Source organism: Lates calcarifer, linkage group LG16_LG22 (genome assembly GCF_001640805.2).
Source record: "Lates calcarifer isolate ASB-BC8 linkage group LG16_LG22, TLL_Latcal_v3, whole genome shotgun sequence".
NCBI classification, from domain to species: domain Eukaryota; kingdom Metazoa; phylum Chordata; class Actinopteri; family Centropomidae; genus Lates; species Lates calcarifer.
Window position 1 is genome coordinate 6889336 of NC_066848.1, and position 72089 is coordinate 6961424.

Sequence of the window (72089 nt, forward strand, 5' to 3'; positions counted from 1 at the left end):
TTGAATACAGTTCAGTTTTAGGGTTTTACTGTAAACAAAAAAATCTGGTATTCCATACATGACTCAGACTCACCGAGGATGACTGCAGCTTCCAGACATGTCAGTGGCATGATAGCTGTTGTAAAGCTGTGAGCTGACACCTGAAGCTCTCCTGCAGCTGATCTGTGCCTCTCTGTGGTGTCAGTGCCCATAAGCTGGGATACACCACCCACAGTCAACAGGATGTAACACATTTACTGGAGGCTGTATCCTGCACAGTGTAATAATGAAATGATGCACACAATTCACAAACAAAACTGACCAAAAAGAAGAACAAAAACAAACATTTTGTACTGACATAGAGTGTGCGTGACTTTTTGAATGTATGAATGAATGTACGTAAGGGTCTTATGCCTAAAAGGTATCACAGTATTTCTTTAAAGGTAGGAATTAAGTAACAGATTTGCTGCTAATGACTTAAGAAGTTGAGGTTAAGATGTTTTAGCAGCTACAGTATAAAACAACATGACATATGTATACAATTAATATGCAATGCAAATGTGAACAGCCTCTACTATTTTTGTGATTCTACTTTAAAGAAGCTATAATCAAAGTTTCTGTATCAACACTGGATCAAATGGGTACTTGTATCAGGGGTCAGTGGAAATCAAAAACATCCACAGGGGAGTCTGATTATCTGACTTAAATTTGCCTGGTTGCCAGAAACATGACTCCAAATGAATGATAATGTTGCTCCATTATTTTCAATCTCTGGTGAATTAAAATGCTACTGGCCAGTTATCCTGCATATGTGAGCCCATGTTATGGTTTGATGGTGTATTTATGCATAAAGTTTGTTTTGACTGTTCTGTAAGTGTGTTTTTGTCAGAGACTGGAACCAAAAATAAGAGACAGCAGACAATAAACAATATAGACAGATATTTATTTATAAAAGATATAGGAATACAGACACCATGAGGAATAAACTGACAGCTAATTAATATGCTTTTAAAGCTCACCAGAACAGAAACATCAAGTCAAAGAGTTAATGAAGCAATCTGAAAAGCTGAGGACGCATGATGGGATAACTGGGTGAAGTTCAGATTGTGATGATGGATTCACATCAAGAAATGAGTTTCCAGATAAATGAATAAATATACTGAACATGGCAAAAAATATGATTATCTACATCCTGACTTTATGTCTTAATTTCAGTTTACATGCTGATTTATAGACTGATTATGTTCTATACCCATCAGTCGTATGAAACTTTAAATCCAATTACATGATGAAAATGAGTCTTCTTTCTGTTCAGCTTCTGATGGAAATCTATCCTAATTTTGAATAAAAGAGAGCCAGAAATATGTTTGTTTCACAGCATGGTATGATTTTTAATCACCTACTTAGTTACTAACTGCATTTGACTCTCAAAAGCCTGTAAAACCCAAAGCCATGTCATGTCATGGTGTCATTCATTAGAAGCCTTAAGTACACAGTCACTACAGAGTGACTATTCCTAGATACAAAATTAAAAAATAACAAAGTAAACATTTGCTTAAACAGTGGGTTTCAATAACAGAAATACAAACTTTTCACAAAGCATTGACAAAGTGGTGAAATTTTACTTAAATCCTCATCAAATGCAAAATCAAACACTGCAGCTCTGTTACTGGAGCTACACTTCTTGCGGGTTTTCAATGTAGACAAACCACATGTGTACAGAATAGATGAAACAAATGCATCACAACACAGAACAAAAAAGTAGTTATATTACCACAGCCATCATTGTTTGTGTTTGTATTAGTCTGATATTTCAGATCACAAATAATTTTACTCATCATGTATAGTATGGCTAAATTCTCTGTTTAAAAGTGGGATTAACTTAATTATCTGATAGAGTGTGATAACAAAAAAAAAAATTACAACGTAAATACCACTAATTAAGTTTGAACTACAAAGTATAATTGAAATGAAAATTACATTTGTGTAAGATCAACAGCAATTTGATGAATTATATCAAAACACACTCACTTGACCCTGGCAAACAACAACTAATTGAGTCTCATAGGAATAATGCCCAAGTCAAGTTAATTTATTTATCAATTACATTCAAAACCAACAAATACTGATCATGGTGCAAGCTGAAGTCAAATACATACTCAAATGAATAAAGTGGAAAAAGGCATAAAGTGCATGTCAAAATGTAAAGTTACAATACACATTAAACATTTTGATACATAATACATTTTACAAAATATATGCAAAAACAACACAGATTTTAATGCAATAACTTCATGTAAACGTTAAAGTTGGAGAAAAAGTGTGTTGGAGGGGATTTAGATATTGTCTGACGATGTTGATTTGGGATTTAATTTTAACCAATTACAATCTAACTTATTAGCAACCACAACTCGTAATCGAGTATCAACTGTAACTTTAAAGGTTTCGTTTTGTCCACAAACTACTGAACAGAAGTCAAGCTGGACTGTTGAGCATCATATCCTGACTTTGTTTTCTGTCACTGCAACATTACAGTGTTTTTCCTGTTTGCACAGTTCTTTGATGTTACTCTTGCTTGATTGCATTTTCAATTGAATTGATTTATTTGATTAGCTTGATTTGATGAGAGATTTACACATAATTTTTGTTCATTCATTTCGTGTCACTTGCATGTGAGCAAGAATACTTTAACTGAGGCATTATCTATACTGCTGATTAACAGTGATGATTAATACTTGTTTTTGTGTTTGTTTATGTGTATAATGGTTATCTGAATAACTTTTGCATAACAGTTGGATTCTTTTAGTTTGGATTGGGATTCCATAACTACAAGTTTCAATTATCTTGAATGAAATTTCCAGTGTAAACAGGTCCATTAGAATTGAGTGATTGCACTCCATCCATTTGCTTTATTGTCTGAGCAATTTACTCTGATGAAAAGGTCTCCTGTTTTTGCTATTAAAATCTGCATGGGACGGTGTGTAGAGGCTGCTTTAATATTCTTTTGCTCATCACTCTTGGGTCTAATTTCTGCCAGCACAAACACCATGAAGCCATCAGTCAAGACTACTGATGAATCTGAGTCTGAGGTTCAGGATACAAACAAAATGAAATTTTCCTTGGGTACCTTTGTTTCACATATATTTTTGAAACTTGAAGCTTTTTGCCAACCTTGAGTTTGCTCAAAACTGTGCTCATATGCAGGTTTGTTAGCCATAGTTAAATTGTATAATTACTGATTATAAATATTCATTAGAATAATACATAACAGTATCTGTCTTCACAGGAGTTTTGTGCTCTTAGTCTCTCTCAGGGAGTTATTCAGTTTGCCTCAAACAGCTGCAAACAGGAGAAATAGAGGTGGAGTTCCTCTGTCCTTCCTAAAATAATAACTATTCTAAAAATAAAAAAAAAAAATAAAAAAAAAACAGACTTGAGACTGGAAGATTGTCTTTTCAGCCCTTGGACCAGCAGAAAGAATTTTTGATGGGGAAAATGAAAGAACTTGTAATTGCTTCATTATCACCACTGAGATGGCCTTCAACGAAGCCTTTATACAGGGTAGCTTCCAGGTGTGAATGCAATATTACTTGAGGAGACAGCACAGCCATATTTGAATGCCAAATCAAAGATGTCTGATTACAGCAGCTCTAGGGCGGTAAAACACATCTCACCTGACCACAACTTGCTGTAAATGTAAATGTAAATGCTGTAAATGAGTTGCTGCTCGCACTCAAGCATTTACTCTCAGGTAAATATACATATTTATTGGCCTTTCAAAATAAATGAATGAAGTTGTGACCTTGCTTTACAGTGAAAGCCATGCTTTAGCCAGGCCTCCATGATGAATATTCAATTTCAAATTCAAGATATTGTATGTCATAAAACATACAGACAACATTTATACAAGATGAATGTAATTCTGATGGCAGTCAAATCAGCATAATTTCATTATTTATGCAAACAAATTTCTATATCGTCATATTCAGCTATTTCATTGGTCTGGGGTTGATTTGTTATTAAGACAATAAGAAACAGTTGATAAAGCCTTGTTTACTGGCAACACTGTTGTCAATGTACATGCTGAGGATTAATGTTGTACAAACAGATCTAAACAGATATCTGAAGCACATTTCAGGGTTTCTTCTAGGTCAGCATCAGTCTGAAGGTATTTGGTTTTCTCAGTGCATTTCAAACTTGAACTTTGAAACTGTGACACCTCTTATTGACTGGATATCTCTTCTACCATAGTGCTTAAAAATTCAACTGTTCTAGAGAATAGAGGAGATTCTTGATTTTATGATTTATGATGTTTAAAACTTAATTTTGCTTTTGGTGCCAGAAAAAAGCAAAGCTGCAGTAAAGAAATATTTTAAAATTCACTTGAATATTCAGTAATTTGATGGATGTTTATGACCTGGCATCATTTATATATTTACATAATGCACATAGTCATACATTCATGGGCATTTACACTTAAGGCTCAAGATAGACATCTGTTAATTAAGGAGACAAATTACAAATCTGAACATCTTGTAAAAACCCGTAAACTGATAATCTGTAATACTGATTCTGGCCACTGAACCAAAAATAAACTTCTAAATACAAAATGGTACGTTTACAATGCAATGAAACTATCCATATACAACTGAAATATCATAATATCATAAAAAATATATATGGTAGGAGTTTTTAAATACTAAACCATCAAATGGTGTTCTTTGATAATAAATAGACAGTTTCTGTTAATTACAAGTGATTGCCATGTCCTGTGTTCCTGACCATGTAAAAGAAGTGAGAAGGTCTTCAGAAAACAGAGGTCAAGTGTCCTTGTAAAACTAAACGAACATAAAACAACACATTCTTTTCCATCCAGAGGTTTGTTCAAAACAAAGGACATTTTAATGTCTACCTGTGAGAGTGATAAGTGTGTCCTTAAAAGCTTGGAGTGATCTTGAGAACTCCCTACCTGGATTACAAGACTACACTATCTGGTCTGATATGCGTGACACATTGTCCATGTTGTTTACTTGGGTTGACAGAGATTTTCGGCTGTCTGTGCTCGTTCTGGTTCTTATCCTCTTGGTTTGATTTTCGCCTTGGCCGTAACAATGGCAAGAAAAGGCTGCTTTGAATTCCCCACGGAACTTCCCTGGGGAAAATAGGACAAATATCAAATCCACTTTCAGTTTGAACCTTTGATATGCCTTGCATCAAAAACAGCATTTTTCAGTTTCATAGACAATATGACCTACAGCTTTATCAGTAACTAACATTTAGAAGACTTGATTGACTTAGGATTCATTGTAACTACATCATATTTAATCATCTTACACCATATTATCAGATGAGGATTTTTGAGGCAGTGAGTTGTATTGTTGTTGCTAAATTGTCCACTAGAGGACAGTAATTGACTCATACAACTGGTCTGAGTGATAAGGCAGGTTACAAACTTACCACTGAGGAAATTGTAGATGATGGGATTTGCTGCACTGTTGGCATATATGAGCCAATGGGAGAAAGTGAACCACGCATACACTGTTTCTCTGTCATTTGTGTTCTTGAAAGTCCCAAAGACCCTACAGGTAAAGCAGGACATGGTACCAGATAAAGATTCATTCATTTTTGCTTCAAATATTATACTATTCATCACATTATTTTAAACCAGGATTGCAGAAAATAATCCACTTTAAAACTAAAAATGAAACTACCAAGGTGAGCTCCAGATGAAAAGAGAAATGCATAATGTGAGACATGGTTTACCATAGCCTCTATTGTTGATCTCTCCCTGCTTGAATGGCTTTTGATCCTTGAAGCAGCCAAGCTCACGAGATTATTACCTTTTCATCACATTGAGCACGCTGATTGGTAGGTAGCAGAGCGCAAACACAAAGAGCACCACCATCAGCATGCGAGCTGTCTTGCGTCGGGCTCGGACCTGTTTGATCTCAGCACAAACTGTGCTGGTCCTGACCCTCACAGACTCTCCTGGGCCAGGGGTCGGAGCTGAGCACTGGATGGATCTCCACTTCCTCTGCAACACTGATGTGCTTCCAGGAATCTGTTGATAAAATATGTGCATACCATCAGCACTGTGAACTTGCCAAAGGAAGATCAGTTCACCGTGAGATTAATGTTTGAATGTGGCTTGATGTATCACTTTAAAAAAAAAAAAAACATAAAGCACTGGAATGCAGACCTGTTGACACCACAGCTTGTGACATATCTGGATATATGCCAGGACCATGAGACATAATGGTGCAAAGTAGGTGACGATGAAGAAACAGGTGTGATACACCTTGGGGTAGATCTCAGCTGTTGAAGAAGAAAAAAAAAAAACATAATTATAATTTGAATGAAAATTATCGCCCCCTCAGTTACTGTTGCTATGCCTGTCAGTCTTTCCGCTCTTGCACAACATTTTCACATTCAGTGGCATTGTCACTCAAAATGCACAACATTTTTTGAAACAAAGGCTCCTCAACTTCACATAGATCTAAACAACACGGGCTCCTCATTTCCAGCCAACAACTGATTCTGCTGGCTGAAATGATGACTGTCACTGGCAGATTTTATCAGCTGTTTGAAAAATCTGTCTCCAGCTGACATTTTAGTGTTTTTAAGATTAATTGTTTTAAAACATGAATCATGTAAAGGGTTATGTCTGGCAATCTACACAAAGGTAATGTTACATATCCAAAGCAGAAAGTCAGCATCCAGAGGGAGATTAATTGTTTAATGAGGGTTAGAGGAAGTTAGTCCTGGCATTATGGTGCAGTATTAGATATAAAAAATTAACTGAAATGTTATTTCTTATAGCATAACTGTAATAACTTTGATTGTTTTACAAAGTTTATCAGGGAAAAAAAATGCTTGGTCAAGCAACACAGTGGTGTTCGTATTTGTATTACAGTAGCCTATGTTTTGCTGTTAGAAGAGAAAATGATGGATGAGGAATAACCAGTGAGTCAGGCCGTAAATGTAACGCTGTCTATCAAAAATTTGGCTGGAGTTGCTGGAATGTAAACATCTATCTATATATATCTATATATAGAGAAAAATTTTAAATTCATGGTCTATAAATAATATAGAGTATATACGTTTTTTAAAAATTCATGAGAAAGGTGTTAAAAATTATAATTCTGTGTTTAGAAACAGTAATTGAAAAGGGTTTAAAAGTTGTTATTATTTGTTTATTATTTGATTAATATAGGTTGTCATAATATTATCGGCCATCTGCAAAGTTGTCTTAATCTGCTAGCCCGAGATCGATTGCTCCTGTCTCCGCCCACATACCGTGGGGAAATCGCGATATTGACTCATTGACGAAACATCACTCATCACCCTACTGACGAGTTCTCTCCGTTTCGCAGGTATGTTTTCGGCAATTGACAGTTCTACTGTGGTCATAATAACTTGTTAGCCTGTTCATCGTTGAAAGAGTATTTATTTAGCGGTTTGAGTTAACTAAAGTTGAGTTTCGTTGCGTGTAATAGTATGTGCGTACAACCCGCGCCTGGGACAGGTGCGCCCGCCATTTTGTGTCCTCTGTGCCTTCACCTGTACGGGTGTGCAGATACATTTGGCCAATTATTTGTTTAGAGGATATGTAGCATTTGTTGTGAGGTTTGTGATTGTTTTCTGAGCCATAGCTACATGGTTCTTTCAAGCATAGTTGAAAAACATTATGTCAAAGATTTTTTAAATTTTTTTTTTTTTTTTAGATGTTTATTTGTTGTAGATGTTTATTTGTAGATTTTTACATGTTTGCTAAAATAATTTAGGTAAAGATCTTGTTGAAGAAATATTACCCATCACTCTCACGATTATTTCTTCCCATTTCTCAGAAAGAAACAGGATTTTATATGTTTAATAGAATTTTAAAACTTTTAAAAACATTAAAATGTCAGGTGGAGACATAGTTTTCAACTGCTAGCCACAGCTGGTAAAATCTGCAAGTTACCGTTTTGTTTATTTGATTGAAGTCCAAGACCAATATATATTTATTTAACAGTACCAATGTAAAGTTGTTGTTTTTTTTCATTGACCTTCAACTGTATGTGTCAGTAAAGGTGTGTGTATGCAGTCTGTGTTTCAAAGGTATCAATAGCCTGCCTCAATCAATGTCACCTAATGAAGGTGAGGGTTCAAAAAGCTTTTTCTCTTTGAGGACTTTGATCAGCGACGGACCCTGACTGGCTCATCAAGACTCCAGTGAAAGTCACCCATTCTGCTTGATTAGTCCTTATCAACCCTTTGAATAGTGCTCTGCCCTCATCATTTTAATATCAAATGCCAGCTCAATGGCATCAGACATTTGTACACAGATTTCAATTTTTTTTTTTTTTTTTTTTTTTTTTTTGCACTGATTGACTAATGCTGACGGTTGTATCTCTTTGACAGAAAGCACAGCATATGTAACACAAAGTCAATTTAACCTGTGCATCTGTCAGTGAGTAAGAGATCTGGCACCATGTTTTTATGTAATCAAGGGGGATTTGTGAAAACTAACCTCCCCAATGTTCATCACACACTGTGAACAGGCTGGTCTTGTTTGTGAGCTCAGGCAGCAGGCTGCTGCACTCCATCACAATAGCTTGGGGGATCATGATGATGCATGACACAACCCAGATGACGACAATACTCTTGCGAGCCCTCTTGGCTGTGCTCTTGAACATCAGAGGGTGGCAGATAGCATACCAACGGTCTTGGGCAATACAACTCAGTGTTAGGACTGATACAGAAACAGAGATGGTCTAGAAAAAAAAGAAAAGAAATACCAGTTAGATAGAGACCAGACTATTCTGGGAAAGTTGTTTTCAGTGCTTAAAAGTCAGAACCCAGAAAATAGATCACCCAGCTTCTTGTTTTATTCATGGTTGCAGCTGTGGTTTGTGAGATATTCACCTGAATTTGATACATTAATGAGGAAAAAATTGTAGTTGTTGGGAATTAGCTTTAAATCTCTGAGACAGTACATGTCTCTAATGCAAGTCTACGCTCTTCCTATTTAACTGTCAGCCCTTTTTCTGAGGGAGTTGCAGATTTTTAGACAGGAAATACCAGGGGATAAAAAGAGACATACCAAAGAGTTAAAGACGTGAATTCTTTCTCTGTCATGCATTTTGTTTGCAAGACAAAGACAAGTATGGTTAGAATTAGTAAGCCTGAATAGCAAAACATCTTTGATTTTGCATGCTGATATGTTGAATCTGATCTTCACTTGTGGCATCAGGGTAGACATTGTGTTGGGCAATGTAGCACAGTGACAGATTTTTCCTGTGTTTTATTTTTATTCCAGAATGGCAATGACTCCTATTAATCAAAATACATTGGCTGTGCTGGCTTTCATTGTACAGGATTGAACATCTCTGGAGGTCAAGAGCAGACTGGGTTACTCCATTGTATCGGAGCAGCAATGGCTTAATGGTAATCACACCATGATCCACCACCTGCACTGCACCTAGATTTGTGTGAGTGCAGATTACCAGGGTTCAGTTAGACTGACAGGGCAAGGGGGTAAACTGCAATCTTCTGTGCCTCCTCCTTGTTACATTGATGGAGGGTAATCCAGTCCCACCATTTGAATTGCCTTGCTTTATAGGGCAGGGCCCTGGCTGTATCAGATGAAGCAAGATTTCAATTATGGATCTGTGAAGGTGGATCAGCTTCAGATGTGACATGTTGATGCATGAGAAACTTCTAGCATTGGAAATGCTCTTATCTGGTTTCAGTGTATTGAATGTAGTTGACTTTGGGAATTTCAGTGTGATTGTGAGTGTGATTGGTTCACAGGAGTGCTATCAATTTCATGTAGGAAATAAACATGTGGGCTCTGGTGGGGTCACTTCCACATGGGAAATAAATTCTCAGCTCCATCACTTTGAAATGTTTAGCTTAAGGATGCATGCAGTGTACTAAATCACCTTTTCAGACTAATTTCCTTCATTTAAAAGGTTTGAAAAGATCACCCTCTAGGTAGAAAGGGACAAATCCTCACATAATTGTCATTTGCCTGACAGATAATCAATAGTATATTAACAGAAATTTTGAGCTTGGTATGGTGGCCTTGACAAAGATCCCGGAGTGCACTGTATATGATGCAAACATGGAAGCTGCAGAGTGGACCAGCCTTTGAGTTAAGCCCACATATGTCATCCTACAGCACCTGGCATATAACATAAATTAAACCATGTAATTGTGTTTTTAAAGATTTATGTCTTCAGTATGTAGAAAACAATTGGTGTGGGCTTATTGCCACAGAAAGGGCAGGGAAGCCATAAAAAGCACTGTTGGTTTGGGCCTTGAAATGGAATCTGTTGACAATTAGAGAAATACAGATAACCCCTGAAATATCTTTCAATTTCTTGATGCAGATGGGAACTTTGCATGTGGTCCAGAGTGATCAAAGGCTTAAGTGAATGCCAGTGTTTGCTATTTTGTGCAGTTTTTGACTTCATCATGCAAAGAGCTGCGAGAGGAGCAGTAGTAGTAGCTCATTGGTACTTCTAGTAAGGCCCAGCTCAAGGACCTGTTTACAGCCTAAGTATCAATCAACAAAAAAAGTGTACATTCTTAACTATAACCTCCTTGAACTGCTTGATTTGATTCTGAAAATAATAATTGACACATAGATACTAATTTTTAGTTTAAAAAAAATGCTGAACTGCAAGTGTTGATTTTGATATTTTGACAGCTGTTACACTACCCACTGAGAAGTTGTGTTACCTTATCATTTAGCCAGCTGTAGTAAACAGTGCAATTTTTGTTTAGTTGTCCTGCACTCTTTTGTTCATCGGTCCAGGAGGCAGTTTGTTTTGCTTCAGTTTTCATTGATTTCAAATTAGTGGAGCCTGCTGCTATTTTCACTACCATTTAATCCTGTCATCCTATTAAAACCACCATGTTTTGTATTTCAACAGCTACATTAATCTGAAACTGTAACTGTAGTCTCGAAACAAGTAGGTGGTGGAATCCTTGTTTCTAAGATAATTGGCATTCTCAGTTAATGTGAACTTAATATGAATTTCAATGTGCAGTAAGAATTAATGTTTTGCTACCTTGAGCCATTCCTTCACTTACTCACCCACTTTGGACTAAATTTGTGTTTCTGCTTTTTCAGTAGCTCCAAGTTCATTCATGACACAGTTTCCTCAACCATTTTATCATTTTTTTCAGGAAAAAAGTTATGTCATTGCGTTTAAAACATTCTGCATTGCAGATGGAGATAGCAGTAAAGTTTTACTTCCAGTTTTGCGTCAGTTCTTCCTTGAGGCAATGCAGCACTGCAGCATGGAAAACCTTGCAAAGTGTCATGAAATGCAGGGAGAACTGAAACAATTCCCTGGTGGAAATTAATTTGGGGGAAAAATCCTTCTGGGTTGATAAAAGCAGTAGGTGGAAGTGCTTTCAAATATTGTAGTAGCAGCAGCAGCAGCAGTCATGTTTCAGCAGCAAGGCAGAGAATAGTGAACAGGGTGAATGTGACCATGAAGACCCTCAAATAGACTGTTAATCCAGTGCCTTGAGGTGTGATATGTGTGGTAAGCCAGCAGCCAGCAGCCAGCACAACAGAGGAAACTCATACATGCAGCTCCATACATTCAGAATATCTTGTTGAGAATCACACTTTGTGAAATGGAGGTCAGATTCACTCTCATACAGATGTGTGTGTGTGTATAGAATCTGCAATGCATTTGTTTCGTGTATAGGATGCAGGATTTGTGCAGGATAGTGCAGGATTTCAATTCACACACTCCGTGTAGGTGTATCAACCAGTGTGGTCTATATTGTGGTATAAATTGGATGTCTTTCTTTTGGCAGATATGTTGGCTGCAAAAGAAAAAAAGGAGAGAGCAAAAGACTTGCCCAAGGTGTTAAATCACCATGGGATAACATCAAAGCCTTCACCCAGTGCACATCTCATGGGATATGAATAAAGTATTTTTTACTTTCATGAATGCAGAGAAAGAAAAATGTAAGAATAATAGAAACAAGGGTCTTGGCTTGTATTTATATACCATTCACAAGTGGAGTAGTTTAGATCCGACAAAGACTGCTAATATCCTGGTTGGGAAAGATGATGTGAGTCTTGATCACTTACCTGCAGATAAGGCACAACTTTGCAAAGAGTGTTTCCAAAGAACCAGGTCTCAGTGATGTCTACGACTAGACTGGCAGGCAGGCAGATGATGGTGACCAAGACATCAGCAAAGGAGAGATTCACGATGAAATAGTTTGTCACAGTGCGCATGTGACGGTTTTTCCATACTGCAAAACAAACTGAAAAAAACAACAACGCCCGATTAAAGAGAGCCCAAAGACTCAATAGAGGAAAACATTTATCACATTAGTCCAAGGGTTTTATCGTTAATCACCACTGTTTTGAAGGCATCCTGTCAGGCAGAGTGCGAGTGAGTGTGACATACAGTCTAATTTAATTTAAGTTTATGTCTTTGATCCCGTCCTCAAAATATTCATTATTCAGAAATTGCATCCACACAATTAAGGTTTAATGTGTTAATGTGACAGTGTTTCATACTGTGAAACATTGTCAGTCGACCCATAAGTATGTCCTCCTGTCAGAACAAAACTGAATGGTGACATAAAATACAAAAGCAAAAAATAAAGGATAGAGGTAATGGTGAATCTTTATCTATTGCCAAATACTGATGAATACTGTGGAAAGGAGCCAGACCTCATATTGTGTATATGTATCAAAATATGTTTATCAAAATGTAGCAGCATCACAGATCTCATGGCAACTACATGTAATCCAGCGACCAGAATTGGTATATTTACATAAAACTGACAATGTTTAATTATATCTCTATTATCTGACCAACAGAGGATGTAAAAATATATCAAATGTGTCTTGATACACCATATAAGTAAAACAAATATAAAGGAATAAAAATAAAATACAGTGTTTTGCTTTAAAGAATAAATCACATCATAGCCTCTGTAACACAGGCTCAATCAGACAGAATATGTTGACTTTTAACTCATGTCAGCATGAGTTAAAAGTCATACGTTTGGGGGGGGGGGTAATTTGTTTATAATGTTCAGTATAAGCAGTTAGGCATGTACTGTTATTTGAATATATAACTTGTCAATGTCATATTTCTGTCTGATCTGCTTTGCTGAAATGAGGCTGGTGAGTCAACTGAGTATCAGCGAATGATAGTAATTTAAGCTCAGTGATGGCAAGGACATAGATAAAAAATGTTAACTGCCAGAATTGAGTTTATAGAAAGTTTTCATAGATACTGGCGTGTTGTGTCATTTCTTAGTACAGTAAAGCCCAAACAATATTGTGGAGAGGAGTACATTATTTACAGTCATAGTATACAAGTTTTCAACTTTTTTAGTTCTTGTTTGATGAACACTGTTGAAAATGTCTACAGAATGTGTAGGAAAAACGTATTTCTCATGCATACGACCACCTGGGTCCTGATTTATTCTGTAACAGGGTGCCTGAATGAGCCAAAGTGTCTGCAGGTGGCCGCAGGATGGAGGACCACAGCTGGGCAGCGAGGAAAATTACCGCACTGCCTGAGGATAGTAACAAGGCACAGGACAGAGAGCAGTATGTGTCCCAGGTGTTCCAGTGTACAAGAGACAAAGAAACGAAGCCTCCTATGCCTACTTCAGTTAAGTGTCTCTCTACCATTCCTACACATGCAAAGACAACACAGTATCTGTTTTATTTGGATTCAGCTACTACAGTCTATGTGTTTCTTAGTTTGTACTATTGACAATAGTGTTGGTAGGTGTAGTATTTTGTTTACTTGCTGCAGAAGCCATCGATTTATGTGACATGCAACTTTGTGCGTGAAGTTTTGCAGTGCACCATAAAGCAGTCAGATCTCTGCTCTGGTTAAAGTCTGTTGGAGTCATAGTGGGAATGTTGGTGCAGCAAGGGTAGATCGAGCCCCCAAAACTGTACTCCCATGAGGCAAAAAGCAGGTAGAGAACTTAGCATTGAATGTGTTGTAAAACGCAGGAGCCAACATGGCTGACATTCTACAAGTTTAAATTATGAAGCAAAGATTATAAAAATTCAGTATTTCCTGAATTGGAGGTTAGTACTACACACTCCTCCCCAAAAACTGGCTGCAAACTGTCTTTTTCCCCCACATCCAACATTTTGTCTGAAACTGAAGGAGCTAAATGAAATTCACTCATTAATTTCATCAATTACTTCAGTGGTTTTTCTACTGTGAGGTGGCGAGATGTTGGAGAAGCATGTAATTTTGCATGTCAATCACTGTGAACTCTACAAGAGGTAAAGAACGTGGGTTAATTTGCAACGGAAACAAGCTGGTTTGGCTCTCCTCCTCACTGAAATCAAAGAGGAGCAAACTCTGACTTCACCTTCACACTACCTCTTCAAACACAAATACTAATAAGAATAATAATGATGAAAGTCTGCCAGTCTTAAAAGCTGGAACAGGAGAACGTGGGACATGTCAGTTAGAAATAATCTGTACATGCCAACACAGGCCTGAGAAGGGATCATAAGTGAAAATACCTGTAGAGATAAACCAGGGCAGCACAAAGTACTTAAATTTAGTCCTTTCATCTGGTACCAGACTTGGGCTGTTTGTTGTGGTTATTTTTTCTGCTCTGTTATTTCAGCGCTGTGTGAATTCACTGGTGTTGACTGACTGCTGTCAGTTTTAAGTGCTTAAACTTTGAAGCCCACAGGATGATAACAACTTTTTAAAATGTAGATGTGATACTGTGGACCTGCAGTGGATTATATAAGAACGATGAAAAATCTAGACTGTAACTCCACACAACATCAAAGATAGGATACCATCAGGTTAAATTATCTTTTTGTGCATATCTGATCAGCATTGTTAATCTGAAAAGTTGCAACAATATCAAGATTCAATCACTGCATCTGCAATAAAAGCATAAAGATACTCAAAATATAATAATCTCTAAGCTGATCAACAAATTTGCTTTATTTGAAATACTTAAGCTATTTTTGCCAGCAGTGAGAGCAATGCAGTTCAATCTGTATATACTCCACAGACAATCAGCAAATCAGAGCAATGTCTCAGTTCATCTTTGATTGTTAATTCACAAAATCAATGTCAAAAAACTGAACTGAACAGTGGGGCAAAACCTGAAGGCATAAATCAGACAGTCTGTAAAAACTCCTCCAGTAAACTCTTAAATCTGTTTGAGCAGTGGGTTGCAGCTCATTCCCATTTTTACGTTCATCCTCTCTGTAGAAACAGTATTAGGACATGCAGTATACACAATAAAAGTACAATTTCTCTTCCTGCAAAGTATTTTAAAGTCTGTGCACTCTGGGTGCACAAAAACAACTTTCAATTGACCTGTATGCGTACCAAGTGGACTACCATTAAATCGGCAGTAAAGTGAGATGGGAATCTGAGTGTCAGTTTGCTACAACCTTGCCAACCACTGTTCCCTCTGCTGCCAAAGGCTCAAACTGAACAGGACTGAGGCCTGGGTGTAAGAGCACACCTCTTTTTCATCTCCTATCCATCTGCCATAACAGCAGATGATGGAGGAGTTGATTGATCCTCAGTGACTTGTCTTTGTCCTGCCTATTGTTGACCTCTTTAATCAAGTCCCTCTCAATGTTAAGTCCTGCCTCAGTGTCCTATTTCAAATCATTTCAAACCACTAGGGTTACAATCTCAAAGCAGTTTAATCTCAGGTACAGGACAAGTAGAGTGAGCACATCCCAAAAACTTTTACAGCTGCAGCATCAAAAACTCAGGCGCATTTCAGTCTCACTTTGTTGAGAAAAACCTTTTTTATTTAACAAATTATTGTTGCACTGAATATCCAGGCTTGATGAAATTTTGACTTTCAGTATATCTAACTCCAAAATTAATGTAAAAGCAAAATCTTAAAGTGTAGTTAAAAGGACCAGTACAATCTTGTGACATAAAGGCATTGATCAAAGGCTCCAGTCTCAAACGCTGTTTCTCCAGTATCATCTAAAGGATCAGCCCACATCACAGCTGACTTCACTCCCCTAAACAAAACCAGGCTAAAGCCAAGTGAACATCAGATGTCAGGTGGCTACAATGTTATGTTGTTTCTGTTGGATTTTTAAGTAGGCAACTGTTGCTATCAATGAGCCATTAGAACAAGAGCCTTTTTCTCAAAGCAGGATTAGTGGGTTGGTGTCGTCTCAAGTTCGAACCAGATCTCTGTTGCCGTGGTGACTAATGCTACAGACCAAAGTGCAAGTTTCGTTCAGGCTTCTGGATCAAAACATACAGATATTAAAGAACTATGAGTCAACTGTGAGGGAAAAATGGAGCACTTTTTTATATATCTCCTTTAAGGAGAAAAATACTGCATAACATGTTAGTGGCAAGTGCTTTAGAGGCCAGAGTGCTTAGCATGACATTGATTATATTGGGCATATAATCAATATCTGACCCAGGCTACAAAATGGTTTAAAACAGGCAGCTTCTTGCCAGTATCAGAAATGAGTAAAATGTACTTTGCATGTTAACTGTGATGAAATACTTTCATATTCTACAGTAATACATGCACTTGATAATTAATTATTATTTAAAAATGTTGTGTGATGTCAACACAAGATGAAATTCTCACTCAGCAAGCCAGATCTGAGATGTTGGCACACACTTAAAAAAGAATGAACTGAGATCAGTTGTCTTAATTGAATTTAATTGAAAATATAGACGCAACCCATCTTTGTACTCATGGTCATCATTAAATGCATGCAATTTAGCATTAAATCCAAATGCATGAACCTGGCTGAAATTTGGAGCTCTATAAAGTGCAACAGGTAGAGATAAGCTTGTAACACAAGTATTAATAATATATTATGTATTGACTGCAGTGCATGCTGGGGGTGGCAGATGCAAGCTGTAAACACAAACACTAATATCTCTGTACAAAGTTACTGACTTGTTAGCAATTTGTTGCTTGTTTACACAATCAGCAGATAAGAAGCAACATTATCATTTATTAGGAGCTGTGTTTATGTCTACCTGATGAATCTACATCCAATATATCCACTATCCCTTTTCCTGCTTTTGGCCCCCACCAACTCTTGAGGGAAAAATCTGGCACTTCTTCCAGATGTTAGCCCATAAAAGGAGTAAACTATTTTGGTGATGTTGTTATGTTTCCACACAGCTTGCTATTTAACTTTGATAAAAACCTTTAGGGTAGCTTGTATAAGTGTACCCATGTTCTAAGGAGATTTACTTGGTAAACGGTGACGGCATCTCTGTGTTCAGTGTTGGGAAAAGCTGCTGCAGATGTCAACAGAACACAAAATGTTGGGCATGATACCACAAAGGGAGAGAAGCAAAGATTATTTTAAAAGCCTTGCATGTTGCTGTTTCCAGTTTCTGCCGTGCGTCCTCGTTTATAGGAGATAGTTATAATGAGAACCTGTCAGCAGTGGCTCTGAAACTAATGGCCTGACTGATGAAACCAAATGCCATCAACCCCCAGTATCCCCTGGATTTGTTAGACAAACAGATGCAAATTTCATCAGGAACAAAAAAGACAAGTAGGTCCACTGGAAAATTTCTACATAGTACACAGAATAGTAATTGAAGCTGCTGTTGAACCAACCATCATCTGAACACACAGCAGGCCCAGTAGAAGAGTAAAACATATTATCAGGCATCTTCTGGTGTAATCTGTGTCTGTGGGAAGAAGAGTGACTGGTGTTCTTGCTGCCTATTTGTGGCTTTTACGCTGTGTGGTTTAAGTATAAAGGACGAGTCTGCAGTAATACTGTTATAATCTGTGCTACAAGGACCAAATCCAGGACCTATTATTTACTGACCTTCCAGAGTCAATTGAAACTGTTCAATGATCAATTTAGAAAGATTGGGTAGCAGTGTCTGATTAGTGCCATTGTAACTTGTGCATCCCCATGTTATTTCCAGTCTGTCGGTTGTGAGACCTCTTGGACTGAGCTGTTTGAGGATGGATTACTGCTGTGAGTTGTCTGCAGCATTTAGAATATGTGTTGCTACAAAAAATGGCACTATTAATGAATGAACTAGTGTTCTTTACAAAACACCACAATTCAACATCTATTCAATCATCTTTTCCCTGAATTCCCAGCCATAACAGCTACATTCACAGTAGGCTGATTGAATGAGATAGTGTGGCATAAAATTAGAGAAAATGATGTAACTGCTGTGTATTGACGAAATTCTATAAGAAATAACTGTTCATGCACTCTAGTATGCATTACACCTACTCTGTCTCTGAAGCTGAGGAGCAAATCTGATGCAGACTATCATGAAAAGTTGTGATTTGCACCTTCAGTGAAAATGTTTTATCTTTAAGTGCGAACAAAGTGCGCTTGTACGTGCCCGTACTCCCAACGTGACATTAGCTGTTTTATTTGTATAATCCCTATCTTCAAACACATCGCTGTCATTTCGATCTGCGCGTTTCCGCACTGAGACCCTGCGCTCTGGGACTTATCCTCCCTGAGCCTTCTCCATCAGCAGATGCACCGCTGCGATTACGCCGAACATCAAATGAAAAACTGCACTATTTAGATGTTTTTTCGTCACTGTAGCATTAGATTCATTTTCCCTGTAGCAAAGTGCTCATCCATAGTCTCAAAAAGTTATTCAAAGTGTGTTTCTACTGTGTGATATCGGCTGAACTCATTACGCACGGATGGGGAAAGACGGAACTTACCAGGGAGTTTCCAATGAGTGAAACGAAGAACACAATAATGTAAGCCACAATGAGAACCCATTCATACTGCTTGGGGTGCAAGTACTCTCTCCAGATGTATCTCAGAAGTTCATCGTCCTCATCCACAGTGGAGTGCAGGTGTAATTCCGTGTTGTTGGCCACATGTGCAGCAGTTAAACAATCATCGCAATCCAAATTCCCGGTGATTCCCGACATCCTTTGGACGTGTTTGTGTGTGCTGTATTCCTGCTGTTAATCTGTGACTGCAGTGTCCGCGGGTTGTTGAGCAGACTGCCAATAAGGACGCGGCACTGTGGTGCGATGATAACGCGCTCTGCAAACTCTCGTCAGCGTGACGCTGATTTCTCCTCCGTCTCCGTGCGCGGCCGCAGCAGGGTCAGACGGCGACAACACGGATGATTGAAGTGAGCAAGGAGCTGTGAGCTACCACAACAACCCACCCACTCTAAAGAATAAAAAGCGGCATAAAAACATTGGATGGGTGAGGCAGGAGGATTACAGGGAGAAAAAACTAATTGTCCTGGTCCTGGTAGTGTCCCAGTCTGGACCCTTGTATAATATGGAAATGATAGTACAATAAGATATTTCAGGTGGTCTTATGTCACCCAAATCTCTGCAAAAGCTCTCTATAGAGTTTCTTAATTTTGATATTAAATTGAAGCTCAAATTTTCAATACCTCCATGTGGCAGTGCATTTTGTCTCTAATGGTCAAAGTAATGTAAATAAATGGAGTCAGATTGCCCAGATATTGAACTGCAACAGCTTTATCTGTTTTGAATTCAGTGCAGAACACCATTCAGAGCCTCTAAATGAGGAATGGTTGCATAAATACCCTAAGGACGACTCAAGACCATTTCACACACTCAGTTAACCGGCATGAAAATTACATGAGCTGTCAACACATCAGTACACTCCATTAAAATAAACCAGGTAATTTGGTTCAGAATGTGAGAAAAATGTTTATTTACAGGATTTTATGTAATAACTGAATGGTATGACAAGATTTCTTTACAAGTATATACTATTTTATGGGGAAAATATCTGATTAAATCATTATTCTAAATGAAGTGTACTGATGCTTTTATTGTCACTGAGAGTCATTATTCCCACTTCTTTGGTGTATTCACTGTCACAAGCTGAGGAATAACGCTGCAGTGAAATAGGCGTTAAGTAACAGTAATCTTCCTCCAACACCCTACTCTATCCAAGGGTCTTGTTGTTTGGTTTTTTGCTAGAAAAACATGTGATCTGTCTGGGTTTGTTGAGGCAGCATATTCAAAAGGAGATCCAGTTTAGGTATTAAGTTAACTCTGAAGTCAAAACTTTTTATTCTTAGTGTCCTTGTAGAAAATATAACAAGAAAATAATTTGAGGTAGTTATCAAGGATTTTGCCCACCTGCTCTTGATAAAAACCTGGCTGTCTTGTTCAAACTCTGAGCTCAGCTTTAATTATTTCTCATTGATTTTTCAGCATTATCTGCTTGGTGGCTCTTCCCAGCACTTAATCACACTGCACTGCAGGTCTGACACAAAATGGTATTTATCCCACACATCCCTGACTGAAAATTGAACTTGTGCCTGCAGGACTTGTTCCATTACGTTAGTGATGGAACAGTTTATTAGCTGGCATCATCTTTCAATGTTATAGTCCAAAGTCAAGAGTTTCATACGGCATGGAGACCATGCACATGTGTGTGTGTGTGAATCTGTATGATTGATATGTTATTGCACGGAGATAATATTAACACCCAGTTCAAAAGTATTAGGGCAAAGAGTAGACACATCCTGGTCCAGACAGTAATTACACAGTCGCGTGCAGCCATTAGTTCAGTCCATTAGTCATTAGTCCAAAGACAGTGGAGGCCCACACAGTTGTCTGAGATGTCTCTGTGTCGTTACAGCAGTTTCATATGTCTACAACACAATCTGTTGAAATCTAACACATATACAGTATAGTGTATGATGTGTGTGTAAAATTTGAAGATCCCCACGTGGCTAAAGTGTCTTTAATATTGGTCAGATTATCAAAATTTAGCAGTAATTCATTAAATAAGTTGGTGAGGGCTGAGGCGATTTGTCAGCCTAAAACCAGCAGGTGGAGCTATGGAGCACAGCCTTTTGTGAGCGGCTGTGAAACATTTTGCAGTTTCTGAACTCTGTGGAAGTCTTAAAACATTGTGCAAGACTTCCAAATATGCTGCTTGCAAAATTCAGAAATTGGATCAATTCTGTGCAATATGTTCATGTTCATGGGAGGAATCGGAGCAAAGAAAAGTGATTTGATGGTGAGGTGCTCAGTATTTACTGGTTAACAATAGAAATTGCTTTTGGTAGCATGAATGTGTGATTATTTTGCCTGAATAGTTTGAGAGATTTGTATCCCTATCTTGTATTGTCACCCTTAATTCTATTCTATTTATATTCTTTTGCTATTCTATTTATATTCTGTGTCGTTTGCTAACTGTCCTGCATGCTGCCCTGTCTTTCGTTCACAAACTGTTGTTGTACTGCCCTGTGTGATGTGTTCTGTCTGTATTTGCTGCTGGAAACGTAATTTCCCCGAGGGAGTCATCCCAAAGGGATCAATAAAGTCCGTCTAAGTCTAAGTCTATCCTACCCCTGAATTTTGTTCCTTTGTGATGAATTATGCCTCTCATCTAGTTTCTGAATGGATTTACAGCACACTACTAAACTTTGTATGCCTATCAGCAGACATAAAAGTAAGCAAACCCTCTGTTATTTGTCCAATTAAACTTAGCTCCACTGCAGAGACAGAAGCCTGCTAAATTTTTCAAAACCTTTAGTGGTCAGGAGACCCCCCCGAGGGACTGCAAGTGGGAGCTCCTTCCCTTCCCTTACCTTACCTTACCTTACCTTACCTTACATGGGGACAGCAGCAGTATAATCAAGTCACATCTGTTCACTCCAGTGGTGAATTCAGCAGCTGGAAATGAGCTGCATTTCAATTAGAGTCACTGGCATGCCAGCAGCATTGTCAAACTCAGTATCAGGAGGTGGAGGTGTGCTTCAGGTACATCCAAAAAGGTCACTGTCGCTTTTTGCACTGAGCTCAAGATTGCCATCAGAGCAAAAGCATCTATAACTAACTGAATAGGGGGGTGGGGGGTGTCACATAAAATTGACACTGCTAACATAATTCTTCTTGCTCTGAGATGGAGAGAGGTGAACTGGGTATGATTCAGTAGGATAGTGTATTTTTAGATGGGATTGGACAGGATAAGGTAACAGTCATTTCAGCTACATTCATTCAATTGCAGAGGCCTGCTGCACCTGACAAGTGCCACAGTAATCGCTTGTGCATAATGTTGCTCTGTAGCAGCCTTGTCATTCTGTCAATAAGCATGATCACAGTGAGGGCGCCTACTCCAGGGCTGCAATAAGATGCTGTTGATCCTTCTTATATTTCACAATAAATGTGTTATAATGTGAGGGGTCTTATTTGGTCTTAACTTGTGATAAACAATGTTTCATAATGAAATTTCTCTTTATATATGATATCTGTTTGTGGTTAAGGGCTTATCATAGGTCAGGGTCAGCCTGCAGGAAGGATGCTGAGATAAAGGCTAAAGCTGGGTTTAGAAAGAATAAAGAGAACAATACAAACTGATGAGGAAGCTAGCAAGGGCAGCTTAGTTACTTTAAGACATAGAACTATTTTTTTTAATCTAAAAATAGATTCAGATATATGTCTGTAATTTCTGAAATAATATCTTTCCTTGCCTCTTGCAAGGACGTCTATATCTATGTCAAGTCAAGTCAAGTCAAATTTTATTTATATAGCGCCAATTCACAACAGAAGTTATCTTGAGGCACTATGGCAAAGCATGATAGATAGGATGGACAGATAGGATGAGATGAGCTTGAATAATACTTTATTTATCGCCCAGGGGATGTATACAAGCACAAATCATATAGTAGTAGTAGTGCACACACAGTACAGCACACTAATATACTTCGTACAGCTACTGAAATACAGTTAAAAGTACTGTGCAAATGATAGGGTTCTTTCAGGAAATCAGTAGTGTCTTTGGAAGGTTTTCCTGTGCACATAGGTGCTCTCTGCCATAATGATATAGTGTATGACAAATTGCAGGTGATGTGCAGCGTGTTGTGGAAGGGGAGAAAACAAAGAGTCCCTCAAAAAATAAACAAAATACAAAATACTGAGTCTAAAATTGGTGCTTTATTTTTTATTCCAAAATATGGGCACCATAACCTCCTCAAATAAAAGTCCATTGAAGCTGGACTCAGCTTCAGGCACAAGAATTTGGCCATTTATCTTGGGAAGTAAGACGAATAGGTCTAGAAATGCAAGGTGCAGTGGCAATTTGCTCTTTTCATACAAAATATTCTACGATAACGCTTGATATAATGGAAAAGAGACAGAGCAGTCAAACTGGAGAAGCAGGATGTTGATTTTAGTGTTGGCTGGCCCATGCTGTGCTTTATTTCCTGCTTCATCTCACATTAGTAACTGGTGATTATTTGTTTCTTTGACTCATTACTGATGTGATTAAGGTGGGTTTTTCCTTTAACAAATTGGATGCTGAACAACTGTCTTTAATCACATATCTCTGCTTACACAGAGAAACTAATTACAAGGAAACTAACACACTTAAATCACTGTAATTTAAGTGCGGGATTCACACTAACTGTGACCAAACACAGCATTGCAGATGACAGGTTTTGAACGTTTAATTATTTTCTCCAGTCTGTTGAGCTTGAAGTTCTTATGTTTTCAGTGTAAAATTATAAAGGTAGTTTTCAGAAGGAGCCCAGAACCTAGATATAGCAAGCAATAATTCCCAGTTCCAATAATTGCCAAACCATGATCACAATTATTATACACTTTTTTTATCATCTTACTAGATACATGATGTGACACTATTCTAAAGAATTAACCAATCACATCAAAATATTTCTAAGCTTTTAGACATGTTTTTACATTTTGGCTCAGTTATGTAAAGCAAGGAAGGCCAATTACACGTTCCCCATTAAGTATGTAGACTTCTTTACTGTTGCTTTATGCTGTGTTAATAATCAATTGTCTAGAAGATCTGTGCTGGGTCAAAATGTTGCTCATAAAAGCTTAAAGGAGCTCTGACTTCAAATAAAACAGTGACTTTTGACAAAACCTTTAGGCTGAACTCTACTAGCAAATAAGCATGTTATCTACATGATTCATCCATATGGCAGACAGAAAAAAAACATATAAATCATCACCAATTTCTTTCATCAACATTTTGTCAGTATCATGAAAAGAAAGTACACTAAAAGTGGATCTTCTGTTTTTAACATTCACACAAATCTCACTGAGCTGAGGAAATCAAGGATAACTGGTGTGGAAATGGCTGGCAAGCAACATAATAGTCAGTTGTAATACTGAGTACCAATTATGTGCGTGCGTGTAAAGCTAAGCTTCCTTATGTTTAAACCTTAAGTAAAGGATGGAGAGTATGTTAAAATGAAATCCTACAGTGCACATTGAATTTTGCCTTAAGGCACAATATTCATAACATAAAACAAACTACTTGATGGATGACGTCTCTGGAAGAATAAAGCCTTTGTCACTGTTTTCCAGTCTAATCCTGCTGGGCCCTGTCACTTCTGTATATTTCCAAATCACACAGTTGATCTAAGATTCAATAAAGGATGTGCTTGGAGATTCTCCTGAAACTCAGTGAAAAATGGTACAAACATTTATTATGGAAACACACTGTGTATTTTACAAAATTATTGCAACACCCATAGCATTCACAAGACCTCTGTCTGACACGTAAATGACAAGAATGTGATGGTATGTTTTTCATTATGTTGCGTTTAGCTGATGTTCTATGCAGATTTTACCTTCCTGTGCCAACAAATCCTCTGACTGTAAACAACAGCACTTTGGTATGTGTACGCACCTATAGTTACTTGCATCATCTCTGACATTTTGACATGACTCCTGTTGTAGAGTGTATCCTCAACTTGTTGACAGCATTTGAATTTATCACATAGGATGACGCCAGTTGAAGACAGACACAAAGACAGCTTGTAAGTGGTAGTTTAGGTTCTGTTGTATAAAGGTCTGCAGCTTATAGTCATGTATGCTGTATTCTCCTTTCAGTGGTATTCATCAGTGCACAAATAAAAGAAACTGGTCAAAATGTAAACAGCATTTGCTAAAGTCATTTTCCAAAGTAAACACAAACATAAAAGTGAGCCATAGATATATGCACATTTCCAGTCACATATACATTCATAATAATTGACCTGCTATGTCCTTTGTGCTAGGGCAGTTGTCATTACTTGTTCTTATGTATGAGATTTCCCATTCTTTGAATGAATTTCTCCAGCTTATTTTCATGGTGTCCTCGTGCAGACCTGGTGATGTTGTGTTCAATAGCTGCCTCAGCTTTCGGAAGGCTTTTGGTTTTCTCCTGAGAGTGGGTGTTTCCAAAGCTGGTTTGAGTGTGCAGAGGGGTTTTCTTTTCCAATGAGCAGAAAGGCTCAAACCTGCTGTACAAGCGATTCTCAGCTCCTCGATTTTTGCTCCAGCTGCCTACATCAAGGCTGGGCCTTGTGCCTTTGTCAAGAATGGTGGGTTTCTTCTGTGTGGTTGTTTTGGGGAGAGAGGTCTGTGGTGGTTGCTGGTGCTCCTCTGTTGTGAATCGAGGTTTTGATGATTTTAGATTGTCATCCTCTCGATAGGTCCTGTGGCGTTCTGAGGAGGACCTGGCTGAGTTGGTTGTGCTTTGGTGAGGTTTTCTTCCACCATATGATGTTTTCTCATCATCTTCAGCTGTTAAAGTGTCTGTGCTGCCACCTGACTGGAGACTCAATGTTTCTATGGTTCCAATTGAATCCTCTTTTTTCTCTGGTATGTTCAATAAGGATTTTATTTTCTTGGAGCTCTTTTGTAGAAAATGCTGAGAGCCCTTGCTGTTGGATTTAGTTGTCAAATCTTTGCTATTCACATCCAGCGCTGCCGCAGACACAGTCCTCAATGGTGGCTCCTGCCAGTTGGGTGTGCTGGAGCCCTTTGTACCTGTGATACTCTTGACATCATAATGAGAGACAGATCTTTGATCCTCATTCAGATTTGACCCGTATCCACCATTCTGTGCATTGATCCCTGCTGTGCTCCTGTTTACTTGCATCCTTGCAAAAGCTCCATACATGTGGCCTGAGGATTCATGTGCATACTCAGTGTTTGATCTTGGATCCGCCACACTATGCCTTTTGTGCCAACTGTCTGTCAAGATATCAGGGTTTGTGATCATCTGTCCACCTTTAGCTCTGCCTAAGCTGGCATATACAGAGTGGTAAGAGTTTTTGCCAAAGCATGCATTATTACGATCATCATCCAAAATCTGTAGACTTTGTCTCTTTAATATGAACTCGTCGTTATGTATTTTATTATCACCCACTGCTGTTGGATTCCACTGCATTGATGAGTAGTGCATAGGGGTGTTTTGTGCTGCTGAGGGGCTAACACTAGTGAAAGCATTGTTTATGTGTCTATTTGGCTCCATTTGCTCTGGCATGTTGCCCCTGAAGACAAGAGAAGACCTCATTCTTCCCTGCATGAAGGAGCCAGCTTTGTCCATTGGCTCAAATTGATCCAAATGATCACAAGAGTCTCCATATGGGACATCTGGGTTTTTGAGGTAAGACTCGATCCGCCATGTGCGCATGAATGACTTGGATGTATTCTCAAGTGTTGGCATATTCTGCTGCATGGATGGAATCTGTATGTCATTGCCACAGTAAGACTGACGCATGTTTTGACCTCTGTATATCAATGGCACTTGTAAATAATTGTCCATAGGGTAGTTGTTTGTTCCATTTCCTGTCTCTCTGGAGATATTCCAGTTGCTTGCTCTGGGCCTGATGTTCTGGGGCATAATTCCATCTTGTCTCTCCCCTGCGTAGCTGTGCCTTTTCAAGTAGTTCATTGCTTCTGTGGACTGAAGATGGGACACCTGGTTGTGAACACCAATCCCATTCTCAATCAATGGGCTGGATGTGTTAGGTTCCTCTTCAAGAAGCCTCTCTTCAAGGTCTCTTGTGCCCAGTTTCCTCTCACAGGTCTTCCTATAGACCGTATCCAGTGTGTGCCTCAACTGGTCCCTCCGTTCAATTCTTTGGGCAGAGTGAGAGTTTGGCATAATCTGTTTTCCGTTTGGCCCGTTTCGTTGGAACAAGCCCTCTGGGGGACACAGCTCAGCTGGCACAGTCGACCGGGCATAGAGTGTTCGAAACTCCTCATCATACGACTTCACCAGATGGCCTGTGATGACTTGCACCATGCTCAGATTGATCTTCTCAAATGACCAAGTGAAGCTGAAAGCAAACACAAAAACATTAACATGTTGCCTGTGGTTAAAAAAAGAAGAAAAAAAAAAGAAAAACAGACAAAAAGCACAAAAATATTCATCTTTAAGAATCACTCCAGGTCTGAGAGAGATTTTTTGTGAAGAGCTGATGTGTGTTTACATTTCTATTGAAAATGGCTTTCATTTTCAAGACTGATGCTGCTTGATATAGAAACCAGTTTCTTCACATTCATAGACAGTTAAGTCCATCTGCATCAAAAAGGCAAGAAATGGTGACAGCAATTTTGTAGAGAGTGACAGTAAACGTAGTGCTGTGTTCAGCTTACAGTTTAGCTCCTCTTGTACTGCAGTTTTATTTACCTGTATGAGCCATAAATTGCTGTGAGACAGTCGACTAAAAGAAACTTCTGCTCCATTGCCCCATGAAATTTAGCTCCTGATCGACAGAGGTAATCCTGACCTTTCACAGTGCGCACCCTCATGTTCTGTCATCAGAGCAGTGAAAAGAAAATGTCAGAAAGGACTTACCACTGTTAAAGTTTACAGAAAATGGTAATAAGTATGTTAATCATAAAATAAACAGCTGAAAAAAAACAAATGCACTGTGCAGACAAATAATATTCTGAAGACTTGAAATATTTTGTGTTTGTTGAGTCCAGAGTTGTTGTTGTTGTTGCTGGCATGTGCACCTAAGGGAAATTAGAAGGGTGTGTTTGAATCTTCAGCATCTCTTGCACAGATAAATAATTATGACTCCACCCAACAAACAGGAGAAACAGGTTTTGAAATGAGAGTTTTTCTCAACAGTTAAGTCCCAGTACAATATATTTAAAAGGACTGACAGACATTTGCATCTTTGTCTGTATGAAGATTTAGGGTCATAGCAAAGACACGACTGTACAAAAGCTGCATGCACATCCCCTCATCAGCACCTCAGAACCACAACAACAACCACAAAAACTAATGATATTTAATTACCTTACAAAATGTGTTACTGTAATGTGTGTTCAAATCAAGAAAATAATTAGTTTTAAGATAATCACATGGGTGTTAAACTTACCCTGAGTTGCTGAATTTTTACATCTTGATTTTCAGCCATTGTGAGGAAACTTTTCAAATGGAAGTCATCCAAAAGCACATAGACTGGGACTCCTCGTATAGAGGCGTCAACAACCTCCCTGAATATATCGACATCAGTGAACATGTCCATCACAATGGCAATGACCTGTGAGGACAAAGTGAATAAATCATGATCATCAAGACCAGAGTGGGTATAGTGCATTGAACCACTTTACACTTGTGAAGCCTGTGAATGACCTATTAAGAACACACTCACAATGATAGTTTATGAATATGAATAGTAAATGAGTATGACAGCTTGAAACGCACATAAAAAGAGTGATGCTAATAACAAACAAAACAGGGTCAAAGCCTAGTAAATGGCTGCACTCTGTTAAATGTCAAACCTTTATCTGTTTGCCTCTCTTCTACTCTCTGTGCTCACATATACAGTATTTCAATACAGCCTAATTCCCAATAGATGTTCCTCATTTACATGTTTTTCTGTGTTGCTCATCAGACAATGGAACAAGTATAAAATAGTGACTGAAACAAAGCTCTTTAAGACTGGCATGCTGCTCTGCACTAAAATCCAGATGTGGTCATGCCATGTGGTCAGCATAGAGAGGTGGGTTATTGATCCCAAATCCATTTCTGTCACTCCTGCAACATTTTTTGAGAACCAGGTTTCTCTGTTTCTCAATTTCACATTAGACCTCATGATGCTGCAGTTAAAGTTCATCATAATGGAGCAATTTGAAAATACTGAATGTTATGAAGCAGCAACATCATACTGCGTTCCAGAAGCATGTAATGAGCTCTTTAATGAACATATGTCCAACTATATTGCATGTTCTTAAAGCTGATTTCTTTCTCTCTTTTAATTTCCTGTGTAGATGGTTTCTGTAAAAAGATTTATATCCCTCAGATGAACCATGAGAGGTGTCATTCTTAATTCTGTATGCAATGCCCAACCAATGTGTACATTTGAATTCATATTAATCACCCCTCTGGAATTCCTGTTTAGCAGACACAACATATCCAGCTGTTGTGCCGAATGACATATTTATCTGCATTTAGATTGTTTTACACTGCACTGGTTGTAATTATGGGGAACAGAAAGAGTGGTTTCATTACCTCTTTGTCAGCTGTAGGAGGAAATGGTGTCTGGTTTTTTTTTTTTTTTTTGTTCAGACCTTTATTTCAGTCCTTTATTAAGTTAGTTTAATTAAGAGCCGCAATTTTAAGTTACAAATCTAGTTCATGATTCATGATGACACAGTGGAACTAACTTAGGCGTTAGCTCTGAAGGGAATGACTCTATAATGTGTTAGAACTGTAAATGGTTCCCACACTTTCCTCTCATGATGATAAGTTGCAAAACCAGATTTTGACCTCAGCAGCTCTAGCAGACACTCCTTGACTCAGAAAACTGAGCAGCGACGGTCTGCGGAGCTGCCTTGAGGGGGGAAAGGTGGTTGCGACATACTATAGACAAGCAAAGTTCTCAAGTTAAACAAAACAAGGTGACGAAACAGTACACCTGAGCCAATTTGCTGGTCCGTGAAAAATCTTTATCAATTTGAACACATCACAATAGAGCCTTGTGTATCTCTCTCAGCATGTTGTAGCATGTAGTTCTGATTACCTGTCTTGCATCCTGAATATGCTTCCGGATCACCTCTTTAATGGTGGGGTTGTTTTGTCTTGGTGGGTGGAAGAGCAGATCTATATTTGTCTGCAGTCTTTCATGCATGACCTCTGGCCACCCTAAGTCCAAATCTGGCGTGTCCACATCCGAGTGGATGGGCCAGTAGGTCCCTGAGGATGACTGGTTGTCCGGTGGACCGCTGTTTTCCTCTATGTGGGTTTGAGGTGGGAGCTGTTCTGCATTTTCAATGATGAACTTAAGCTCATCCTCTGAGAGGAAGCACCCGATACGTTCTCCCTTGAGGAACTCCTCGTAGCTGTCTCTGCCACCACTCACCAGGTGATCAATCGCCAGGCGGTATGCCTCTTTGTAGTGAGGCTGGATGAAATCCTCTGATTTAAACTCTCCCCTCAAGGATGACAGCATGGAAAACTGTGGAGACTCCATGACTCCAGACTGTTTCAGTAGTACCTGCCATAGATGAGGGAAATCAGTGACATGATGTAAGTGGATCAGAAAACAAAAGACTGGTTCTTGTTGAGTGTCATGGAGTAAACTTTGTCACACATGGAGAGGTAGTGTTAAATAAGGTACAAATTTAAGCTATAATACAATATGTAGAGAGGTCATAGTGTAATAGTAGTGTAACATAGCTTGCAAGATGTAAGTTGCAATAATTAGTTAAGTACACCATGTTTTCACATCACTGTATGTGCACAGTGTTCAGGCCTTTACCTGCTTATTGCCTTAGATATTTCAGATTGTCTCAACACAACAACTGAGCAGAGATATTTACTGCGCCATTTGAATTTGAAAGAAATAGGAAAGTGTGTGTTAAAATATCAAAAAAAAATAATAATAATTTTTACTGCACAATCTGTGATCCAAATATAAACAAAGCACAACTCTATCGGCTTTCTAATAGACTGAAGGGTATTTGAGGACACAGACTGCCAAATGATAGTAAGGTGAACACATTTCTGAGAAACAAAAGGGGAACTACAGTTTCTCAATAACACTGACTCAGACTGTATTGTAGATACAGTAAAGTTACATTAAGAGTAGACTGATGCATACTGTATTTATATATGATGAAATGTATGTTGAAAAGGAACTGTGTACTTTTTTGTGGCAGTTCCATTGTTTTGGGAATTGGGAATCCGTGCTCCACAGAGGTAAAAAAAAAAAAAAAAAAAGGCATATATTTTCAGTTATGTTGGATAAAGAAGCACAACAATAAATAATATTTTCATCCATAAGACGTCCTTGAACAGCATTATCAGTACCTCATATGTAGTTGTACCTGTTAATTCTGTGGCTAAAAAATGTGGTTCCCTTCCAACAAGCCACATCATGAAAACTGACTCATCATTATCAGATACTGAACCTGTTCTCAGTTGGGAATTAAAATATGACTGTCAGTGTGTGCCCAAGGGGGAAATGCTACTGCTGCACCTGTAGTTAATTTCAGGTGGGATAAAACCAGCAAAAATGCGATGATTGAGAAGGACTATGGAGCCTGTCTTCTAGTAATAGCATTCCTGTGGAATAAAGTCAGGGTTATAAGGAGCTTTTAAAATTAGTTTCCCAAGTAATATTTCACATTCTGCAAAGCCATGCAAACATGTCCTTGGTAGACATTTTTTGGGACTCTCATATTTTAAACCTTTTTTTTTTAGTTCAATTCATTGACAGAGTCAAAGCTTGGTTACTATTTTTTGAAAAATCATATCTTTACAAAAAAGTAAAGTAAAATGTGGCCAGTATACATCTGAATCAATCTCTCAGTGAATAATTTCAAAATCCAAGGAAGGTTGGAAACCCTTTGTGGGTGAAACTGTTTAAAGATGTCTTTTTTAACAATCATTACAATCTTCTCAAACCTCACTGGCTGAAAGCAAATATGCACGGCAGCCAGACAGAAACAGGTGACGTTTTAAAGATTTTAGCCGCTGCTATGCAGAAAATGTCGCTTTCACTGCGAAAGAATGGCCCAGGGTACAGCCTCCTTTTCTTCTTTGTTTTCAGGTAACTTTCATGGGCTCTTATATATAGGCTCTGCTTTTATAATCATAAGTTCACATTCTGAGCAAAGTTGTGGATGTCAAAGATTCTTTAAGGCCAGAACTGACTCTGCTGTGCCTTACTTACATAGATAAGTCAAACTCTAAAAGAAACATTGAACAGCTGTTATTTAAGTATATTTAATCAGAACCTACAGCGTACTTCATAATCTTGTACAAACAGCATATTTATTTACACATTCAACACAAACCTCCCACTGTTTAGAGAATTCATTTCAAACTGAGCAGTTTGATAGTGTTACAAAGCTGCTGCTGCTGCTGCTGCTGCTTCTTGTTGAGGCTTCAAAAACACACTGAGCTATAGTCAGAACACCATTATCTTATGCTCAACAACAGTAACTTACATTGAGATTGAAAACTTTGTGAAAATCCTCTTGACTGCTCCCCGAATATCCCTCCTGGATTTATGTATGTTCAGCCTATGTTCTGTATTTGGAGAAGCTACTGTCTGTCAGCTGCAAAGAGACAAAGACAAGGAGGTGTCTCAACACGATAAGCAGTCTGCAGATAGAGGGTGTGGATTCCAGTTTTGACATGCAAATGGACAGCCTGTAACTTGCTCACAGGCAGCCATAAACCTGTTTGAAACCTTTAGCCACTCCCCCTCCTCTCTTCAGGGACGAAGTTCACACCGACGAAAATCAAGATAATGACAGACATAAAGAGGCTTTGATAAGTACTTCAGGGTTAGTGGCACTGGACCTCATCAGAACATTGCTCCCAGAGCTGTACATTTTAACAAACTGAGATAATAACAGTTTTGATCAGTGCTTTGTATCATCATTTTTATCAAACAGTTTATTAGAGGACAAACAAAGTTTATAAGAGTATTTTGAATAAGGCACTTGTGATGCAAGCAGGAGTTTCTCAAAGAAAGGAGGCCCACAAATCCAAATAAACTTAAATAAGCCAAGGATCATGACTCACTTTCATCTTATCTCGCATGTGGCTGAAATATCAAGGTGGAGCTATATCCTGACTGTGGCAGGAGACACAGCTGTTCTTGAGTCTGAGGGGAGCACTCCTGATTTCTCTGTAAATGTAGGAAAGACTCCATAATGTAGATTTAATGAGTTTTCTTCAGTTTCCTTTTCCTAAATTTTGCTCACAGGAGGGTTTGAATGAAATGTGGACTCATGAGAATGCTGGTGACATTTGTCATTGTCTGGTCAGCTCTCACAAAGTCTCTTGAGAAACTGGCTCATTATGTAACATCTGAATTCTTAAGTGGAAAATCCACAGTCACCAAATGTCATTTCGCCAGAACTAAACAAGCATTGACTTGAAGGCTAAGGGCACAAACAGAATCAGCTGGGTTTTTTTTCCCATTGCATTTACCAATGTTTATTTTGCAGTTATTGTACAAAAAATGTCCTTATTGGCAGCTTTCCGTAAAGGAAAAGATTGCTCATTTCAAGGTGCCAGATTTCACACTCTTTTCATGTCTATTTACACTACATGTACATATGTTCATAGGTGAATATATATATATAAATAAAGTGAATATATATAAATAATATATTCTTGCTTTTCAAATTTCTTAGTTTTGTAACATTTCTTTTTTTGTCCATTGTTTTCAAAAGCACATATTCTTGTGGTAAACATTTGCACTGCTGACATTCTGACAGTACACATATTGTACATTCATAACAATGCACGCTGTTATGAATGTATGTTTTCTTTTGTAAAGGCAGCCACTCTTAAAGGAACCCCTTCTGTAAAAGTATGATATACATCTTGTCAGTGGACCATGGCTTTTCACTTTTTTAAATTCAGGAAATAGGAATGTTAACCTTCAATTCTGCGTGTTAGAACTATGCTTTTGCTCCAGATTCAAACTGAAATCAAGATTGTGTAAACAGATTACCATGCAGCTTTTATTTTATGACTGAGACTGAAAGGTTAGAGTCTCTAAAATTTTATTTACTCCAGGTGGAAAAACTAATCAGTAGATTTACAATAATAAGACTATGAAATTCAGAGCAGCATTAGTCACAACAATTCAGCTGTTAAAATCAAATGTTCCTCCTTCAGAAGTGTTATTCAGACACAAGCGCTCCAGGGGTGTGACAGGAGGAACATTTTAACCTTACGGTGGTGGAGAAACTTTAAAGTCTGGATGTCATCCACCTTCAGTCAATCTCCACAATCAGCCCCAAAGCATTTCTGAGGTCAACCCAGGACTGCATGTTGACTATCCAGAGGCTGTAAATAACATTTGGCCAAGTGAACCTGTCTTCTCACTTGCATACACACATACACACACACACACACATTGACCTCACCACTAAGTGCCTGGCCATGCAAATACACATCACAGGTGTTTAAGTTTAAATAGAGACTTCTCCAGTCTGTAGCTGCAGGTTTTAGAAAGCACTCAGTTTAATCATTAGGAATCCTGAAAGGAATAGTTGGTTATAAAAACAACATTCAGATCCAGACTCATGTCTGTACGCTAATTATGTAGCTACAGCCAGCAGCTGGTTAGCATAGCTAGCACAAACAGAAGGAACAGGGAACAGGGGAAAACTGTTTTCAGTCTTTAAAATAAGCTAGGCTAGCTGGTAGCTTTATTATTTACTATAAATGGTGTTAATTCTCTCATTTAATTTCCAAAAAAGCCAATAAATATGTTCTAAAATGTCAAACTATTCTTTTAAGGCTCCAACAGAGAGGATGATGACCAGCTATTATGCTTTGATTAGCCTATATTTAGCTATGATGTGGTAAATCAGAAAAGACTAGACTGAGGAAATGAGAGAGATGTGTTTTTCAAATAGCCCAGTCAACAGGGTCACTGGACTGCGTCGGTCATATTTATTAAAGGATTATTAACAGATTCAATTGACTTGAATCTGTTTCTTCTGTGCAAGTCTATTTTTCTTGCTTTTATTAACAGTTAAATCTGTCCTCAGCAAGTTAACATAATTAAACATAATGAATGTCAGCTATATATGAAAGGCATTTTTTTCTTTTCCTGTCCACTCTATTGTACCTTATGTGTATCACTAAGATGAAGTCAGGAAATTAAATCCCCATCATCATTCTATCGTCCATTTCGTAATGTGCAACATGGATATGTAGATATTCTCTTCCGTTATTAAGGCTGAAACACCTCTGGTAGTTCCACAGTGTCTAATCTGAAAAGAACCACGAAGAACAAGATATCTGCACCATTGTTTGGTTGTGTCTTGAATCTGGGTGTGTGTAGATTAAGTAACGTATGCACTAAGACACAGGGAGTTTCTTCTCCTGAAGCAGCCTCCCTGTGAGTCACCTTTTGTGACACTCAATCCCTGCTCTGTGCAGTCATCATGATCATGAGCAGCTCCTCAGGCTGTTCTTAGCTACTGCCGGCAAGTCTGAGCAAGTGACATGTTGTTACGTCGTCGCGAAGTGCCTCTGATCAGCTAAATGCAGCACTGACATTTTGATAAGCATCAGCATGATGATGCATTTTGATAAGCATCAGCATGATGCTTATCAAAATGATCAACAGATGAGCTTTGAACAAACTGAAAATATACAGGATTAGAACAGTGTCAGAGGCATTTAATTTTTCTATCATGCCAGCAGCTTTGTGTTCAAGTTCATTTTGTGTTTGACTGTAAGAATAAATATTCTGGATAGTTTTCTGTTGTGAAATATCCTACAGAGACTGAGCAACAGAGTGAGGTGATGAGACATAATAGCATGTTCACATAAAAGGTGACATCAGAGGCATCAGCTGAAGTAAATTACAGGTTTAACTGTAAAAGCTAGGTCACCACTAAGGTGCACAAGAAGAAGAGTTGTTTAAACTGTTTATTACAGATAGTTGATAACACCTTGTTTGGTGGTTTGCATGTAGAGGATTTTCGTCTGTAGAACAAGGAAGTAATAAATGTGGGGAGACAATCGCAGCAATCAGATATTACTGCCATGCCAGGTACTGCTAAGTAAATTTACAAATGAAATATGTTCAAGCAAACAGAGATCAGGTGAGCAGGTATGACTCTCACAGTATCTTTGTCTTCACTTATGTAGAGAAATGTTCCAAAATATATTATAGTCATAAAGTTGTTATTAAGCTACACAGGTATTTGTTGCTGTCTGAGAACTATTGATATACAGAGGTAGTAGTAGTTTTAGGAAAGGGAGGCCATCTTGGGGAGTTAAAGCAATGATAAAGTGAGTTATCAAATGATGATGATGAATAGCATATAACAACCTCAACAACCTTTTTCAATGTAAGAAGGTTTTTAATTGAAAAAGTTCCATTGGCAGGCTGTTGAAAAGTGTAGGGATTTTGTCTGTGAAGGCCATCTAATATCACAGTTAATGAGGTGCTTAAACAGTATAATTAATTTCCATTTAAAGGACTCCAGCAAACGACAGAGAAGATGGCAATGAAAAATATAAAATTTGAAACAAGATTATCATGACATCTGAAATAAAAAGTACAGATATAGTGCGTATGTAATGAGTATACTCGCTTTTGTTATCACTTAATTAAAAGCCCTTTTATTAAGCACACTTAAATACATTACGAGATGATCAACTGTACAAATGAAACTACTTTTGTAAAATAACAGAATAATTGTTATACTTGCACACTGCAAAAAAGTTAAATCTAAGTAAAATTATATATTCTAATTCAAGATGTTTCTCTCAGTAGGCAGTATTTATGCTTGAGCATTTCACTTGTTTCAAGCTTTTTTGTCCTCAATAACCTTTATCATTGGTTCTTAGTAAGCTGATGCTTGAAACAAGAAGCTGCTGCAAACAATCTAAAAAAATTGATCTTTTGGCAGACTATTCAGTGATTCTTTTCCCTTGTTTTTACAGATCTAAGTTGTTCAGTGCTGTTTGGGCACTGGGACGAGGAAAAGCATCTTATTTGGTTTCTCTCATTCAAATGGCGTTTCAACAGCATAACATCAGTCAGATAGCTCTGATCTCCAGCTTAGAACACTAAAGAGCAGAGCAACAAAGTACCACACTGACACTCAGCTGACAGAGAGCGAGTCCGTCTTTATAAGGCTGTGCTATCGCCCATGCTTGTTCTTACATCGTGTTCACAATTCCATCCGCACTGTTGTTGTTACCATGTTCTGTAAGGTTCAGTATCCTTGAAATAAACAAGGCTGAACAATGTGTTACTCACCATATCTTAAAGGCAGAAGCATTTGTACCTGTTGGAGTGACCACATTGGATGGCAGGTGAGAATCCTGTTGTCATAACTTTTCCTGTTAAGATAGCAGTTACTTCTTGGCTCTCTCCAGTAACTCTTTGGCTTTTGTGTGTCCTTGTAGACACGAGTCACACAAAAGGGGACATGGCTGTGTTCAGACAAACATTAGCACTGCTTGAAAAAAACAACCCACTCATTCATCTCAATGGGATCATTCTGTCAGTGCAGCATGGTGCCAATGCAGAGGACTGCAGCAAAAAAATTAGAAGTCGTTTGTTGTCCTGGTAATTTACTTTGCAATGTGAGTGCCTTGCAACCATCATGTTTAACATAGCATAATTTCTGCTGTGATAACTTTCCAAAGTTTTAAAATCTTCTCATAGTATGACACCCCAGTGCACTGTGTGGCATCTAATAATCCTTAAAACTCTTGGTCCGTTACTCAACGTCTGAATCATACTTCCTGCTGGTACCTGAAGCAAGATGTTGGTCCAAACATCTTTTTGACTGTGTTTCCTCAGAGGCATTCATTGTACTCTTGAAAAGTGGCAGAAGTTGTTGTGTGAAGAATGAGAAGGGGAGATCTTGAGAGAGAAGTTCAAACTTGTGAAGTGTGAATTAGATGAAAATTGTGAGATGCAGCTCTTTCCCATAACATCGCTTTTAACACACTTTTCTGTCATTTTTCAACATCCCAGATACACCACAGCAATATTAAACTTTCTGTGGTTATGTTTAGGCACTCGCAGCACTTGGTTAAGGTTACAGAAAGATTGTGGTGTAGTTTCAAACAGAAATAATTCACTGTGACTTCGAAACCATATGTGGTCTTGTCCCATATATGTCACCAGACAATGGGCTGTGGACTTTTTGACTCATGCATCAACTTTCAATGCAGCAAAGAACATTGGAAGTTTGGGTGACAGGCCTCCCTGAATAATCTTGTTCAGCCAGCACATTAGCATGAGAGTATGATTTGAAAAAGACTTAAAAAAAACATCTCAGTCTTAAAATACATCTCACTTCACAGGCTTGGCTTAGTTGGCTGTATTGTATAGCTCTGTCCTGCAGGGCAGTGGGCATGGATAATGGATTTAGGAAACTGTAGCTGCCTAATGATGATGGATGCTTAATAAGCATCTATCATTTTAGGGTACCAGACAAATAATAAATAACCTTGGTGTGAATATATCCCTATAAATACACTGCTAGCACAGTGCACAAAAGCTTACGTTACATTAGAGGATATTGTCCTTCAAGTGTCAGTTGTCATATGATTAAATTGAGTAAACCAAGGGGCTTTAAACTTTTTTTTTTTTTTTTTTTTTGGTTGTATTGTATTGTAAAGACTTTTTTCAACCAAGCTATGATCAGTTGCCTTTATTTAAAATGGAGGTGTTGAAGGAGCATTAAACACATAATGGACAAGAATTGCAAAACTACAATTATTTTAGAAAGTACTTCAGATTAATCAGAGGTATTTGTTCCAAGAATGAAGTTCTGTTGATTGAAAGGAACAGTGGATATTGAATGGGCCATTAGTGTGAGGGAGTAAGGCCTGAAAGCTTAGTATAGGAACCAGCCTTTAAAATGATAATGACAGTGGAGAAAGGGAAAGCTCCAGTCAGAGAGCAGATGAAATAACAACTTAAGAACAAACAGAAAGTGAGTGATATGACTCATCACTCACCAATTAGATGTTCTAAAGATGATGTTTGATGATGCACTGTTTCAGAAACACGCAGACATCAATTTTCAGCCAGTCTAGCCATTTTTTTTTAAATAATTCTTATTAATTCCAACTTTACTTGGCAAAGGGCATCTGAATCAAAACTGCACATTTAAAGAACCTATATGCTGAGTCACTTTGGGACGTCAAAGTCAGACATTTACAAAAACAGGAAAAAGGCAAAAATAAATAAATATATACCTGGATTGATCTCACCCTAAGAGTAATGATGTCTGTCTTTACAATGGAAATATAAACTGCAGATTATTGCAAAGCTTCTATGGTTGTAGTAATGTTCATTTATTTAATATTTATGAGTAAATTTAAATGCATCATCCTGCTGAAGATGCTTATTCATATGCTCAGCAATATCTGATCATATTGACTAGTACAGAAGCTGGAAAACTTTGAAAAAGCTCAAACTTCAAACTTAACATAGACCTCCTTAGACCTTGACACATACCATAAGCCTCATGAACCAATAACTTTACTTTATGGAAACTGTAACTTTGAAACTGTGTTTTCTTTGATGAAGGCATAGTGCTGTTGTATCTATGTGACGATTGGTAAAAACAAATTAAACTGTAAGTAAGTGATATGTTAGCTCTGTGCTATTTCTGTCCACATTTGTTTACATCAAAGCATGCCACTGATTCATATAAGCCAATTAAAGAAGAGGAAATTGTTTGGCAGCATATGTAGGTTTCCATCATAATTTGAAGGTTTCTTAATGGAGACAGAGTCTCATTAGTTGTAATGAATGGCACCTCAAAAAGGGTTTTCCAGTGTTTTCTTGTAAAACTGCATTGAAATGGTCTGAGTGGTATCGCTGCCCATTTAACTGAATAAATTAAGACAAATCCATAGAGTACCTCATCTAACAACAAAGTGCATCACACAGCTCCTCTTTAGCTTTATGTAAACCCTGTGAAACACAGCTGAGGTGTTGAAAGGGATCACATAAAAGAGATGGTTTATTAACAACCATGCTCCTAAAGCTGCACACTGCAGCTTCTAATTCTAGTGTGTATGACACCTATTATCGTCATAATGTATAATTAAAGCAATGTCATTTTGACAGTCATTGCATCTTTGCCTCTGCTGCAGATTTATTGCTTGACCTTTATCATATTTTATTGACTTTAACAGTGAATGTGATGGCAATGACTAATGTAAAGTTAGACACACGACCACGGGCTGAAATAATCTGATTAAGTTTACACTGATCATTCTCATCAAATGACATGACTTGTATCTGACACCTTAACTGTGCAATGTATTTTCAATATTGCATGGTGTAAGGGTCTGTGGGACATTTTACTATATTTCACAATTCTGTAATATATATATATATATATATATATAGATAGATAGATAGATAGATAGATAGATAGATAGATATAGATAGATATATAGATCATTCACCACCTCCTGAAACCATTAAAATTAATTTTTAATGTCATCTTTATGTGCATACAATTATGAAGAACATTAAAAACTCAATAATCCATTTTCGTTTCCTTCTTTGAAAATTGATCATGACTCACATAATGTTATATTAAGAAATGAAAACCCAGCTGTCCAATATACACCATTTGATGGTTAACCAACACAGTTATGTCAGTTAATTTATTTGAATGAAAATCCAGATTGTTGCTTCAGTCCTGAAAACTGCAGCCAAGAAGAGCTTATTGTCCATGCCTTTAGACTAGGATTGAAATAGCAATAATAAAAAAAAAAAAAACAAATAACTGTACCAATGGATATTAGCATAATCATATATGAATTATTTAATGCTCTATTAAAAGGCAGTTTTTCCATATTTCCTATCTTGATAGTCACGTCTAACTGATTCTGCATGCATGCATCATAGTTGAGAATATATTTAAATTAGTTTTTCCAATCCTCCTTTATGTCTTTCATTTTCTAATTACACAGAGACATCACTGATTCATGGATGAGAGGAGAGAAAAGTGTTTTCCAGAGTTGTGTGAAAATACTGATATCAACTGTGAAAAAGTTCCTCTCACCACTTCACACCTCTGCTCCATTCAGGGACACTGGGTTTGTGAGTTAGAGCTGTCTTACCAGCTCTAAAATAAGTTTTACACAGTAACAGCCAAAAATAGTTTCACTCTTTTAATATTTAAACAGCACCTAGCATAGATAAATGTTTAGAGAATATGAGGTGGGGATCCCCACAGTTATGGTTGATAAAACATGCTTTAGATTTCAATATTTGTGTGTGGAGGAGGGTAGATATTTCTCATAATTTGTGGCTGTCATTTCTCTGGACTAAATGAAATGATGTTTTGGACATCTGTTCTCAAGGAATGGTGTATAGTACCCCAGTAAAAGCCTATTATTGACTGCTGTATTGGTGAATATCAGGGATAAAGCACTAGAGTCCTCTCTCCTGCTATCCATACTGGCAGGAGATTTGCACCCTTAATGTGATGTTCTGTAGGATGTGGGGACACGTGATTTCTACGAGTCTGGTAGAATTTATCTTTCTGTATCTGTATCTTCTATCCTACTGAATTAACCCTTCTCATTCCCTAATAGGATTAACTTAAATGACCAAATCAGTAAAATATTTGCATGCTTTATAGATTTTAGCAAAGACCATGACAAGGTCTGGCAACTCGGGCTGCCTCCTAAGATTTTTTTCACAACATCACAGGAGGTAAAATGTTTTTAAAAGGGCTGATGAGTGGGTGCAGGCAAACTATAACTGTAGTATACAAGTAGTATAGATGTTATGGCATTAATGTGGGAGGAATTCCAGCTACTTTTACCCTTGATCACCTGTGATGCAGTTCAATGCAATGGCCATGAAACAAACCCTGTCTTGGTGACACTCCCCGTTTTTGTTCATGTATGTCAGAGAGCATCTATGTGTTCACGTTTTAAGCCACCTCACATACATAAATAAAGTTCATATGTTTGAATTCCACTGAAAGTCTGCAGAACCAAGCTCTCCCTCTTTTATTTTAATATCCTTTCTGTAAAATCCATATTTGTGCCCTAAAAATCACTCAGAGATGCAAAACTACAAGTGAGAAAAGCTCTTTGCCCTAAGCCATGTATTCAGTAATTACCTGAGGTTGCACAGCTCTAAATCAGTACACTAGATCTCCTCTTCTAAACCTAAAACTACTGACTTCTAGTTGAAATTACAGTGGAAATGGGAAAAAAACACACAAAAACTAAAGATCAGTATGTCCCTGTGCTGATTGAAATCTTCCTGTTGTGTTGATTGAGACGATGTGGGACTCCAGAGGTCAGTTGTGTTAGGGAGCGGTGCTCCACTAATAACAGGCAAGATTGAGGCGTAGTAGGCGTCTTTGTCATTCTCTTCTTGTAGGAGGAGAGGGAAAGCTGGTTTAACACGGTTCTCAGTGGTAATTTAAAGCACAATAGGCAACTGAAAGAACGGTAATCTACAAGATTATGGGAAACTGTCTTACTTAAGAGAGTAGCTGAAACACCCACAATGAAGCTCCTAAAAAGACAGTAGAAATAAATCTCTTCTTCTATGTCCTCTTTTAATGTGGTTTCAGAAATGGCCATCACAGCCAACATCTGACTCTATTTGCTCTTTCAAAATAGTGTTATGATATGTAATCTGCAGGGGTCAGATATAGCACCAAATTTCATTACTCACCCAACCTAGGTTTAGGTTTTTTAAGTGTTGTGTTACTACCTGAACCTAACCACACAGGGCTCAGGAAGTAAATCCTGGGGCCTATACTATGAAGGAAGTTTAACACAGCCAAGCTATCTTTTCATGGTCTGACTTCACTAAGCCTCACACCTGAAATCACACCAATTGATCACACACACTTGGTAAGGCAACCCTGGTTTTCCCAATGTGCATTTCTGTGTTTTTGGTCTGTTTGACTGCTCTGAATATTAGAAATTGCAATAATTATGGTGTAAAAGACCTTGCTGATATCACTGAAAGCCTTTGTAGTTGAGTGTACATGCTTTGCATTTGAGTGTTGATGTGCTTTTTAACCATAGGTGCCATAAATGGAGTGCAGATACTGTGGATATGTGACAGTTGAGTCGTCATGACACTCTACGAGCTGAGCTTTTTGTGATCTGTTTCAAGGTTGTAATGGATTTTTTTCTTCTTTAGGTTCAGGTAGTATGAGACAGTGTTTCAACAACACATGTACATATATTTGTAAATTGTCTTCGCTAGGGAAAGTATTGCATGAAATATATAATGTGACTTAGGATAACATGGCTCAAAGTTTAGGATTTGGTACCCAGTGGAATCCTCACTCATGTATGGATGGATGCTGTGGTCCCATGAAGAATATACTTATTTAGACATGAGTACTGTTTGGGTTTAAATACACCCTGCAAAAACTACTAGAACTTCAGTGCTTCTTTTTGCCACTTACATATCCATTATGGATATGATATATACCTACAGAGACAGAGCTTCAGATCAGTTGACAGTGGGGGAGAGGCGGGGTACACTCTGGACAGATCACCAGCCCATCGCAGGGCCTAGAAGGTGACTTAAGAAGAGATATTGCTTCTACTGCTTGTCTTGCTTGGTATCACAAGGCTTTATATACATCACCTGCAGGTATTACCTTGTTAATTTCGACATAAAAATAAAGATCGCTCTCATCAAATCAAAAATGAATGTTTACCCTGTTTATTTTACCAGCCATGGTATATGTCAGTAGAATATGCAGTGGATGTGGTCTGTATTCTCACGAACATATCCAATCCTACTGATTATGATTCCTCATACTCCACTATAGCATGACAGCCAGATGCTGCTGTGCTAGAGTAAGCTACGGTTTTGTCAACATTCGAATGCAATGATACTGTGCCCACATCAGATTTATAATGATGGACAGAGCTCCTCCATCTCACAGCAGGTTATGTGGCACAGAGCCAAACACATTAGCTGGGTATAACAGCACCACATGGGAGACCTCTTTTCTTCTGTTTGCTGGTTGGATGTGATGCCAAATCGTGCCTGTGCACTCTCAGAACAGCCTGTGGTTGTACTCGCACAGGTCTCTGGTGATAAGAATTGGTTCAAATGCATTTTTTAACACTTTCCAAGGATTTCACTCTCAATCAAGATGAACTAATTAAGATGATAAGTATGTAAAGAGTAAAAAAAGTATCTTAAGAAGTTTGTGGGGGATAATAAGTTGGTTGATTGGATTGGTCTTGACCCTGGAAGCCAAATCTCTCTCATTGAATTGTTGCTGTTATGTTCATAATGCACTTTCTATGGTTAATTTGTTTCATTCATAGTAAATGTTTACCTTACATCATGTATAGCATGCATAAATACAACAGATGCCCTTGGTTTTGTCATTGAAGGAACACGTTTCCATGACAGTGATACTGTCTACTTTTGTTCAGCAGTTCTATTCATGTGTTCTTGTCTTTCAATGTGAGGAATCACGGTGAAATCAGTTAATTATCCCTTATTAATCCCGATAATATAAACAGTGTAAGTGTGAACATTTTAGAATCAAGTCAGATTTAGTTTTTTGAAAATTTGAAGGTGGTGAAGATTTGGAGAACATTCTGTTCTTTGTCATGTTCCTCATATTAGGGCAAACTAGAAGGTCATTTATGCGTACTGATTTATCTGGTTTGTATTGTTTAGGGTTAGGAATTGTTTGTAAGATTGATGAGATCTGTAACATTACCCTCTTATGGTTCATTTTTTTCTGTCAGAATGAGAGTTGCATCGCAGCAGATAGGCTAATAGAGCAGCAGACAGGCCACTTTGTTGCACTAAATTTCTTGAGATCAGTCTCTCCTGTTTGCAAGACAAAGTTAGATGTTAAATCACTGGCGGTGGGTTCTGGCCAGAAAAGTTTGTCACTGTCTGCTGTTGCTGTTTTCATCAATCTGGCTGGTCACCTCTGGCTAGAAGTGAAATTTCAGCACTTCATTACCATTATTACCACCATACCAAAGCTAATATTTCCCTCTGCCTTAAGGAGGCAAATAAACTGAAACTCAGAATATCTGAAAACTCTCCTTTATGGCATGATTTCAGAGTTGTCATGCTGTTAACACAACTGGTTTGCTTTTATACAACCAGCAAAGGACTAAATAAGGCCCTGGGGCCAGTGAAAGTTTTGCATGATTTACTGCACTGGCTATGGTACATTTAAATCGATCTGTACACAGCAGAAAGCTGTTTTATTCATGTTTTTACAAGATTTTCAGCTTTTCCAAAAAAACTCCCAACCACTACTTTATACCACCTTTACTCTGGCAGGGAACTGATACTCTTCTGTCTGGCTCTCCCCTACAGCTTTCTAAGATGTCCTCTATCTCTTGCTGTCACCTGGACTCATGGGTAGGTGGTGTCTGGATTTTTTTTTTTTTAACTTTGTACATTCACATCCTTCAAAGTGTGTGCCTGTCTATTTATGGGAATGAATATATCTACACATAACTTTATCTTTCCTCTGCCACCTTGCCCCTCTGACTTTCAATATTCACATTTTTAGTCACCCAGAGAATGAATTCTGACAATTTTAATGATCCCATTTTAACTTGTACATTGTAGGTATGGTCCTTTATTTGCACTGTTTTGAAACTCATCTTTGAAGCTCAACATAACAGAAAATGACAACCACACATGCATTTAATGTCCATTTTCTTTTTGGATAAAATTCAGTCTTTGAAGAAAATCTAAGCCCAAAGGTCACTGTGTAGTGATGAGATGTTTTACTGTTTTTATCATTATGACACCCCAAAGTGTCTCAGTGGTTTAAAAAAAATCTTATGAAAGCCATTTCATAAAAACTAAACTTCACAAGAGCAGCCTAAACCCTTTACTGTGCCAGTGCATTTCAGAGATGTACAGCATTACCTTACTCAGCACCCACAGACATCAAAGAGTATAAGCTCAAAACTGTGTGTCCTCAACCTCCAGAGGGAAACTTTCAGCACAGCCACTGTGCTTTTTGCTCAAACACTGTCAACACAAAAACATTCCTCCACCCACATACAGGAAGACAAATAAAAATAGAACAACGTTTGACTTCATTGTCAGGTGGGATCATAGACAGTGAGTGGGATGTAAAGTCACAGAACACATATTCTGCAGTTTATCGTAATTCCTAATCTTTTTTGGTTTGGGTTCACTTCCTCAGAGTTTCTCTCAAATTGAAGAAGCGTGTTGTTGATTGTGATCCAATCATTTATGCTTGTAAGGGCAGCTGAATGGCACAGCTGGAATGTCTCCGGTGTGGGAGGAAGCTAGAGAGGGCGGTGGGTTCACCGCTACTTTAAACCACCTGATCTCAGCTTCAGTAGCTGCAGCAACAACAGGGAATGCTGCGTAACAGTGGCCACAAAGAAACTCATTCATCTCATTATGGAATTCAAATCTGAAATAAGTCTTTTCTTCACTTTTGTTTTTGTCAGTAACTTTCTGTAATGCATCTTGAAGTGGCACTCATCTCCCTGCGGCTCTCTCAGGATGGAACTGCTGCCAGAATTCAGAAAATAATTTAGTTGCAAAGTCCAATCACAAAAACGTATTCTCTCTCCCTGCTTCATTTTGTGGTTCAACTCCTCAATAAGGATTTGGACAGGTCAGCCCAGTCTAACTCTTCATTGTGATATTTATCAGGCAGAGAGGAGAAAGTAGTTGTCAGACTCACTCCCTATGCCACTCTCCTCTTCATAAATCCTTGCGTTGACAGATGAGACCAGTAATCAAACTTAACATAAATCCACAATCCCTCTTATAATATTGACGTGTGAAATAGATTTCACACATCAAGCTTAAATATTACATGTCACCTCATAAATTTTAATTTCATGTTTAGCATTTATTTCTCCTGCTGTTAAACTGACCGAGACAATAATTTCGTTTTCCAGATAATATCAGTCCCCTGGTGCCTGCTAGTGAAGAGTATTTGATTTATTTTTGGTCCTAAAATAGGTAAGGCTAATACTGACATCAAACAAAGGAGGCTAGAAAGGGAGGCTAACACCACTACAGCAGAGACATAATGGACAACATACTTCAGAATAAATCTGGAAACACCTCTCGGGAACAAATTTTAAATTTGTTTCGACCTATTAATGCAACTGTGATAATTTACATCAATAAATACATGGCCCTAAAAGAAGGGATCAGTCTCCTTTTTCTTCATGGAGTGGCTTACCTTACCTTTCATTTTATATCAGCTGTGTGTGTGTGTGTGTGTGTGTGTGAGTGATAGACACAGCCCCTGCAGTGAATTATGGTACAGCATAGTTTTACAGAATACGAGGTATGGCTATTAAATAAGAGTGTGCTGTAATACAATTTTAATGAACATAAACATTTTTCAGTATCTTTCTCCTTCAACATACTGCATCAACACGCTGGTGCATTCAGGTCTTCTACTGATCAAAGCAGTGCAGTAGGTCTTCTTGAGACAGATGTCTCAGAACTGTCGTTCTTTTCTTAACTTCTGACAGAGACTCAAAATATGTTCCGAGCACATTTGATATGATCTTAGGAAAAAGTCACATGGTGCTAGGTCAGGTGAATAGGGAGGGTGATCAAGCACTGTGATTTTTTTGGGCCAGAAACTGCTTTTCCTTTTGATCAGGAGTCAGAAGTTTTGGGACAACCTGGGCACACACTTTTGTCATGTTCAAATGTTCATGCCAAATTTGCTGAACTGTCTCTTTATCAATGGAGACCATTTCTGCTATCATTCTTATACTGAGTCGTCGAGCATTTCGAATGATTTGTTCAATTTGTTGAATGTTGAACAGAAGTTTGTTATTTTTTAGTTAGTTTTTGATATTCATGGGCACCCAAAACATTCATCGTCTTGGACATCCTCTCTGCCTTCACAAAATCTTTTGCACCATTCAAACACACATGCATGTGTTCCCCATACAATGTATGAAAAGATTTCAGCTGCTGTTTTGTTGAATTTCACCAAAAATTTCAAGTTCATGCATTGCTCAACTTTTAAGCTAATCATTTTCCAACACCTTAGCAAAAACATGTGCACTTCAATCAGTAGCTAGCAGTGAACTAAAGACGTCACTTATTATTGGAAACTTATAGCAGTTGTGTGTGAATACCCAACATGAATGAATGAATGAATATATAACACTCTGTGTGACTGTGAACCATGTGGTTTTATGCTCATAAGTGCAGTCTCATCATTTAATAGCCAAACCTCTTATACTACATCAACATTTGCATGCCTACATATATGTTTACATACATGTTTACTTTTATTTCATACATTACTTGTCTCTTACGTACAAAATATGTATCTATTTTGGCATAAGCAATATACTTATATGATTTATTATGTTCTAGACACCAACATATACCATTTTTGTGATCGTAATGTCATCAGTTGCTGCTTTGATGTGATGCTCATTGTGCTCGTGTTTCCAAGGGCACAGAGGTGCAGAACACCGTAAAGGGAGTAAAATATGATTGGCACCAATTTGTTGCCATGGACACCAACATCCCAGTGATGATGCCTGGAAAGTCTACATTTTGGCAAATGGCAGATTCTACGCTGTGATCTGGACACTTGTGTCATTTTAAATGTTTTTATAAAAAAGAAAATGATAGTTCTCTTAGCTGTTGAATTCAAGGTCAAGATATTTTTAAACAGCTGCTTCAACCTTCTTGATTTGATTATTGGGTACACATTTGCTGCTGAATAACTGTATCACTGTGAGGTCCACAGAAGGTAGCAGATGCAATGAGTGCAGCAATCACCTGCACTGTTTTAACTTCTGTTTCTCCAAGGGCCACTCTGAGGTTGAGTGGCAGTTCTAATCAGGTGTAGGAAAATCTTAAGAGACCAAATCAAATGATTTGCCTGTAACACACCTGCACTTCAGTTTAAAACACTTCCTATATTCTCTTTGACAGGTCCTAACCATGAATAAAGTACCTGCATAGCCATCCTTTTTTTGTAGTTGTATTAATCATATATTTTACTAACCAGACGTTCTTATCATTAGCCTGCAATTTCCTTTGTTGAGATGGAGATGTACTATGGCAACAGAAGGTTATAGAGTAAAACTCAGAACACAGGGCAAGATAAGGAAGTCCTTTATTACATACATTACATTATAGTTTCTCCTCAAATCATTTAGTAATATTAAAATAGTATTTTCTTTAGAGTAGGGAATGAGTTACATAATTTGAAACTACGATTACCCTTACCATGTTGATTATTTGTGAATTCAACATATAAAAGGCCATACAGTAAGTTTTTACATTTTTCTTTAATAATTCAATATAGCTTTTACTTTTTTTAAAGGAAAAATGGTATCACAGTTTAGCACCAATTGACTGTTTGCTAAACTTGTTCCCCAAAAAACAAATGTCCAATCAACATTTACACGCACAGCGCAATGATTTTTGTCACTTTTTGTGTGTACAGCCAGTGCATCACTATGCAGGGGAGCCTGTCTGGAAATGTGCGTTGTCATCCTCATATTTAGTGGATATTGTGTCTCCCTCTGTCAGTGATGGACTGAGTTTTTCCACCCCCCTAAGAGTAACACACAGTCATTTTGTGTGTTATCAGTGCGTGTTTTTATCTTTTCACATGCTGTTACACGCCACATATCTCAACCTTTAACCCTCCCCTAACCATAACCAAAAGTGCGTAAAATGAAGGCCATTAAATGAATGCATGGAAATGTCAGAACTCGCAGAAATGACACACAAAATGTCCTGAAAGTGGCATGGTATTTATACACAATCCCATGTGATCACATTCTACCTTCTGACAAGAGACAAGACTAGTTCTCAACATAAGGCTCGCAGTATATTTATAGCAATTAAGTGCACATTTCAGACCATCTTACAGGGTTCTCATTTTGAAACAGGTCAGCAGGAGACATTTGGAGATCGTTAGCAAACGGTCAGTTGAACTGTATTTTTATTGTCCTTGTAAGGCCTTTTTGTCAACTGCTGTAACAGCTGTACATATGATAATGCAGTCATTCACTAATTTAGATAAGGTGCATTAACTTGTCATTTCCCCTGTAGTTGTGCAGTGGACTTAAATACTGAATGTGTCTTTGCAAATTATAGTTCAGTGAAACTGAACAAAAGCATTAACACATTGTGCTAATGTGTTAATGCTTTTGTGCTAATGTTTTAAATGTGAGTCTCAAAAGCTTCCATCCGCCCCTTGGTAGGACTGAAAGAAGCATCTTTGGCATGGCGACTGATCTGGTCTTCAGGCTCTGTAATCTGCAGGTTACATAGTGAGAATGGACTATTTCTGTCAGGTTTCCTCTCATCTCTCATCAGAACACCTTTTGAACTTGTGCAAAGATCTTTCCCTGCCTCCTTAGGACTCATATTTTCCACCTGAAATACAAGAGGACACAAAGGTTTTCAAGTTTTTATAGAAAGAGAGGCTAGTGGAAAATGAACAATAGCAGCAGTTAGAATTTTGTAATATCTAGCAGTTTCTAGTAGTTGGTTTCCATTTAGATTGATTTAAGCCAACAGTGAAATTGCTTGAAATGACTTATCCCTGAGGCCATTTGGGGTTTGCACTGGGATGAATATTCATCATGTATTTGATTATAATTGACAGTTCTCTTTCTGGTTTGTATGGTGACTCCAATCAGCTGCTCTATATTTCTTCCAATTGTACCAAGGCTGAAAATATGAATTTTACTCATTACTTGGGCTGTTTAACCCTATTACATGTCTGAACACATACAAAACATATGAAGGTGTTTTAGTACCATAAACTTAAATTTATGTGATCTCTTGTCCAGAGTACCTTTAAGAATTTATCTGTAAATTCCTACGATGCAGCTGTTAGTGAGCATAACAAATAAGTTAAAAATGGCACATAATACATGAAAACAGAGTGAGATCAAGCTATGGAGATGAATAAACATAAATAAAAGTCTGGCAGGAAATTGTTAAGGACTGGTATGTGTGAGTCAACGATGAAATTCAGTTTGTTGCAAACATAACAAATGTCAGTATGCTCAGTGTAGATTGACGTGAAATGTACACTCTGAAGCAAACTGAGAAGGTGGCACAATTAAAAATGAAGAAATCAGAAAATTAAAGAGGCAAGTGTGGTGGAAAGAGAAATCAACATAACCAGTGACGGCAAAAGGTCTGAAGGAACAGCAGAGCGCGTGTGTGAGCTGTCAGATTATGTAGATTGCTCAGACAATGAGTTGTTAAAAGGGTTGCGACTCTAAACGTAAGCTGACACTGATTGGCTTCTCGCCTGCATGAATTGTCTGATGCACCTTTTTTTTTTTTTTTTACTTACTATAAACGGCCCTCTAAACTCTGTGATGAGCTAAAGTAAAAAATTAAGGGCTTAAAGATTCTGCTCTTGATTTAACACAGAGAGTTACATAATCATTTACATTTCAATTTTATCACAACAGCAGTAATGTTGTCATACATACAGTATGACAGCAAGATATGCACTGTGCTGCAGTGGGAGCGTATTTTAAGTTCTAATTCCTACAATTCAGTGTGAGGGCAATGAGATCCTTGCGCTCTACTAGACAAATCAAGCTGCATTTATGAACAAATTGGTGGAAAATTTGTTGCCTTTTTAAAATTCTGATACTAAAACATATTGATGAGGTTTGAAAGGCTTGAATTGAACAAACAAAAATAGAAAAAGAAAAAAAAAAACCACCCAGAAGTAAAATAAGTTCATTTTGCTGCTGGGATATTTCAAATAACTGACTTTCACTAGCTGTGATGGTCTTTACAAGAATAAGAACATTCAGTCAGATATTAGACTGTGTGCTGCATGTAAAGGTATACCTTCAAAAGACTGCAATAAAGGAAGTTTTTGAAGCATCTACATCATCCTAAGAGGTAGAAATCCAGTATTACCATACCAAATTTAATGTAAGACAGCAAATAAATCTATTTTGAATGTAATTTTTACAAGTGAACTATGCTTTAAAACTGTATATCACACATTTAAAGTTATATGTTGAAATATTGGTGAGTTGCCATCCACGTCCCCAGTTCTTTCATTGATTTAAATGTCTCTGGTGTTGTAATGATTGACGGATGTTTGCACAGTTGGAAAAAAACAAAGGAGCCAATCAGAGCTCTGTAGGCAGGACTAAGAATTAGGACTGTGCCAAAGCTAGAAAAATAGCCACAAAAACCAGCCACAATTATGGCAAAGAAGTTGGATGAGATGTCAACAATAATAACTCTTAAACTGACATATTTTGTCAATTTAAAGATCGACCCCTCCCTCACCATCATTATCAGTTAATTATAGAAATAGATTAAATTTAATCCCGCACCTGGATTATGCATATGTATGTTTTCAAACTTTAGTCAGAAATGCTTGTTGGCATCGCACAGACCAGTAAATGATTCTGTAACCTCTGAGATTTTGTAAGTACAAAACAGGCTCAGCAAATTAAAAATGTATCCCCTTAAATTTAATTAACATGAGCTGAAATCAATTAATGGTTACCTCACTACATAATAATGTCTGCAATGAATCAAAGGTCTGATAGTAAATAACAACCAAGGAGGATAACCCACGCACAGTCGACTGTGCTGAGGAGCAGACTGCATCGCATACTGAATATAAATGTTACAACTCCTCATGGTCTCTAACCCATCTGCATATTATTATGTTCCACGTCACAACAAACCAATTATAACTCTAAATAATTCACCAAGATATCCTTGAAAATAAGATACCAAAGTCCAAAGCAACAGAAATGGTGCTATTGTTTGTCTTTCGGGAGATAAATGGCTGCCTTTCAGGGGGACAACAGTGTTTTTGCTGTCAAACATGTCAAACGCACTGACGTGTTAAAAACCTCTCTGCTGTGGAAGATTGTTAAAAGTGTACACTCACTGGCATGCTTAAGGTTTAAGTGTCTGCACTCTCATCAGTTCCCCTTGTATCAGGAAATTTTTTTCTTCACTGGCAATCTTCATGGTGACCTTGACATTTAATGAGTCGTGTATTCAACATGTGAACCTATGAAAGGTTTAGACTGTTAATTTTGCATACTGCTCAGTATTACACAAGCTGCTTCAGTGACAATTTGAATGTTATTTCATAAAACTGGTGGTACTAATGATTGCCACATATTCCATCTGGCATGGTAAGAGGTTTATATTGTTCACAAGAATATTTATAGGAAAAATTATCTCTGTGTAAACTTGTTAAATAACAAAAAATACAGTTAGAAAATATCATTCTTGCACCAGAAACTGCAGGATGTTCTCATTAATTCAGTGTTTGGTACATTGCATCACCTGGTGCAAAAATATGATTCTCATCTGTGCAATCCAAACCAAAATCCTAAATATTTTTTCTGCTGTTTAAATATGAGCATTTTACCACCTCTCATTGCTGTTTATGACAAAAGGTTTGACTGATTAATTGTCACACATTCATCTACTCTCTTGACAGCTCTCCAAACCTGCTTCCCCTAAACAGTGGAGCTGTTACAGAGACTCTCTGGAACAAGACTTAACATGAGTCAATTTGTCTTTAATCTAAATATTCTATTGATTTTTATCCTAGTAGAGGTGACTTCAATTAGGTAGATAGATGGAGGCCGTCCACATTTTCCCAACATCATATTTATATGTTTAATGAAAGATTAGTACTAAATTATATGAATATGGAAATTAAATTTAAAAGTATATATACAAAATATAGAATTACAAGGAAATAAGTTAGTTAGTTCAATAACATTTTATTAAAATGTGTTAATACTTGCATTTGGATCACTAATTTTACCCTTAATAAGATATTCTGATTACTTTATTGCATGTTAGGTGCAAACCACACACAAACAACACACATATATGACACATATAAAGTGTGAGCAGTTAAGGAGCCAGAGAGGTACAAAGAGATGTAATTTTCACAGTGAGTATGAAGTGGCTTCTTTGAAAATCAGTGCATTTGTTCTGTCTCACAACAACAAACCTTTTCATCCCAGAAGCCTCTGTTCACTAACAATGCAAGGAACCTTCTCATTATACTGTTACCTCAAATATGAGTCTGATTTCTGTTTGCCAACATGTGTGGCTGTCAGGAGAAATAAACATCACCACAGAAAAAGAAGATAGTGGGACAGAGGACATTGATTTTAGAATATTGCATTGATTTCTCAAAATCAATTTATTCATTCTGTAGTCTTACATGCAGCACTTGGTGTTAAATCTTGAGTTTGAATCTAACTTTCAACTCTCCATCATCAAACAACCTGATGAGGAGTTCTGATACACTAAAGTAACAAACTGGTAATTTAGCACTAGATATGAACAGAACATTAGGAGGAATAATAAATGCCCAGGCACAAAAACTTTATACTTTATGTTGTGGCAACTAACTATATTTTATCTGTGATTCTTCTAGGTTCATGCTGCAGCTTTTACTAGATTTCAACTTCTTCAACTTTTGGAGTCATCAGATAACCTAAGATCAAAGCTGCTACATTATAGCAAGCAGATTTCTATTTCATTTTATTTTCTTTTTTCGTTGTTTCTGAGGAAGTCCATTGAATAAGGCTTTTTATAATTTTTTTCACCTGTTAAAATTAGCACATTTTGTAGTGTGGTAAATATAGAGGTGGATATCGCTTCTCTTTCAAGAGGAATTAAAGAAACAGTTGTGTTGCAATAAATTAGCATTTATTGTAAATGTATAATATTTTTGAAACAGTCTGGTTTGGAATATACCAGGCATATGAATGGACAGCCAAGAAGTGGATTATATATTTCTTTAAGACAATTGAAACTTTGTCCGTTGAAACTGTCACCAAATTCATGACATTTGACTCTCCCTAAACAGCCACAATTTAAGCCCACAAAGAGTGTGAATGATACCAAAAAAAAAAAAAAAAAAAAAAAAAGATTGGTTTTAGTATTGTGGGTTCACCTAAAGTAAAATAAAAACTACTGTGCATCGCTCCAAGGATTTGGCAACATAAACAGACCAAGAGTCATTCACTGTGATATAAATAATGCTAACAGCCCACCTTTTTGTTGTCAGTTAAGGTCTGCTTGATGACAGACTGTTTGAAGGGGTTTGGATGAAATTCTTCCTCATCCTCCACTGTCAGTCTTGGAATGGCTGTCATTGGACGAATAACTCCAGGTTTTGTCTGAACAGAAGGATTCAAAGTTAGACAGCTTAGAGGAATTCACTCCAAAAACTTTCTTTCCAAGAGACTTTACATTATTGATACTATAAAAGTTGTAGCAGGTGCCTAAATATCAAATGATAATGAATGTGTACCTTTCTAGGATCCATCAGCTTTCTTTCCACACCAGCAGATGGGTGCAAGCTGCATAACGATGCCTGAATAAACAATGTAGAGGAATCCAAATAAATGAGAGTGAATAGTGAGATAAACATATATTTGAAATGATTACAGAAAGTATACAAGACTATAAATTAACAGTAGTTTGTTATAAGGAGTGTTTTGTGATGCCAGATGTGCATAAACATCTGACATTTGTCCCAGTGTACCCTTATTCAATTAACCTATCCAGAAAGGTTTTTTAAACATGACCAGAAACAAAAGTTGGCATTAACAAAAGTTATACAGCCTAACTGTAACTGTTTTAGCAACATTTATCCTCCAAAGAGCAAAGCTCTATTCATGCAGGCTGAACTGTCCTGTGAACTGGGGATTAATATTGTCTGAAAGTGACTGATAAAAATAAATGTGTTGTCAGTGCATTGTCACCTTGGTCCTGTGGGGGTTAAATCCTGAGAAAAATGTGTTTTTAATTCAACAGACAAAACCACCAGCTCCTACTCACATATTTGGTTTCACGTCCCAAGGATTTTGAAAATGGTGAGTTGCTCCGCTGAAAGTGAGAAAGAAAGAAAGACAGAAAGAACTGAAACTAAACAGAGTAACACAAGCCTCATCTGGTGGGAAAATGAAAATGACTCATCATTATTTCAAATATCTGATAGTTGCAAAAATGACTAAAAGGAGGAAGGTGAAAAGAAATCTTTGGTGGACATAACACATGGACTCATTGAATATATCTTAACTATGCAGTATTTCTTTCTCATGTGTTGTTATTAGCATTTTGTTATTTATTTACTCTCTCTTTTCCTCATTAGTAACACATTTTAAAACATAACTTGACCTCAGATAAGAATCTAAATTCCCATCACTGACAGTGTGCACTTACTCATATTCACACACACGCACACACAAACAGACACTTGTTTTCCCGAAACCTCGAAAGCCTTTCTCCTTTGATGAATAATGAACAGATGTCTTTTCATTTCTAGTGCTGATGATTATACATTCAGAATTCACTTTTATCCCACTTCCACTTTGTGTTTCAGTAAAACACAGTACAAAGGACTTGTTTCCGTGGCCTGGAGGTTACCACAGTTTTGCATTTCCTATTTTCTGTTATATCCTTCTTAAATGATTTACAGTTTTTGTTATTATTTTATTGTAGCTGTAACTTTCTGCATGTTGTTAGTGAGAGATGTTCAAACTACAACAAGGACGGCAGAACATCCGGTCTCACTTATTAGGTTTTACACTGTTTTCGTGCATTGTTACAATCCTTGGACAAACAAATATCTTTGTTGTATATTTTTGTTATGTACTGAAGCAACTAAATAATACACTAAAATAGAATGAGGGGACATAATTTGTAGGCAACAGCTCTGTGAATAGAAGTATCTACATTGTGAGCAAAGTTATGTATTTCAGCTTTAAGCCACTTTCTAAACTAACTTAGTTTTACTTTATTCCTTATTTTAGCCATATTTTGTTTTTCATTTGTCCTTGAATTTCAACAACCAGACAGGTTCCTATCAGAACTAGTTATATGATGGATTTATCGCTTCTCTTCTTGATTTAGGAACCTACTGAAACTAAATGGAAGATCAACATCCAGTGTTTTTTTTCTTTACATCAGACAGCATTTTTGTGACAATTAATTTTGATTCATTCAAAAAACAGGAGATTTTCTTGGTGTTATGTGCTGGAATACTTCTTGGCTGACCGTGGTAACTTCCTTGAGTCACTTTGGTGTTTGAATTTCCTGCTCTAGCTTCATACGGACGCAAGTGTGGTTAGGGTTCTTCTTACCTAACTCTAAGTGAATAAGTGTATTTCCCAAACTGTCAAACTAGTTCTTTAAGAATCTAAAGGTCATTAGCTGGCTATACTTGTTGCATGCAGTTGAAGAGACACACTTTACCTGCACACCAACGTTTGTAGTCGATGACCTGGAGGGCTGCAGTTAAATGCAAACATAAACCCATTAATTCATGTTTAATATTGCAAATATTTATGCATGTTAATATTTAATTTTACACATTTATGTCATTGATTGAACTCACTGCTGGAATGGAATTTGCCAATATCTCATCAATGACTGCATAAAGCTCCTCTGACTGTTGCCTGAGCTGAGCAGGTGAGCACATCTGTAGAAAGCACAAAAATAATGATGGTACTGGTCTATGGAGTGAAGTTTGCTGTGACAACCTGCAGCAATATGTGGAGTAATACCTCAGCATGGGTGTCTGTGTCACCTCTGTCCAATGTAACACCTCTGTCCAGTATGTCACAGGGACTGTCTTCTCTCTCTACCTGCTCATCAATTGCCTGCGAGTACAAAGCAGAGTGAACGGATTGAGCTACCTGCCATGACTGCTGCTTTTCTTGGGTGATTACACACTATTCTTTGACAATATTGCAACATCTCCTCCAGACAGTTCATATTCAGCCACTCTGTATTCTTCACAGACACTGCTCCTTTCTCAGCAGCTCTAAATGAATCATACCGCAGTGTGAATAACACAGCAATGTGCTGCATTTTCATGTCTCTTTGAGCCTGATTTGATTTTTAATAAGGTTTGAAAAGCTGGCACTTTCAGTTGTATTGTCTATAGCCTGTAAATCCTTGTGAAATTAGTTTCCTGCCATGTTGTGCCAACCAAGTTTTTACAATTATAAATAAAAATGTAATTCTTTGTAAAACCCCGTGAGTGGAGACTTAAGATTTGTCTTTTTATTGAAAAAAAAACCCATTTTTTGATGCATACTTTATGGCTTACAATTTTATTGCCATTTTCCTTTCTATACGTAATGCTCCTCATTGCAGCATTTACTACAGTACCTGCATCAGTCCAGCTCAAGATGAATTAGTGGGATTAGAGTCAAATAAGTGAACTCACTTGCTGATCCAACAGGAGGGTGTTTGTGGGAATGGCAGCGAGTGATTTGTAGCTCAGCTTAATCTTGTGTGTCTAGAGTTTATAGAGAGGGAAGAGCACACAATGAATACAAATGAATTCAAAAGTCAAATTTCTGCTTTTTTCTGAAGAGAGACTTCGTGGAATGTCTCGTGGAAAAAAAATATCATATGTGTTTTACATTTCTTTAGGCATGCTTTTTCCTCACACTGCTGCAGGCTACTAATCATGCAAAACAACCACACTCGAGTCGAGCATTTGTGTGCTGTCACTGCGCTGGAAACCACATCGCCTTGTTGCTGTTCAGATGGCTCATTTGACTGACTGTAAATATCACCAAAAAGTTTAGTTACAAGCAGCTTTTCCACACTGACAGGCAAGAAAACTAGACAGCTGTGTCTGACTTCATCTCATATGTCCCTGCTTTTACTAAATAAATTAGATTCCTCATGGATAATTTCCCTAACTTCAAGCTGTATGTCTGGCCTAGAAACCAAAGCTTTTAAAAAGTCATTGCATCGACTTTACATTGGTGGGCTCCCTGGTGCTTCAACATATGAAATTTCAGATGTGTCAGTCATTAGAATCCAGCAATGTACAATATGTTTGAAATCTCAGCAAAGCAAAGACCTTTAACAACATGAATAAATGATATGGCAGAGACTAACAGAAATCTAAAAACAGAGGGCAGCATTTGATATCCCTCTATCAAGTGAGTGGAATCTGTTTTTAACCACACAGAGTGGGAGAACAGTATGTCACAGAGAACATATTAAATAATATCCTCAGTCTAAACAAGTCATGCATGTGGCAAAAGCAGCGGCTACCTTTCTTTTTTTACCCTCCCTGTCACTGCAGTCTGATATTCCACTCCCTGGCCTTGGGGAGGGCGTGGTGGAGCGCAGGGAGAGAGAAGGAGACGGGGTGAGGTCTCTGATTGGTGGAGCAGGAGAGGGCGTAGGCGTGGGGGAGCTGGTGGGCGACGGCCATCCAGGGAAACTGATGGGTGTGTAGCGGGAAGGGGACAGGCAGTGGGCTTTGCTTTGTGATGGTGTGGCAGTTTGGGAGCCAGGGCAGCTCCTCTCTGACTCACACCTTCCTTTTGTGTTTTGTGAAGCAGGGAGAGGTGATGCTGTGTTTGTGCGTGTGGGGAAAATTGTGACACCGGGAGCATGTGATTGAAGAGGCTGAAGCTGAGGAGGGCAAACAGGTGGAGTTCTCAGTTTTTGAGAAAGCAATTGAAGCCTTGAGAGAGATGAATTTGGCGAGTGACTCCATTTCTGGGGCGCTGAGGTCTCTTGTTCATGAGTAAGTTTAGGGGACAGGGAGATGAGTTTCTTAAGGTTATTATCTGTGTGACCCTTGAGGTACATGTGAGTGTTGCTGGGTTCAGATCAGGGGCCTTAGAATAGGAGATGTGTGTGTGTTGCAGGTTTTTGGAAGTTCTACAGTCTAACATTTTTTCACGCTCTGCTGGAGAAAGAGATTTGAAGTTTGAGCACAACAGAGGCAGAGGAGCTTGGGGTGGGGCGTTGCTCTTCACTGGTGTGGGTGAAATAAGCTGCTCCCATCTAGGCACACTGCTTGAGCGAATTTGCTCTGAGCATCTTTTAACTTGAGTTTGAGGGCATGTTCTGCTGAGCTCATTTGACTGCACAGGTGGAGGAGCGGTGACACATCTATTAGTCTCCCTGTGAACGTTGCTCTGACTATCTATAGACGCTGACGAGGAGAACCGAGAAGAGAACTCCAGGGGAATGGAGGCCACACTGGAGGCTGCTGAGCAGGCATTACAGAAGGACAGGGTCACAGGGTTAACAGGCCAGCAGGGGGTGTAAGGTCTCTGCAGAGCAGAGGACAGAACAGGAAGACGGCCTTTTCTCAGGATGGCAGTGAGGAGGGAGAGTCGGGTGAGAGGTGGCCGGTGCCGGGGAGGAGAGGACTGGGGGCAGACAGAGGAGGACAGGCTCTCACAGGATGAGAAACAGCTTTGAGGGATGTGAACCAGACTAGAGCCAGGTGCGAGAAAGTGCTTCTTTATCTGGGTGACAGCGGGAGTGAAGATGCCAGAGCGGACAGACGAGCAGGGGGAGACAGTGCAGCTGAGGCTTAAAGGAGAGGTCACGGAGGAAAGCTGCACGGCAGACCAGCTCTTGTCTATGTCCAAGCCCTCTGAGAGGATGGACTCTCTGGATGAAGCCAGGGTGGGGAACAGGTCTGCGGAGTTTGTGGGGCTTGTTCTGTCTTCTGACACCCACACTCTATTTGCAAAGCAACCCGAGCTAACCTCAGCACGTCCAGAGGTATCGTGACACTGCCGCTGGGAAATGCCCCTGTGTTTATCAGCAGCTGTTTCCATAGAGTCCGTCCTGGTGGCTACGTGATTGGGTGTATTTTCAGACTGAACGCTGACTGAAGGAGAGGCTTTGGTGTGAGACAAGCTCATGTGATCCAATGAAGGCTGAAAAACAAAAGTTTTCATTCAGTGGCTACTGAACAGTGATTTTTTTGCCCAGGCAACACTCACTAAAAACTTTCACTTCAGATTCTTAAAAGCCAGAGTGATAAAAATGTTGGATAAATTAGAATTTGTAACAAGGTTTTGTTGTGTCTGATTTGTGCAGAGGAAGAAAACATTCTAATAAAGCCTCCATCACTCTGCATAGGTACAACTAAAATATACTCATTATAAACTAGACCCTATGAAACATGGTGGATTATTTGCATATTTACTTAGTATATGATTCCAATTAAACTGTCAGACTTGAAAAACAATAAACGTCCATCTCTGACAGCCATGTCTTTTTTCAATTAATTTCTTGACAGTGTTTTACAATGTATGTTGATTTGATAAGTTAACATTTTAAATTAAAAACCCTACATAGACACACAGATGTACAGTCGTCCATGCACACACATATCTATATTATGTCAGAGACAAAGCACTTTGTTATAGTATCTCAATGTCATATAGCATATGACATTGAGAGTGCTCCGATTGTACTTACTTGATGTTCGGTCTCCGGCTTAATCACGTTTCCTGCTCCTCCCCCCACAGAGTCTTTTATAAAGACTAACTCTGCTTTGAAAATCTCACCGTCCGACATGGTCTCCTTGCTTGTCTTCTCATGGGACACAGCTACAATCTGACAGGAGAAAATGAAGCAAATGTTTAGGAGGAACTGAGCAAGTGAAACCTGAGAAAACCCAGTGTGAACTGCAGCGAGTCTCTCTGAACTCAGGGGTGTGCTTGGTTTCACCACGCCACATGTCTCACACATATAATTCACATGCACACACACATGTCCTGCTAACACTGGGGCAATTCATACCTCATGTGCAGGGGGGGGTCTGTGTACGCACACAACTCCGAGGCTTGTAAATAAACAAGATGTTATCTCCAAAGAGTGTGTTTAGCATTAAGTCGAAACTGGCAGTAACTACATTTTTCTATTTGTATATATTACAAATATATATATATATATATATCTATATATAGATATATATAGATATATATATAGATATATCAGTATCTTTTTTATGTTACGAGTAGAAGCTGCCAATGTTTTCAAATCCTATATAAAGGAATTGCATTTTGCTGCACTCAGCATGTCATCCAACCTAAAGTTAAGTTTAGACAAACAAAACTGCTTGGTTAAAGTTTGGACAAGTTAGTTGCCTTGTCAAACAATGTCCTCCCAAAAAGGTTTCTATTTGCTGCACTGCTAAAAGTCTGTAACACTGCTGCCACCTTTGCTTGTCAAACAGTCATTCTTGGCATGGCCCAGAGAGGTTTTGTGAGGATATCTTTATTGTGCTTTCTCTCATGAGGGCAGTCTTGCTCTGGCTTTCAGCTGTGCTGTATTGTCTCTGAGCAGTAAATTTAACCATAGCTTCTCCTGCCCCCATATCCATTAACAATACAAATCAAATACAAGAGAAAACCCGAGCATTTTATATGTTCAAAAAGCAGTACAACCAAAGGGATTAAAGCTGAAAACCAGAGAGGTGCTAAAACCAACGGCGTTCAGAGATACACACATTACTGTTGTGTGTAAACAGCTGTCCAGGTAAACAAAAGAAAAAGTCTTCAACTGACCAGCGAACATCTTAAATAATTTGTCATCTGTTATTCACCTCTGAAGCGGAGTATAAATTAACCTCATTTGCTTTTAATTACAACTGAGGCTACTTTATATCTTAATTGTACTCAAAAGTTTCACTGTATTTAATGAACAATTGCCAACAGACTTTACTGACAAAGTCCCCCAGACAAATAACCACCACAAAACTTGAACCAAACCTTATTTTAAAAGGTGTCTCTGGTATGCATGAAAATATTTAGTTATTTGACGAAAATGGAAATTCACACTATTGTTATAAAAAAAGGAACTAAAATAGGATTCTATAGGAGGTTTATTGATTTATTGCATGAACTCAGGAAGGAATATTCTAGGATAATGTGACATTTAAATGGAGCTAAAAAGAGTAACTGCTTATGACATACCTCATTACTGACATGAGCTCCCACATGTATGGTAATTATGATCCTAAAAATACATGTGACCCCATATTATAATGACAGACTTCTGTTTTCTAAATCAATTAAATAATTCTCTCAGTGCTGCTATTTTGCCTTACTGTAGATAAGCTGTAATCAAACAAATGACTCGCTTCCAGAATGACATTTTATCCCTGTGATTGCATTTAACATAAATGGCAGTTTTATATCATAGCATGTGTCAAGGGCAGTTGTATTTAGAACTTAAATCAAAAGCAAAGAATCACAGTATAAAAAAACTACATATACCGTATGATGATAGCCTAACAACTGGCCGGAATCAATGTCCAAATCTAAATATGTTGGCATAGCAAAATTGCTTTACAATATTTAAAATGCATGATGCGTGATGTCACAGTGATTGGTCGACACAGGGGGCCGTCAGCAGACTGTTAGGATTTTGCTGTCTCTTCCAACTGCAGACATACAGTTTGTATCGTCATCTTTTGCTTCTGTACATACAACACCTCCACAGCACACATGCCATACTAATCCTGCAGAGTTCCACCCCCTACTCTTTCTTTGTTTTACCTTTAGTTTTAATAAATTTAGTCCCCAAATTCAGTATTTTTACATTTTGTCACACTCACAAATAAAAACACACAATAATAAAACAATTTATTCTGGTTCTATTTTAATATTGAATTAAGTGCACCTTCTCCTGGCAGACAACTGAACAAAATGTCTCCATTTAGTATTTCAGAAAGAAATTTGCTCAACTGCTTTATCCTCATCTAATTTGGTCTGTTTGAAGACAGTCTATGGTTTACAATGGACCGGGGGGAACAGAAAACCCTCTAATTTAAAACACAACAATTAGGCAAGGACCTCATATTTTAAATCCATGATGGCCACTTAGAATACAAACTCATAATCAAGACTTGAGGTGACATTTCTGACACTGCAAAGCGACACACATGCATTTTTCTCTCTTTTGAAAGAGACATTTTCAGAAGTGCAGGCTGCTCCAAATCACAGCAGTAGATTAATGAGCTGTCGACTGTCTCAAAGGTAATCCGTTACATTCTGCCCATTGGCATCTCAATATAGAAGCTGTCTCACCACGGGGAGTATTACAAATCTGCCATGTGCACATACAACGAGATGTCACTCACTCTAAGCTGCAAACAGCTCTTAACTATGTTTTGGATTACTGTCAAACCAATGTTTTGCTTTCCTGATAAACATTTAACAGGATCCTACCTGACAACGTGGGCAGAATAAGGAGGTGTGTGAGAAAGCAAAAAATTTAACGTATGCCACGACTCAGGTCCATATGAATACATCAGAGGAGCTACAGGTTACTGTGCAGTCTTACTGAAAGGTCTGAGATAAGGCTTAGAAACATAGATGTGTTTTGGATGGGTCCTGACCATAGACTGTATGGTTATGACAATCTGTGATAGTTTTTGTACCATTTGGACATTTTCCATCATATGGAAAAAAAACTGCATGATATTTTGGCTGTATGTTAACACATCAGTAATTATATAATTACTGATGACTTGATAATCTAAACCTCTCAAAAGAATCATCATGCCTAATACTGAGTACCAATCAACTAATACTTCTGTGCTTTTACTTCAGGACTTTGCAGGACTTAATTAGTATTTTTAGATTCTGGTACTGCAGCTTTTACTTGGCCTAAGAACAGGATCTAAGTACTACTTCCACAACTGCTAGCGATAAGGCAGCAAAACTAAATATGGCTTTTGAAACCAACTTCAAAACAACTGCTGGAACAACAATATTAGAGAAAAATGTAGATGGAGTTAAAGACATACAAATACCTAATGAAGTGGAAATAGAGTTCAGATGAATACATGGCAGAAAGAACTGAGCACAAAGCCATGCACAGTGAGAGTGGATTCAAGTACACTAGAATATAACCTAATATTATGCATGTATGAAAAGAAAATACCACCTATGTATGCTAAAACACAGAGTTGCTCCGAGTGTTGCAGTTGTGTGGTCATGTGTTGTCACTTAATAACATGAAAGATGGCCACTCCTTTAGGTAGAGGTAGAGGTACAGTGGGGGGAGGTTAGGAAAACTAATGATGCCACCCCCCAAGTGAGAGGACCTTTGAAGTCTCAGCCAGTGAGCTGACTTCAGGCAGCAGAAGCAGTCAGCTATCCTGAGGCTCCCAGAGCTGTGAGTCTGCTGTGATGTTGATGCTGGATGAAAATCTAATAGGGCATTAACCCCTTCAGCAATTTACACCACTGTGGGTCCATGTCAGCCTCAGGGGTGGTTGCTTTCAATAACTATCAAAGCATTTATAGTTTTGTGCATTAGAGCAGCTTCTACACAGAGCTGGGCTTAATGTAAAATAAATAAAAGGCGTCTGTCGAAATGAAAAAAATATACTGAATAGAAATATCATTATTTCTATTCAGTAGAAATAATGTGTGTTTTATACACTGAGCTGAGAAATCATATGGACATCAGCATGACTGATGATTAAGTATCTGGTATCACTGACTGATAATTACATGCATAATTACAGTTGGGGAACATCTGATTCAATCCTTGAGGCTGCTCAGGAATATGTTTGCTGCTGATATATACATCTTAAAACACAATGTATTGATGTGTGGTGTGTGAATTCAGACGCGTGGGATACATAACTGGATGATGTCAGATCATATCAATCAATGACGTTCATCCCAGAGACAGTGTTAAAACCTTTCATTCCATATAAGAGGACACACAGTATAAGAATATATTTCATATTTGGTATTGACAGCCTCTTTAATGTTTACAGATGCACATTCTGAAATTGCAGCTTGTGAATGTGTTCTTATTTCTCCCTGAGGATGAGTCACACTGCTGTCTGTTCCACTGACTGAGAGGGTAGTCATGGATGTAATTGCTAAAATCCTGCAGGTAAGAGTAAGAGCGATTCTTCTCTGATAGCTGTGATGTGTCCTTTAATCTTCAAACCACTGACATGATTAATCACCAGAAACTGGAGTCATTTGAAAAGGCCTAAAAGTTGCACAATTAGATTTTCTTGCTCATAACAGTTTTGGTTTCTCTTTCTGTTCAAAAGAGGTTACAATTCAGAGGAATCTCACATTCATTATGTTGTTCATAGTCCTTCTCAAGAATTTTCTGCACACTCACATGCAGATTTTGCAAGTTACTTTGCCTCTACTGTTGGAGGTGGTCTAAATGGTATAAATACTATTCAAAGTGATATCTTAGAGAAGTACTTTGTGGTACAGATATTGTCAAGGCTCATAAGTCTTATAAAAATGATAAATGTCATTTTGAGAATAAATGGAGAGTGTGAAATAGAGAGGCATTGCTGTCACATCAAATAGAAGAAGAAAGTTGTCATATTCATATTCCATTAGCATTCTTAAACAGGGACAGTCCAGATGCATTTCAACTGCTAATCTTCAACATTTTGTAACACGAAGCTTTAGGCTGAACTAAATTACATCAACTTTTGTAATAAACTGCCAGATGTTTTGATCAGTGAGGAGTCAGGCAGGAAGAATGGAGTCATTTTCAATGCTGATGAGTGTGAGAAGGTCTGTGTACCCACTTCAAACAGTGAGTGATGTCAAATAACACTACAAGCACACGCACACACAGATTTCCAGATGGTAACGCAAAGAAAAGCAAATTAGCTACTGTGATATAACAACATGTATATGGGTAGCACATGCATTTTGATAAACGCCTTGTTATAAAAACAGTAATCGTGTTACAATTAATAAAAGACAGTTGGTGGTGATATCAATTCACTCTTCAGGGTGTGCTGCTGCTGTACCTTATTTGGTTTTCCTGCTCCAGATCTCTCCCCTTCCTCAGTAATAATGCTTTTAAATGGTAATTTGTGCACCACTGGCACAAATGTGAAAAAAGAAGGCTTAGGTGGCGCTCCTATTGAAACCTGTAAAAGAGAGAAGAAGAACTAATTGCCCACATGTTACAAGTTCTTGGTCATGATGCCATATTTATTTCCCTGTCAAGCACAAACACTTGCAAAGACAAGTGTGTTTAGAGATTACTTACTTACAGTAAATGATGAGTTAAGCTCAATGGGCCTTCCTCTCTATTAAAAAACTAGTTAAAGGGATTATGTTGAGCTCTCCATAAATCCCCAGTTTCAGTCACACTCTGAATGCTCAACAGCTGAATACCACTGAATTTCAGGTTCTGAATATATTATTTCTTCCTGCTACACAGGATTGTGTAACTATACCCCCTACGCTAATGATCCATCATCACATGCACACACACACACACACATAAGGCAATTTAGCACCCTGCAGCTCAAAGGCTCGAAACACCCAGACTCAAGCAGGAGTAATGAGTTGCAAAAAAATTAGCTCACGTTCTCGTCTGCATCAGGCACCTCGCATGTTTTACCGCTGCTGTGCTGTTAGATTTGATGAAAAGTGCTTAAGTTAAGTAACTAAAACTCTGTGTGAATAACTCCAAGACTGGTAACAGGTTTTAATGGTGTGGCCGATCTGGTTTTATGTTGTCCATAAATGCACTGCAAGGCCTTCAATTTGTTAAGGTGGCGTCACAGTCCCCATCGCAATTCAGGTTCAATAGTATTTTTATAGTCTGGGTGTGTGGGAATGTTTTCTATTTATTGCTACTGCAGCAATCAAAGCACACACTCATCAAAAGTAGTTTTGCTGCTTACTAATCACACTCCTTCTCTCCACAGTGTTGTTAGGTCATCAGAAAACTGCAAACCGGAGAGTAAGGGCATTGAAATCTCCCTCACCAATCAGTGGAGGTTATTGTAGCAGATACTTGAGACTCTATTACAAAACAGACCACACAATCTCTGCATGTTGATGTTGCCACAGTCAGAGAATTAGCATATTAGGTTATGTTTCACCTTTCATTCTACAATTTCACTGCAGACATAAGTTCAGCCAGCCGGCCCAGTACTGATGATAACAAGTGGCAGGTTAAATATGGGAAGAAGATTTAAAAAAATAAAAATAAAACAAAAACAAAATGATTGGCAAGGTGTTTACATAACAAGTCTTCCCAGAATTTCTCAGAATTATTGGGTTGATATATTGTGGCTCTTGCTGAAACTTTTGCACAGCGACTTGACTGCACTTGAGGAAAACTTCTGTATTAAAAATGTGCCAACTTACATTGGTACATTGGTTTATACAATGTTCTATGATGTGTGTCCTCTTGGTTGGGTGTATTTAATAAGTAATTTCATGAATAAGCCTTTCAAAGAGACCAGAATGTTAATTTCTACTGACAGATTTTTAGTCTGACTGTATGCTATGTGTATTGTTCTCTCTCTGAAATGGTCAGTGCATGATTTCAAACACCATATAAAAGTAGGCCACTCACAAACACTATATTATATTATAAATGTGTTAGGAAGATTATGTCTGCTGGAAGCTTCAAAGTGTGGCAGGTTTAACGCCACTACTTCCATTTTTGCTTTGTTTCTCATGTCTGGACCTGAGTAGTTATAAAACCTAGTATAAAGGTAAATTCACAGAGTTAATGAAAGGTTCAGAACTGATGTTGCACACATTGCATTTTACTTTTGGGTGTGTCTGTTTCTGACATATTTAAGCAACATGTTCACATATACTGAATGTAGCAGCTACAGAACTGGCAGAAAATGAATTATAAATGTATAATAAAAAGTAAAATGATGTTGATGTCTTATCCATTGAGCTGGAGAACTAAAGAAAAAAAGCACACCCACTCTAGGGAGGCCCTGGTTCCCAGGTCCGACATCAAAGAAAAGATGAAAAACCTGCACACCCACAACTCTGATGCAATTTCTATATTTTAAAATGTAAAGGTGTCTGTGCTTCCCACCCTTTGCAGGATAAAAGCCAAGATTTGACTGACATGTATACAGTAGTGTAAAGGGCAGGCATTTTAAATCAGTTCAGAGGGCAATCCACTGAGCGACAGCCTTCAAGCTTCAGTGCAATAGGAGATCTTGGAGTAGGCACTAAGTAAATCTTAGTTCTTACTTCTTACAAGGTCTGCTGCACTGAAGGTCGAGCATCGTCCCTCACTTGCTAGTCACTTGGATAAAAGCGTCGGAGTGATGTGATGTAATCAACATGAACATACAGGGTCTATAGAGCACATGGAGGAAGGTCAATGATAGCAAAGAAAAGCCTCTGACACCAACATGCCCACATGTTCAGGAGCAGAATAAGAATTACAAAAAAGAAAAATACATTCAGAATACATTCAGAACAACACCTTTGTTTGCCTTGAATGTCATAAATAGCAGAGTAAAGTTGTCTCCATTGAAACAATAAAAAAAACTGCAGCTCCAGATATTTCTTTTCTGCAGGATTATAACATAATTTTTTGCCAATAGTTTGCATTTACTCATACTTAAATTAAATGGCTGCTTAGACATTATTGCATCATCAGCAATGCATGATAGAATATTAATGTATTCATTTTAATATAATAATCATTTCACACTGACATGAGCCTTTCTGCCTAGCTTTACTGTTAATAGTTTTTTTAATGTATTTTTATTTAACATTGTGAACACAGGGCCTTTAAATGTAAAGTAGTATTTTTGAAATTGTAGTGTTACTACTTTTGAAGCAGATAAGAGAGTGAGTACTTCTCACTTTCTTTAAACCCATATCACCCATGTGTTTCTGTGACATGACACCTACTTTCTGAGTTGTGTGAAAGTTCACTTAGACTTAGGAGAGCCATGATATCCATCTTAAAGATACCAGTGTGTCTATAATCCGCTATAAATAAATAAACAGAACAAATGCCTGGGCTAAAAATAATCACGTGCCATCTTACCCAACTTGTTTATGTTTTTATGCTCTTATGTAACCTCCTTGTTTGCATGTTCTCTGTAGTCATAGCAGAGTAAGTTTATACTGTGGAAGGCTGAAGAAGAGCATTTCCTACTTGCCCACTGGAGCCCTCTTTAATGCTTAATTACGTTGAGTGTTGCCGAGGTCATGCCGTCCTCATAGATCACATTTCCAACCACCACTGGCTCACTGTGCTACTTGTTGCCTCACAGTGTTCTTTCGCTCACTCAGTTATTTCTTGTGGTATGTCAGACCTGTCCCAAACACCGAACACAAGCAGCACTAAATCACTTCCTGAAGCAGACCACCCTCTGTGGGCGTCTGTAAAGGGACACTCATAAACGGTGACCGACCAGAAAGACAAATATACTTTAAGGAAACATACTACTGAATGAATGCAAGGGATGTTATTCCTTGTGATAAAGATTGTGATAGGTCCATTATTATAAAATTTTAACTGCTTTATTCCTGTGCTGTTTAATTTACAAAAGTTGTATATTCATTATTCACTTATTTTCTTATCTGTCTTTGCCGCTGGCGAACCTCAGTTCAGTGCCATATTAAGTACATGAGCTATTCCTCTGCAGAATGAGAGCACAATTGCTGCTCTAAAGCTGTGCTCCACAGATGCTGAAATCTATAGCTGAGTAGTTCACATTGAGCCACAGTAAAAGCATAAACAGTTGGGTGTGCCTCTAAGTAAAGAGTTTAATTACAGACAAACACACAGCCCCTCCCTCCAAAGTAGATAGGCCAGGCAAATATAGCCCACTGCCAGCTGCTACTGAGTACATTGGGTTATCTCTCCAGATTATAAACAAATGTTATTATTGCAAGTCTCATATACAAGAACAAAATCATCAGGAAATGCACACTCACAGTCAATGCCTGTAATTTTCAATAGCATCAAGCTTATGATTGCTTTTTGAAGGCTGTTACTGTCTTCAACATCTCAGTTTTACTAAATGTGTGTCTATATATATACATATGTGTGTGTGTGTGTGTGTGTGTGTGTGTGTGTGTGTGTGTATGTTTTAATGATGTTGGTGTGTGTATAATGGATCATGAAGGTGTCTAAATGACCTATCTAAATTTTCATAAATGGTTAACATTAATAAGATGCATTTACATTAATTATCATAGCTTTCTGTGCATTTAAATTCATCCGAAAGCAGTTCTGTTAACTGTTATTCATCCTAGTGTGACAGGAAATAACAGGATAAGTATCAAGTTGCTGCATGCACTGTGTCTATGTGTTTATGTGTGTAAGCCTGGAAGGTGGCAGCAGGTTGTAGAGGGCACAAACAGGGAGTTAATAGGGTTGATGGATTAAAACCAAATTCTTTAACTGGATTAGCTTTGAGGTGAAATCTTCATCTCAAAACAGAACTTAAAGCCCATCAGTGAAAAGTAAAGGTCAATGAAAAATAAAGGAAGGGCAGTGATATTACTTCAGCCTCACAACCAATACCCAGCAAGAAGTTTTTCATCTGGTATATGTTTTCAAAAGAACATATAAATTTCCAAACCTTCCTACCTTCTCCACACTCTTATTCAAACTGTCCATTTCTGCCTCAAATGCTTCTCCATCCAGAAGTGTTATATGTGTCCAGGCATCTGAAAATATTTCTCGAAATTTCAAATCTTGCTCAAGGCAGAGATGGAAAGCAAGATGCCCACTTTTCTGCCCGTCTTGTGAAGTTCAAAGTGTATCACTGTTGGTGTGTGTATCGCTCTGTGGATTTCCTTTTATAGACACATAATAGCCACAAATAGCTTGCAGACAGCAGTCAGCCAGCAGGGCACCAGTAACAATGTTCACACAGGGAGCTACAAGCAACACAGCTCTGTGTCCCTGGGAAAAATTGTAGCCTTAAATGTTTTCATTTTTTCATTTTAGCACTTTTTTCTGAAATAATCTCAACTTTCATCACTTCTTTTATATCCAAGACTGACTTAAATTGTGTGTTACCACCCAGCATGACGCTTCCATATAGCCACAATATGACAAACATCATGCAGAAAATATCATCAATTTTCTTGGCTGACTGAGCTCTGATCAAAAAAGAAAGGTGTACAGATGACTGTATTGACTGGACAGTGAAAAAAACTTGCTTAGAAAATAAGTGGAGAATAAACATTTGTGTCTTACTTTCTCCACCAAAGACACAGCAATTACCTTATCGTGATCATCATATTTAATGCTCATGAATGGTTTTTGTCGCATTGTGTGGTGAAGCTGCTGTAATGACACAGGATAGAAAACTGAATGAAGGCATCTTAGTCTCAACGTGGCGTGAGAAAAAAAGTGCTCTGTGAGAGGGCTGGATCAGAGAATTGCAGTTCTAAGATTTTACCCAGCATAGATGATGAATTTTTCAAGACAGAACTCTTATATAAATTATTTAAAAAAAATAAAAAGAACAATATTGGTGTTCATTTAGCCTTCAGATAATTGGATCCCCTGCCAGCGAGCAGACCAATATGACATCTCATACATTTCCATTAATGAGTTATAAGGCAGCTTGAAACAATTTAATTTACTTGCCGCTACATCGACTTCTCTCTACCCTTATCAGTGAGTGAAAGCAGACCTCTGGAGTTGATGCTAATCCTTTAAGTACACTACATTCTTCATTCCTGACACAGCTGTTCTCGTCTATTTCCACCCCACTGTCTCCCTCCCCCTGTCTGTCTGTGGCAGCCGCACACAGAGTCAATC

General features: G+C 38.0%; 4 protein-coding genes across 4 annotated transcripts in view; all 4 read right to left on the reverse strand.

Annotated features, from left to right (window-relative positions):
• gfral (GDNF family receptor alpha like) overlaps positions 1-635 on the reverse strand; it is a 6448-nt gene extending 5813 nt beyond the window's left edge. The window contains exon 1 of the mRNA XM_018689901.2: positions 74-635. Within this exon, the coding sequence (XP_018545417.1) occupies positions 74-233 (160 nt within the window). The 5' untranslated portion in view covers positions 234-635. The remainder of the gene's footprint in view (positions 1-73) is intronic.
• A 3851-nt stretch (positions 636-4486) lies between these two features.
• On the reverse strand, positions 4487-19080 carry hcrtr2 (hypocretin (orexin) receptor 2). Its single transcript, XM_018689905.2, has 7 exons — positions 18678-19080; positions 12083-12261; positions 8492-8735; positions 6179-6294; positions 5820-6040; positions 5437-5558; positions 4487-5131 (listed from the first exon to the last, which is right to left on the reverse strand). Exons 1-7 carry the CDS (start codon positions 18895-18897, stop codon positions 4962-4964), a joined length of 1272 nt encoding a protein of 423 aa, XP_018545421.1. The 5' UTR covers positions 18898-19080; the 3' UTR covers positions 4487-4961.
• A 3500-nt stretch (positions 19081-22580) lies between these two features.
• fam83b (family with sequence similarity 83 member B) lies at positions 22581-32374 on the reverse strand. The gene is made up of 5 exons (XM_018689910.2): positions 32185-32374; positions 29754-30227; positions 28107-28271; positions 27407-27531; positions 22581-27053 (listed from the first exon to the last, which is right to left on the reverse strand). Exons 2-5 carry the CDS (start codon positions 30201-30203, stop codon positions 25013-25015), a joined length of 2781 nt encoding a protein of 926 aa, XP_018545426.1. The 5' UTR covers positions 30204-30227; positions 32185-32374; the 3' UTR covers positions 22581-25012.
• A 16455-nt stretch (positions 32375-48829) lies between these two features.
• On the reverse strand, positions 48830-71096 carry mlip (muscular LMNA-interacting protein). The gene is given in 13 exon segments (XM_018689911.2): positions 48830-50120; positions 54779-54904; positions 55039-55101; positions 55569-55616; positions 56985-57020; positions 57127-57210; positions 57296-57391; positions 57964-58035; positions 58809-59315; positions 59318-60442; positions 60990-61127; positions 66328-66450; positions 70905-71096. Coding segments are annotated over 13 exon segments (2664 nt in total). The 5' UTR covers positions 70935-71096; the 3' UTR covers positions 48830-49904.
• Between the last annotated feature and the right edge of the window lie 993 nt (positions 71097-72089).

Excerpts from the sequence above, each read along its gene's own strand:
- fam83b (XM_018689910.2), bottom strand. The coding sequence starts at position 30,203 with ATGGAGTCTCCACAGTTTTCCATGCTGTCATCCTTGAGGGGAGAGTTT. Across the intron at positions 28,272-29,753 it reads ATATTCAGGATGCAAGACAG|GTCATTGCCATTGTGATGGA; the intron begins GTAATCAGAACT and ends TTGTCCTCACAG. Across the intron at positions 27,532-28,106 it reads TAAAAATTCAGCAACTCAGG|AACATGAGGGTGCGCACTGT; the intron begins GTAAGTTTAACA and ends CTCTGATGACAG.
- hcrtr2 (XM_018689905.2), bottom strand. The coding sequence starts at position 18,897 with ATGTCGGGAATCACCGGGAATTTGGATTGCGATGATTGTTTAACTGCT. Across the intron at positions 6,041-6,178 it reads ACAAGCTGTGGTGTCAACAG|ATTCCTGGAAGCACATCAGT; the intron begins GTCTGCATTCCA and ends TTTTATCAACAG. Across the intron at positions 5,132-5,436 it reads CATCTACAATTTCCTCAGTG|GGAAGTTCCGTGGGGAATTC; the intron begins GTAAGTTTGTAA and ends TATTTTCCCCAG.